Here is a 72,089-nt window from a genome sequence, read left to right as displayed (position 1 = left end):
CTACTCCATCATCCTGTGATTAATTAGGTCAGCGAAATTTTTTCCTAGCCTATTTCTGTATATGGAAAAAAAAATCTTGTTATTAAGGACATGCATTTCTCTCATACTGTCAGATATTATCCTTCTATTTATTACTTCAGTCTTTGAAGACATCGAGTTCTTCCCACACAACTTGATCTTCCTTGTTGTTGACAATGGCTCATGAATATGTAAAGTCAGCAAAGTTATCGCACTTCTCTTGTTGCACAGTCCCTTTCAAGTATAATAACTGATGGCAATAGTTCTAACTGTTAATATTTATTGTACCTTGATTGAGTAAGTCATTACAAGGCAGAGTCTCTGTGGTGTTTTATTAACTCAAACTACTTGCAAGTGCAAGCATGCGTACACTCACTCTCATATTCTCTCAGTCTCTGCAGTTTTCCAAATTAAGTTGCTCACACTGGTTCTTGCTGGATGACCAGAGCACTGGGGTATGGAGCCAACACACTTCCATACTCTTTCAAGACAATGAAAGCAGAGAATACTGCAAGTATCCTTCTTTCAGATTGTAGTGTGTAGTCTTTGAAGGTTTACATCGTGTTCCAACTTTTGACCTACAACGGTCTCACTCTTAGTCTTAGTGTGTACTTTTTCTCAGTCCTGTGTAGGATGTTGCTCATGTGTGAGACCGATTGTTTACTGCAGCCGTTTGTTTTACATTGAGGATTGGATGAGCTGGGCAGTCACAAGACCATTTTCTTCAGCCAGATCCTATAGACTAGTGGTTCAACACCACACACAAGAATTCTTGCACACATTTTGCAAATATAGCACACGCTTCTTCTTATTAAGAATTAAAATTCTTAACCATACAGAGTCCTAAAACAGCGTTTCCTGGCAAAGCCACCAATACCAACGTAGCAAGATTGGATCCAAAACACAGCAATAAGAATCTCCAGAAACGACTTCCCTCCATCCTGATGCTATCTGCCAAGCCTCAGAGTTAGCCAGTTCTTACCTTTTTCTTTTTTTAAACTAATCCCCCCACATCTTCTCTAATCTAGCTAAATTTCCCAGCTGGCACTTTATCTTCTCATTTGTATGCTTCATGCAGTAGCTTGCTTTGCAGATCAGGAATTCATCCATTCTGTATATTCTCTCTGCCTCTTGCTAATAACCTTTCTGAGTTCGTTATTTACACATTGAGTTTTTCCTGCTAGCTTTTCCCCTTCTGGGGGATCAGTTGCAGGTAATTTTCACATCTTCAAGGTAAGTCCCAGGAAAACCTAGTGCAGTAGTTTCTGACTTTTCCTAATAAAAATTCGCTCACACCATTTCCTCCTAGCTGATAGGAACAGCTGATATCCTAGCTGTGGTATGGCATGCAAGACAGTAAAACCAGCTGAGATTGCTGGCTTGTATCGTGATCCACATCTAACTTTTAAAAAGATGTATCACATTGCTTGGGAAGCAGCACTCTACGCTGTAGTTCCCCACATTCTGGTGCCTGCTATGAATTACGTGGTAGTTCACTCCTGCAGCCAAAAATGTGAGTTTCAGAAGGCAAAAAACATGTTTAAAACAGAGAACATGCTGTGCAGTAGAAAGTACAATCCTTACCGAAGTGCATTCTCACTGTCCCTGGTGGGAAGGGTGCGTGGTGTCCAGAAAGTTATGAAGAGAGAACAAGGAAGGAGGGAAAGGAGTAAGGCCTCCATACAGCTGCCTATCACCTCTCGGAAAATAGGCTTGATATTTCTCAAAAGAGGAGAGTTTGTAGGTTTTCTTTTTGAAACTGGGGATCTTAACTGTCAATTTGTTTTTTGTTTATCTTTTAATCTAAGTTAAATGAATCCATAATTTTTCAATATTAGATTATTTTCTACAATCAACTTCCCATAATGCCCTGATTTCCAAATGCAAATATAAAAATATACCAGACATTGCAAAAATTAATAACACTGTAGTAGTACTAGCTGCATTTATTCTCCAATATTTATATACACAAAACCTGAGATCTCTGAAAGATAGGCACGAGACACCTGATTTCCAGAGGTGCTGGACTCTTAAGACTTCCCACCAAGTCAACAGGAGTTTTAAGTTTGTGTGGTATCTAAAAGTCAAGACTATCTCAAGTTAGGTGTTGAACAATAGAAAAAGAAAACCATTGTACATTTCTCAAAATTTAACTACAGATAGTTTTGCAGAAGAAAACAGCTAAAGCGACTCTATGTAGAAGGCTGCCAAATGACCAAATCAATTGACCAAAAAAGAGAAAAATTTCCCTCCATAGCTTTCAGCCACAGCACTCTAAGATTAACCTCCTTCAAAACCAACAAACAAAACAACCAGTAACTTAAGATTTCAAGCAGTAAGTTTTAATTTAGTAATATTCCTTCAAGCAAGGTAGCCAGGGTGTGCAATGCAGAACTTTCTCAGCATCAGGAGTCCAATTCCCCAGAATACCATCCCTTCCCGTTTCCTAATTACTGCATCCAACCCTTTTCCAGTTGTGCCAAACACACCTTCTAGAGTTCCCTGTTTCTCCGTGAGGAATTTCCCTGTGAACTGGCTGACACACTGTCACCCGACACTAAGGGGACAGACGGGTTCTTTTAGGGATCCTTGGCAGAATGGTGATGGCACTAAATTGTAGTTACAATTAAAGCTGTATTTTCTTAACAGGATACTATGATTAGTTGTCGTGGTTTAACCCCAGCCAGCAGCTAAGCACCACGCAGCCACTCCCTCACTCCCCCCCTGCTCCCAGTGGGAAGGGGAGGAGAATCAGGAAAACAGGTAAAACTCATGGGTTGAGGTAAGAACGGTTTAATAACTAAAGCAAAATATAATACTAACAATAATAGTAATGAAATATAATAATAATAATAATGATGATGAAAAGGAATATAACAAAAAAAGAAGAGGGGAAAAAAAAAGGAAAAAACCCAGTGATGCACGATGCAATTGCTCACCACCCACTGACCGACGCCCCAGCAGCGATCTGCCCCTCCTGGCCAACTCCGCCCTGTTTATATACTGGGCATGATGTTCTATGGTATGGAATACCCCTTTGGCTAGTTCGGGTCAGCTGTCCTGGCTGTGCTCCCTCCCAGCTTCTTGCACACCTGCTTGCTGGCAGAGCATGGGAGACTGAAAAGTCCTTGGCTTAGGATAAGCGCTACTTAGCAATAACTAAAACGTCAGCATGTTATCAACATTATTCTCACACTAAATCCAAAACCCAGCACTGTACCAGCTACTAAGAAGAAAATTAACTCTATCCCAGCCAAAACCAGGACATTAGTATAGCACAGAATTTATGATTAGAATGGCGCAGGATTTCTACAAGCAGAATTGGTATAGTACAATCTATAAGTAGTGTAAAACAGAATTTATAATACAACTTAACTTATAATTTCTAATCACCTGGACCCTCTGCAGATGGGGTCAGATTTTAATACATGGTTTGCTGTATCAGTATAACAGTCCTAATCTAGACTCGAAAGACATAAAAGAATACGAGTTACTCAGTCCTTGGAGGAAGCAGATGACAGCGGCCACCGGAGGGTCCCGGCTCTTGCTGTCTAGCAGCAGCTCTGGTCCAAGCTCCCCACTTAGGCCTTGTAACTGCTTGATTTTATGGACAGTGTTCTGGGTGCGGTTACGCTTCCCTGTTCCGTGATGGGGTCATCACCGCCACCGGGCTGGCTGCGTGCCTGGGACCTTCAAGGCCGGTAAGGAAGGGAGTAATCGCCCTGGCGCCTAGGAACCTCGAGGCCGGTAGGGAGGGGAAGAAGATATCTGTTTGGTTTGTCTGCTTGGTTCACAGGACCTTCAGGGCCTGATAACAAGGGAAAGGGAACGAATACGTGACCCCCTTGGTCACAGAGAATGGCTGCTTGCCTTATAAAATGGCATTAGTTACGCTAACCACATTACCAAGGGTGAGGAGCAGGGGGTACTGGTCACACACCCCTATAAAGACGGTGCAATCTGGCAGGCTATTTAGCTGATTTAAGCCAATTTGCTACACACTTTTTTTAGCTGTACTTGGTAGTTAGGTCCCGGACTACACTTCAGTGATGGGACAGCAAGGCTGCCCTTGCCTCAGCCAATAAATAGAAATGGAGCAAGAGGAACAAGTAGCTTCATCATTCCCTTTTTTTTTAATACATGTGAGCATCTCAGGCCACATTTATAAACACAGCACATTTTAAGAGTTACCAATTACCTAGTTATTCAGACAAGGATAGAGCGACAACAGAAAAATGAGAATATAGCAGAAACAGCTGGGAGGTAGTGCCGAGTCTGGCACACTCGGACCTGATCTCTCAAAATCCTCAGAATCCCTGAATTCTTTGCATTTGATGCACCATTACTTCTGCCAAATGAAGAACAGAGTTTGTGTTCTGAGAGAGCAGTAAATGTCAGGCATTAGGAACATGTTGCAAATATTACAGAAAACAGTTTGGTTTTAAAGCAATTAATAAAGTGCAACCAGTGCATTTTTTAATCTTTTTTTTTTTAGTTTTGTGGAAACACCACTTTCCGTGGAAGTTTTGCATACCTGTTTTGTAGGCACATGATTTTTTTGTCAAAAAGAAACGAGAATGCGCTGCCATCAATCGTGACAGGTAAGCATGATTTGAAGACTGCTTGGCTGGCTGATCTGTCCTACAGCTCAAGCTGTTTTTCCCAGACTTGATCCTTAATGCCTTTGGAGCCCAACACATCTTTGCACACCAGCTGAGGTACAGCCGGGACTTCTATGGAGAGTGTCTTATCCTGCCAGGGCGCAGCGGGGGCGGCTGCTCCCTGGGTCTGGGGAGCTGGGGGTCGCGGGGGCTGCCCGTGGAGGCACGGCAGGGCCTGGCAGCCAGGGCTCATCTCCCCGCCCCAGCCAGGGAGTAGGGCAGGGGGTCAGCCCCGGGCATCGGGCACCTCCCTGGGGAGAGCCAAGGCCAGGTGGGGCCGTGGGGCCGTGGGTGAGCCCGGCTCGGCCACCAGGCACTTTCATATCATATGGCTTTGCACATGTATACCATGCTAATAAGATATGGATGATATGCCCACATCTATACACCTTAGCTAAATCTGTGCCTAGCCTATATAATCTGTGCCCAACCTATATAATAACTAAGTAAACATTATTTCCTATGTAAACATCTTTTTTAATTAGGGAAGTGAAATTAATGCAAATATTTTATTTTCTATCACATAACTTACAAAATGCATACTTCTGATGTTACTGTAACGTAGATCAGGAGTGTTAGCTATTTAAATTGCCGCAACTGCTTAGGTATTCGGACTGAAGATTTTGACATGCACAAGGATTGAAAGCAATGGCCGGTGGTATCAAAGGAGAGATTATCCTTTATTTCAGTAGGCTTCAGATAAAGACCATCTTTGTTTATTGTCTTCACCATAACAAAATTTAAAGTAACAGACATATAATTTGAGTTCAAATAAATATTATTTAAAACATCTTCATATACAGCAAAGTGCATTTGCTACAAACAGAGCCATGGTTTAGCTAGGAAATTGCTAGTTAAATTCACATAAAATCCTGATGTTTGGAGTCACTGTATTATCCTTCTCCCATTACTTCATTTAGATCTACCTCACATCACAGACCTAGGATTTCAAGCTCCAACTACAAATGTAAGTCTTGTGCAGCCTTTGCTGTAGAGTTCTTATTGAGCAGAGCTGGTTGAAAATTCTTAAAACAGTATTTTCAAAAGAAAATAATTTTTTTGGTGAGACAATTTTTTGTGATTTTTTTCCTCCTGCTCCAAAATGTGATATGCAAAACTGAGATATTTTATCTAAGATTGAAAATATTTTAATTTAGATAGACTATTAATGCCATTTTTGAGAACCTCCTATTCATTCTTCACCTTTATGATACTCAACCACCGTGTAAAACAGTTCTGTTTTAAAGAGTGTACTTTTGTTTGATGATAATGAATATAAATGAGAACAGGTTTGCCCCTTTTTCCAAAAATGTCCTAAACCACTCTCCGACTCAATACGATTTGCTCGTCCTGGATTTTGCATATGGATCCACAATTTGCATTTCTTTTATATTTCCTGCATTTCTTTTATATGCATGTAAACAAAGATATTTAATATTTCCACTGGTTTTTATCAAAGTTTATTCTTTGAATCTATATCTCTGTTAACAAAATACTACTTTGATTGAAAAAAATGGGGACACTTGTAAAGATAAATGGCCTTTTTGTAGACTGTGACTATGAGATAATCTTGGTAACTCCTTATTTCTGCAAACTACTGATGGCTGCAATAGTTAAACATAATCTGTGCTCCAGAAAATTTCTGCAACGCGGGTATAATTTTGGTCAAAATATTTCAGTGAAACAGTATTCTACCAGGAAATGACAATTCAGTGTAAATAAATCTCTCTAGGGAACATACCAGTTCCACTGAATTCCAATTTCAGCAGAGACACAAGCACATGAGTGACAGGTTTGAAATCTTTCTGCCTTCAGTCTACGCCTCACCCTGATAAGACATGGGATCCCTGCAGTTTTCATGCTGCCTTTATGGTATGTTCCAGACATAGTAAGATCTGTTAGTGCAGGATCGTTCCACTCTCCCTCCTGCCCTCTGTCATTTGCTCACCCTAGAAACTACAGCTTCTCATTTTAGGAGGGAGGAGTACTGGAGACAGTTGCTGGAAGAACTGGGACATATTTGACTCTATTGGGAACCATGCCCTTCCCAGCCTTCATTCTGGATATATTGCTGAACTCTCTGGATGCCCTGGGCTCCACAGGAGGTTGCTATTTTCCCCGAACGTTCAACAGCCCAAGCTCTGGACTGCTCAAAGTGGGGACCTGAGAGAGGTAGTTCTACAATGACAGAATAAATTAGAGAACTGTGAAACCTTCAACATCAGTATTTATGGAATTTCCAAGTTCCACAGGATATTAAAGGAGAAAATTACAAAGAACAAAAAGATACTGCTGTATAATATTGCTCACCTTTTGCTCTGCTATGGTAGATCTCTGCCTTAAATTATTGACCATGCAGGATTTGTGCAGAATTGAAAGTGATTTTGGGTTACAGGTGTTATGGGGTATTCAAGGTAAAGTAAAAATCTCCAATAAAGTCTGTGGCGCGTCTATACAGACAACATATACTTTGAATCAGCTACAGTGAAACAGATTATGCTGTAACTAAGCCTCATGTAGCTAATATCCTTTACATACTTTAAAGCTAAATCCTAAATATAGTAAAGACAACTGTACTATGTAACCGTTAGACATACTTAAAAGGGTGATCATGATATGGATAGCCAAACCAAAAACAAATACATGATTATTACTAGAGAGAGATTATTTATAATTAAAGATGATAACATCTTGCTGTATTTACAACTTGGTTTCTAAGCACTAATCTTGAAGGAAAGACCATCAAATAACCCTCAACAAGGAAACAGTTATATGAGTTCTATTTTGTATCAAAAGGTACCATATTTGACAATGGAAAATATATAAAAAGGAAAGAATACAAAAATGGACTAATGAAGCACAAAATAAGCATTGGATCATTAAGATCCAACAAAAAGTGCATACCCATCATTAGAGTTCATTTTGTGAAATCTGTTTGACAAATACTATCTTACCATAGAAGACAGGGAATTGTGCTAGATGATGCAGTTTCATAACTTTTTTCCCAACCAACAAAAAATATATAACAAACAAAATCTAAGCATTTTCCCCTCTCCAAAATAGGTTAGAGGATGTAATTGTCTTCATAAATTGGAACAGGAGGCAGTGAAAAACAGTTCAGTATATTCACTGAAGAGAAAATCCTGCTGCAGACTCATAGAGGTAATTTATAGTTCAGAGTGATTTGGTCAGGATTTTTAAAACAAATTACATAACCAGTATGCCTTTTCTTTGTTTTTATGATATGTAGAGAAACTCTTCTGCATATTTTTCTTGGGAGCTTGGTTTTTACCACATATACCTTCAAAATGTAAAAATCTGACTGAAGGAAACAGAGTGTTAGCTCTGGAAACGGAAGCTGTCACTATAGCTCTGAATCTCATCCTGGTCTCAGCTGGCTCAAGCACAGCACCATGCTAGTGCACCTCCACTCCTTTCTATGATGAGATTAATACCTTTGTGTTCTGCTTCCAGTATGGTGTAAATGTGCCAGGCAAGGTCAATGCTAACTCCTGCTCTCAGCAGTTCTCTCCACTGAACAGAAGAGTGTGACTTTACCTTCTAGATTCATATTGTTGTTTTGAATGTTTTATTCAGGGGAAAAAAAAAAAAGAAAAACTCCTGTCTTGGAACTTAAATGAAATGAGACCTAAGTGAGCCAAATGATTCAGAAATAAGAGGTGAGCTAGGAGTGTGTAAGGATGGTTCCTTGAATTCCTGTCATTCCCAGGTCTTGGCTCAGAACCACAGTGTGGTTTGTGCATGCAGATAGGGCTTCTGTGCCTTTAGACAGACTCAAACGTAAGTAGCCATGGCAGTATTTTCCCAGGACAAAGGCTGCAGACTTAAACTATAGCTTGTCACTTTCTTCTTTATCTTATGGCCAACAAACTTGGATGTTCACAGATGATATTGCCCTGCCTCTGAGGCCTCCTACCACCCTTGTCCTGAAACCCTTCGTGAAGACATGTTTTGGCAGTGAATGAGGGCAGAGAAAAAATTAGTGTAACCTGTAAAAGAGTGGCAATGAATAAAAGAATTGGTTCCATGAATCCCTAACAGAGGTGTGTGGTTAGTTGGATTTTCTAGACTTAATAAGATACAAATTTTGATTCAAATTTATCCTGGACTTGATGCATTTTTTTAAGTCCTTCCATTACGTAATAAGGACTGTGAGCTCATGCTGCAGGCTTTCTATTCAGTTGAATAGGAGTAGGGTTTCTATCTTCTACTCTGCTGCCTATTTTCATTAAACTTTGAGGAATTTGGCATCTGAGACTTTTACCCTCTCCTTCATTTTTGGTTTAAACTGTTCAAAAGGTTCGACTTTTATCTAAGGAAGGACTGAGAGCAGACAGATAGAAGCACACATGTAAATATTTATCTACACACACACTGATACACCATTGATTAAACTGATCAATAGACCTTTTCCCTTATGTCTCAAAAATAAATAAAAATTAAAGTGAATAAGGGCAGTCGAAGAGACAGATGAACAAGAGATTATGTGTCAGTACATTATACAAGAGGTAACATAAATGAGGAGGAGGCGATCATCCACATACAGCCCACCGCAGCAGCAAAAGTTCTGGGGAACTGTCAGTGTTTACAGTTGTGTGCAGTAAAGCAACAGATGCCCATTTTCACCACAGGTAATTTATTAAACAAATATCTCGCATTATGATTTCACATTAGCCATACTTCCCTAAATATGTGTAAGTACATAACTCATTTTATGGGATCATTAATAACCATAACAGCCAATACCTACCTGGTTACAAATTTACTATGATGCCTAAAATAAAAACATGTCACAACGTCTTTTTTGTAATCAAGGAACTGAAAAAAATATAAATCTTGTGCTCTTCCACTAACCTGATCTTGCAGAATAAGATTAGCTCATCAGTGATTCTTGCATCATATTTCAAGAGATAACAAGTCTTACAACACTAAAATCTTAAAAAAAAAAAAAATCACAAAAAGACTAGCTTTTTTGCAGTCAAATCTGACACAATACACTTATACAGTTAGTACATAAGGGATAATTTTGTTTCATAAACTTACTTTACAGTTCTTTTTCTCTCAGTAGTGGCATCTTTGGTGGAATTTTATAGTATTCACAAAAGAGAAAATATTCTGCAAAGTAAAAAGAAGCCAGCAAAACCTGCTACATAATAAAAGTGTCTCTGAAGAGGATAAAATAAGAATGCATAATTGTATTTGAACAATCAGATGCATTTTAGCATAAAACTCTGCTGCCTCTTAATCCTTCTCATAAAAAATATATGGGCATTTGGACATATGGTGATAAAAGGAAACAATTCTTACTCCAGGAGTTGTTTTGTGTAAGCCTTAGCCAGAAGGTATTTCTGAGGCCAACCATGAAAAAGGATTTTAAAAAGTTTTGCAAGTTGCTAATTCTAATAAGAAAATCTACAGCTAGTAATTTTTATTAACAGAAAAGGTATAAAGAATATATATAAACCACCGTGTCTAAGAACTTGGATAGAAACAAAGACAGAAACTGTTTTGTATATATGTTTTTCAGAATGATCTGTTGTGTGTTCCTGTTGTACTTCTACATCTAATATGGACCTGAGCTGGAGCTAGAATGCTAGAATGGGTGAAGATCTGGCTGAATGCAGACGAGCACTTCCTTTGCTCATAGAGACGGACCTGTCTGTAAAGGTCTTTCCTCAAAAGCCTGAGAGAAGACATAACTAATAGGAAGCCGGACCTGTGTTACACCACTATGAGGCATGCCCTATGCCATGCTAGTATGCGCATGTTTGGATCTCATGTGCTCCAGAGAGTATGTTGCTGCTCCTCCTTCCCAGGGCCGTCGCCTGCACACAGGCCAGTCGGAGCTGGAGGGCAACCTCAAAGGTGGTCCAGAATCACCCATAGTGTTTTTGGAAGTAAATTCACCAAAACAGGAGACCAGTTTGCACAGCTGCCCCTGGACGTGGGCTTAAGGCACAATTCTGTCTTCACTCTTTTTTTTCATATGCTCAGTGCGGATTGCAATCAACTAGTTAGCAGGGCACAGCACTCGTTGCAGCATGCAGTATATGGGTGACAACCCCATATCAAGAAAATCTTGTTCCTGCTTCACTGTAGCATGGAACTACTCTGTGTTCAGTACATTTTGTTACCTAAATGCTGACTCCTCTAATTTGTATCAGCAGTTTGGGAAGAATGATTTATTGGCTGCTTGAGGTTTTTTTTAGGTGTATTTATAGTGAAAATATATAGCAAGCAGATAGTTTAAATCATGCTCAGTGTGCCAGCACTCCACTCATCTTTACAATGTGTTAAATTCAAACACTATTAGTTTACTGAGTCAGGCTTCCCTTTATTTCACTAATGTTTTATGAGTTCCTGTCTTAAACTCCTGGAGACAGATTAACCTCTAGTGTAATGCTACCAACAGGGTTACATTAGCTGTGGATTCAGGCTGCAGCTTTATTTTCCAGCGGGAGTATACAAAAATGATTCTTTCTTTCTCTGTGTATATCCTCACTGTGTTCTTTGAGTCATGTCTTTTTATTCGACTGACTACACTTTCCCGTTTTTTCACACCTAGTAGCTTTGGAGAGTCAACACAGCAATGAAAGAAGCGAGCTATGTATTAAGAAACATCATGCAGGATGCACACAGGCTTCATCTTATTCTTAACTATATAGATGAGACCTAACACAACAGCTAGTTATTATCTCTGCGAGCTGTTGTATACACAAGATTGTAAATTGAGGTCAGAATAGGGCCTGAGGAATCATTTTGCAGAATCACATGCTTTTTTTGTAGAAAGGCAAGATGATGCTGTTAAGACGCAGGAATTGGTAACAGATCTGGGTTCATAATTAAAGATTTCTGATGTGACTCTTTCAAACGAGGTATGATCTCTCATTTATTACTGTTAATACTAAGGAAGGTAAGAGGAATCCTTATCTTGTTAAGCTTAAGAGTTTAATTTTTCATAATAAATGTGATATGCTCTAACATGACAGTACTGAATGTCACAGAAACAGCTATAAGGAAATAGAATTAAGTACTTTGGTTGAAGATGTATTAGAAAGGTACCTGGATTAAAAAACTGAGAAAATTTTAAAAGCAGCCTTACAATAGAGCAAACCTTCAGCTCCAGTGCCACTTCTCAGTGCAGAATTATGCTGAAGTGAGCTTTGTATACAGCTTTGGTATACAGCTTTAGTAGAGGTCTCTTCAGAGATATTTTTCAGGGAGCTACATCAGACAGTCAGTGTTTATTTGCTATTTATTCAGTTCTCCACTTAAGTTCACACTTGAGGAATAGTTTGCTATTCTTCAAAGTATTCTCCTCCTGACTGAATGAAGTTTCCAAAGTAGCAACTTTCAATAGTTAATCCTGTGTCATGTCCAAGAGGTTTTGGTTTTTTTTTTCTCCATATCCTCAGCGTGGAGTCAAAGGACAGCAGGAAAAGATTATCATTTCAGCCAAAGGGTTATTTACTGATCTAAAGAATACTCAAGACACCAACAAATCCCCCACAATGCTAAATGGCTAAATAACTTCCCCTTGGAGTGCCATCTTGAATGATTACTTGCATTTTACAAAATCGAGAGCAAGTAATGCTTTACAGTGAAGAGGCTGAGGACTGCGATGATCTTACCCACCTACATTTAATATCATTCAATTAAATTACATAATTTATGACCAGACAGAGATCAGTGCTACTTTTTTAGTCACTGCCAATTGTACACTATTTCAGTGATAGACACTTTAACAGCCTAATGAAAAAAAACCCCAATTTCCTTCCATTTATAATACACTTTTGTATTTAGCTGACATCAATTTTAGGTATGCACCACTCCACCGTTAACTGTACTTAAGAGGTCAGCAGCGAGCACTTTTGCCATCTCTCCCAGCTGAAGAAGGCAGGTTTCATTACTCAGCTTTCACGTTCCCCGAAGCAACAGTGCTGACAGCTGCTGGCAACACGTCACGCCTCCCGCACCCTTTACCTGTGCTAATTGCCCCAAAGGAGTACGTGACTGAAAATCACCCTCCAGCTGCCTGGGCCGGGAAGTCGGCGCCTCCCCCCCGAGGAGCTGCGCCTCCGAAGTCCGGGGCAGAACCATCCCGCAGCCACCTGCGGGCCTGGAGCACCCCACCGCCGCGGGCGGGCGCCGAGGAGAGGCGGCTAACGGCGGCCGCGGCGCGGGGCGCCCTCCTGCGGCCGAGCGGGGGAGGGCGGCGGGGCGCGCGCTGCCACGGCCGCGCTCTGGCGGGACGAGCCTGCGCCTGCGCCCCCGCCTCCGCCCCAGCCCCAGGATCCGGCTCTCGCCGCGCCCCCAACGCCCTGGGGGCGGAGCCTCCGCCGGCCGGGAGCCGGGACGGGGCAGCTCCTCCCGCTCGCCCCGCCCCGCCCACGAGCGTCACGACGCTGCGCCGGCCCGTCCCTGCTCTCCTGAAGGCTGTAGCGTACCCGCAGCGTTCGGCTTCCCCCGGGGTCCCCGTGCCACCGGGACTCGCCGTGTCGCCGTTCCCCTCCGCGGTCTCCGCGATACCCCCGGGCTGTCGCCTCTGGTTGACGCCCCCGGTCGCGGAGCCATGTCGCGGCCCAGCAGCGTCTCCCCGCGGCAGCCCGGTGGGGACTCGGGGGGCGCGGGTACCCCCGCCGCGACCGCCTCCGCCGGCCCCGCGGCGGGCCGAGGCCGAGGCAAGGGGCTGAAGGATATCCGCGTCGACGAGGAGGTGGAGATCGCGGTGAACCTCGCCCTGGAGCGGTTCCGGTACGGAGAGGAGAAAGGTGCGTAGCGGCAACCCGGCCGCGGGGGAGAAAGGCGGGGGGGGCGCCCCGCCTGGCCGGTGCGCCCGGTCGGGCCCGTCGCGGCGGGCCGGCAGCGAGGCGGGCGCTGGGCTGCGGGGAGCCGGGGCGGCTGCGAGCACCTGGCCTGGGCCGGCGCGGGGAGGCGAAGCCCCGGGTGGGGGTGGCAGACGTCTAGGCCCCGAGGCTCTTCATCGGTTCACCGGTAGAAGCCTCTCCTCAGCGCCTTTCTGCACGAATAAGATGGCTTGCTTGGGAACCCTGCATCGCTTACAGGTATGAAGATACAGCACTGCCATTAGTCCCATTGTTCACGGGAGAGCGTGATAGGTTTGGGGATTGAAAAACTCGTAACGTTCAGGTAATATGTCAGGAGTACTGTGTGTTGTGTTGTTATGTTTGCTTTATTATCTTTCTAGAAATGGAATTTCCTTCTTCTTTCACTAGTACTGAAAGAGCGTTTGTTCACCGGCTCTGTCAGTCTCTTGGACTGATATCTAAAAGTAAAGGGTAAGTTGGAGTCTGATTTTTATTTTTTTTTTCTTTTTTTGGTGCAAATGTATGGAATTTCATGACTAGCGTTAAAATGATCTGTGTTTCTAGCGTATCCTGCACTGTTGCAGGGAATAGTACTAGAGAAAAAAGTTTAAAAAGTAAGATAAAAATAAGTATATTTGTACTTTGCTTTATGTTTACTTAAAAAAACTTGTGACGTGCTTAGTTTGAGGTAGCTTGCCATTGTACTGTTTTGTGGTTTTCATGGGTCCATAAAAAAGACTTCTCACCAAGATCTGTTTTGTTTTTCATGCACTATTGTGTGCCCAAGGGTTTTGCATAGAATTTCATACCTTGACAGATAAAACGTAGCCTAGTGTAGCATGTCCAAAAGAGTGCTTCTGTTGAGAAGTGCAGGAGAAGAGCATTCATACACAGGTGTGATGATGTTTCTTTCTCTTACCCTGCTCTGATCTTTTGAAGAGAAAACCCATGTTCATTGACCCGATGAGCTTGCATGAAAGCTGAGAATCCGGTTCCCTTGGGAGTTCAGGTGGCAAAGTAACAGGAAAGGGAAAGTTATGGGAAAACCCCAGATAGATGAGTGTCATGTATAATGTCTGTGTGTAGACTGTTGTAAAACTGTAGCAGCATTTACTGTTCCTCATTTTTGGGGATACTTCATTATTCTTGCAAAAGTAGTGTAAAATGCTAGTTCTCTGATCTCTACTTGCTTAGGGAGTAAGTGCTGTTGAGCACTGATAACGTGTAGCTTGGTTTCAGAAGATCTTATTCAAGCATAGTGCTGTCCAAGTCAAGTTATGCTTCCAATGTGGTTCCAGTCTCGCGAGTGGTATAGCTGATTTTTGCCACAGATGCCTGAGACAATAAATTTGGCCAAACTTGCGAATCTTTCCGTCTCATTTTGGGAACATGGAGTGTTAAAAAGGCTTGTCAGATGTGTGCAGATGCTTAGCAGGAACATGCTTGGGTTGTATGGTGCCTGTGCTTAACTGTAGCTGGTAAACCCTGCTTGAATCCTTGTTGATTCTTTGTAGAGCTTTGTAAATGTCTCTGAGCAGCTTCCTAGGAGATTCTGTGGTATTTTTGGTGGTGGTTTTCATAGAACAGAATATCTCTAGTTGGAAGGGACCCATAAGGATCATCAAGTCCAACTCCCTGCTCCTCGCAGGACTACGTAAAACTAAACCATATGACTAAGAGCATTGTCCAGACACTCCTTGAACTCTGACAGGCCTGGTGCCATGACCACTTCCCTGGGGAGCCTGTTCCAGTGACCGATCACCCTCTCAGTGAAGAACCTTTTCCTAATGTCCAATCTGAACTTCCCCTGAAGCAGCTCCATTCCATTTCCCGGTGTCCTGTCGCTGGTCACCAGAGAGAGGAGATCAGCACCTCCCCCTCCGCTGCCCCCCCTGAGGCAGTTGTAGACTGCCATGAGGTCACCCCTCAGCCTTCTCTTCTCCAAGCTGAACAAGCCGAGTGACCTCAGCTGCTCCTCCTAAGTCTTGCCCTCGAGGCCTTTCACCACCTTGGTCGCCCTCCTCTGGACACACTCCCATAGTTTGATGTCCTTCTTATATTGAGGTGCCCAAAACTGCACACAATACTCAAGGTGGGACCGCACCAGCGCAGTGTAGAGTGGGACAACCACCTCCTGTTTTTGTTTTGTGTGTGGTTGTTGTTTGGTTGGTTTTTTTTTTTTAAATGTGGAGTGTTCAGGGTGACATGAAGCTTGGAGAATAGTTGAACTGCAATTTAAACAGCTGAGAAAAAGGGAATAGTCACCTAGGAAGACGTAAACTGTATCTTTTTTTTGACTATAATAATGCATTACACATTTAAGAAACATAAATTTCCTTTTAAAATAAATTCAAATGTTTTACTTGTGTTAGGCTCCCCAGATTTCCTCAGTATTTATGCTTGCAATAACTTTTGAAATGATCAGTCTTTAAAAGCTTGATCATGATTGGCTTTCATCATTGAATTTCTAGATAGAGTATAATTTTAATGTTAATATTCATTACTGTATCTGTACTTGTTGCATAGAGTGGATAAATAAGGGAAGCTATTGCTTGGGCACCATAGGACAATATTTTGTGTCCTTAGTTTTTTCCTTTGGGTTAAGCAAGCATATGTTGAATACTTACAGAAAGCTTATTATAAACTCTTCATAGCTAGTATGTTTTCCTCTAGACATTGTTAGCAGTGTACTATATTGGGTCTGGCTGGGTTGGAGTTAACATTCCCTATAGCAGCCCTCATAGTGCTGTGCTTTGTACTTGTAGCTAGAACAGTGTTGATAACACACCAGTGTTTTGGCTACTGCTGAGCAGTGCTTGCACAGCATCAGGGCTGTCTCTCCAGCTCCCCCTTATCCCCCCAATTGGGAGGAGAGTTGCCAGCGGGTCGATGGAGGTGATCCTTCCCCTTTACTCAGCACTGGTGAGGCTATACCTGGAGTGCTGTGTCCCGTGCTGGGATCACCAGTAAGAGAGAGACATGGACATACTGGAGAGAGTTCAGTGAAGAGTCAACAAGATGAAGGAACTGGAGCATCTCTCCTATGAGGAAAGGCTGAGAGAGCTGGGACTGTTCAGCCTGGAGAAGAGAAGGCTCAGGGGCATCTTATCAATGTACATAAATACCTGAAGGGAGGATGCAAAGAGGACAGAGCCAGGCTCTTTTCAGTGGTGCCCAGTGACAGGACCAGAGGCAATGGGCACAGACTGAAACACAGGGGGTTCCCTCTGAACATCAGGAAACACTTTTTCACTGTGAGGGTGACCGAGCACTGGCACAGGTTTCCCAAAGAGGTGGTGGAGTCTCCCTCCTTGGAGATATTCAGAAGCTGTCTGGACATGGTCCTGGGCAACTGGCTCTATGTGACCCTGCTTGAGTAGGGGTTTGGACCAGGTGACCTCCAGAGGTGCCTTCCAATCTCAATGGTTCTGTGATTCTGAGTTGCTGAGACACAGACTACTAAAGACTGGGAGCGTAGTCATGGGAGGCATTCCAGTTTGGTTTTCCAATTCTGCCAACCTTTCCATGGACATGCACATTCAAGTACTGTTCCAGCTTCAGTATTTTTGCTATTCTGAAATGTTGTCTTGCATTGACCCAGGAGCTGAACCCAAGCCAACAACTTAGAAAGCAGCCATGTTGTGGTGGCTTGACCTTGGCCGACTACCAGGTGCCCAGCCAGCTTGGTCTGTCACTCCCCTTCTTCAACAGGACGTGGGGAGAAAATAGCATGGGGTCTCTCCCACAGGCTGAAATTCCTTCAGGATAAACCTGCTCCACTGAGGTCTCTTCCATGGGCTTCACGGGGAAACTCTCCTCCAGCACCTGGAGCACCTCCTCCCCCTCCTTCTTCACTGACCTTGGTGTCTGCAGGGCTGTGTCTCAGATTTTTCTCAGTCCTCCCTCACGGCTGCTGTGCAGGGTTTTTCCCTTTCTTAAATATATTATTACAGAGTCACCACCATTGTGGCTGAGGGGCTGTGTTGTGCCCTGCAGTGGGTCAGTTGGAGCTGTCCGTGTCCGGCATGGGGCAGCGCCGGCCTCTCCTCACAAAGTCTGCCCCTGCCAGCACTTGGGTACCTGCACCCTGTACACACGCACCACTATACCATCCCTGCCAGGGACGGGGCACTGGGCTCTTAGTGTGACCTTCTGTTCTTATCCTGAGAAGTCATTTTCAAAGTGTTGATATGTCATTGTAGCACAGGTGCACGATAGTTCAGTTTCAAACATATTTACAACAGTTCTTTGCATTTCAATATCAGAGTTCGGTCTGAGAGCAAATGCAGTGTTATGATTAAGTGTTTTGGCTCTAATTCTACATTGTAAATCTTTGATAATGAACATCCTGGGAATCTAGTTTATTTTACTGGATTTTGTTAAGGCTTGGAATATCACCAGAAGGCTGCTTGTTTGTCTGTTATGTTTATTTGTTGATTTTTAGCCTCTAAGTCTCTTAAATTAGTCTAGAAATGAGTTTTGTGTCATACCTCTCAGTATTGATTGATAGAGTGAGTGATGGAGCTGGCTGTCTTTTGGGAAGCAAATGCAGTGATAGACCTTTAACAGAAAGGTAGCAGAACAGTGTTACATTATGGAGGCCTAACTGTAAGGTTGTGCTGGGTGTAGTCATCCAAAGTCTGCAGTGTCTGTGCTGCACTACCTTGTGTGAATAGAGGGTGGTTTTGATGGTGGATATTGTGGATGCTTCTGTTATTTTGGCATGCATTATGCTACATAGGACATTATTTGGAAGTTTCTAGTTACAACATTATATTTGAAAATAATCTGACAGCCATCTTGGAAGAATTATGGTCAAAGATCATTACATAGAGGTAAGTAGGTTACTTATTCCTAAAATACCTTTTTTTTTTTTTCTTTCCCCCCCTCCCAGAAAAGGAGCAAATCGATACCTGACTGTAAGGAAGAAGGATGGATCAGAACTAACACATGCAGTAATGACTTGTTGCTTGGCTCCAAGTACGAAACATGCTGTTCGGAGTTTAATTCAGAGATTTCCTGTCACAAATAAAGAACGAACAGAACTTCTGCCAAAGACGGAGCGAGGAAATGCCTGTGCTGTTGAATCTGGTATGTTCAGTGTGTCTTCTGATATGGACTTGTGAATCAACACTGCTTAAAAAACAAAATGACCCACAACCCAACCACAAAACAGAACCCTTTCTTTTCTGTCTCCTCTCCTGTCCCAGCTGACATGCTCCCCCAAAACAAACCCATTAATTTTCTTGACTTTTAATTATTAATATAGGGTCTTTTAAAACTAGTGTCATGAGGAACTTAGGCAGTCATGTCACCCACATTCCAGTGTCTCTCTTGTGCCAAGTTACTTTTGAGTCTTTGAGCCAGTTCCAACCAAATTTATTTGGGAGTACGTTTCTGAAATGTGAGTTCCTACAAGTTCCATGAGATGAGATTGGAGAGAGAAGTGTTACCATGACTGCTATATAAGAACACCCTTATGAGAAAATGAGGCTGGCTGTTCTGCTCATAGAAATTCATGTTCTTGATAAAGTAAGAAGTTTATTTTTTCTTTTGTTGTCTTCTAAAATAGATTTGGTCCCTAAGAGACTACTTTCTAGACTTCTCGATTTCTAGGATATGAAAGAGTTCACTGGAAGACAAACTTCTGATATATTGTGGGTTTTTTTAAACAATGCTTTTAACAAGTTTATTGTTTTAACAGTTAAAAGTGTAAGAGTTCTGTTGTGTTTCTGTGTGCAAAGCTGGGTGTAGTGCACAGAAAACGCTTGTATAGATACGCCTTGTTTCATTGGATATTTCTGATTTATGATGGTTCATGCTTTAAGTGCTTCCTTTGCTAGTTTTCTTTTTCAATTGTTTCAGTTGTTTAATAGGATTGTTTAATGATTGGAGGGAAACTATAATAAAAGTACTGAAAAGCAGTTCCTTAGGAATTTAAGGCATAAACTAATGAATAGTGTAAAATTTATCTTCTTCAGAATGGTTTTTGGCTCTTTTAATCTGTTAACCTATGTCTGTCTTGGTAAGACAGTAATTTAATATATTATTCTGTTAGTCACATTAAATATGTATAATTGAATTTACACCAAGCTTTTCATTCTTCTGGAAAATAATTATTAAGGAATTACAGAGTAACATTTACAATACTGAATTTGAAGTATTCTCCTCTGAAGAAGCGTAGGTTCTTTGGCTAGTTATGCATTGCTTTCTAATGTGTCACACTGTGCTGTGTGGGTCCAGGGGTCTAGATACAGCATCGTTCAATTTGTATGATTTAAGACAGATCTTATGGACTAGAGCATTAGGTTATGTAAGACTGACTGAAAGGAGGTCATAAAAGACCAGGGAGGATGTAAAAGAAGGTATATGAATCACAGTAAAGTTATCTTTTTCTCAGAAGACATGCTTGTCAGTTTGGAATAGCTTAAAGGTTTGACTATAGAGTGAATATTTCTAGGCAAACTGTGGAGGTGTGAATGTGTAAACATGAAACAAAGGCCAAGAAAATACACCAGGCTGCTTTTTTTAGGTTTAGTTTCTATTTTTCTTTTTGCTCTTCATGACCTTTTTTGACTTTGAGCAATGGACTGGGATAGTCTGGTTTTGTTCAAAATATCTATGAAAGTAATAACTCCTCTGAACAAGATTTATTTCAAGCACCGTAACAGGATGCGCCACTATGAATATGGCTTTTAAATGTGTGATGGGTTTGTCACTTTGTCTATAGGGATGCGTATAAAGTCAGGAATGTTCATTTTTATGTATGATTTTTAAGCAATGTTTTAGTGACCTTCTTTTGTGTCTGTCTAATAAATTGTTAACTTCTCTTCACAGAAAACAGAGAAGTGAACAAGACAAGCGGACGACTTAACAATGGTATCCCCCAGGTTCCAGTGAAAAGAGGGGAATCGGAGTTTGATTCCTTCAGGCAATCACTGCCAGTTTTTGAAAAACAGGAAGAAATTGTCAAAATAATAAAGGACAATAAAGTTGTTTTGATTGTAGGAGAGACTGGATCAGGGAAAACTACTCAAGTATGTTTCCTTAACGAAATAAAAAAGATAACAGTATTTGATCAAAACTAATGCCAATTTTGTAATATTTATGTAATAAGAGATTTCTTTATGATAGGTTTAAGGCTTTTGTTTTCCTATATAGTCAAAAGTCTTGTGTTCTAGTTCACAGTTCTAGTTTCTTGCTTTTGAAATACTAAGCCAGCAGATACTTACTAAAAGCATAAGTGGTTCTGCACAGTTTTCTGATAGATACTAGTTTTTCGTTAAAATAATATAAAATATTGAAGGGAAAGTAGCTATGAGTTTGTATAGCCCTTTTCCTTCTAAAGCTAGTTCTGTTCTTTGTATCTAGAGTAGAATAATTATTGTGTTAAAATGAAAGGTTACCTACAGGTATTTTTTGTAGATTTCTCTGAAGCAGGAGAGAGACACTTCAACTTTCTTTTTTGAAACAGATTAGACTTAAAAGCAGAAATTTATTTTTGCTGCCTTTCTGCCTCTTCAAGTACATTAGCAATGATAATCCTATTGTGAATCCTTTTGCAACCTGTGTAATATTGAGACGCAGTTAAATTGTTTCACCGTGGTAAAAAAGATATGACTTTATCAAACTAAAAAGTGAATTTAAACCACTTCTTTACAGATCCCTCAGTTCCTTCTTGACGACTGTTACAAAAATGGAACTCCGTGTCGTATATTTTGCACTCAGCCAAGACGTTTGGCAGCTGTTGCTGTGGCTGAAAGAGTGGCAGCAGAAAGAAGAGAAAAGATTGGCCAGACAATTGGTTATCAGATCCGATTAGAAAGCAGGTACTAATGATATTTCTTAAAGTCAATTGATCTTGTGTTGGTATCTTTAGTCTTGTGTACATTTAAACTGCAGTATATTTGGGATACAGCCTAGTAAAAGCTCAGTATGTAAAGTATAGGTAGGATATGTTCAGGTAATGGAATATTTAAGAGTGAAAAGGACAGTTTTCCTCCTGGTTTTTGCAGTTTCATGTAGTAAGTTGTCTTATATAAGTGAATTGCATCTGCTTTCTCTTGATTTCTTCTTGAGTGTGTGTGTGGAATTCCTTGTCTTATTTTCAGATCAAGTCTACGCTTTCCTCTCTTTTTTTTCTCCCTACTTGTGACGTGTAGATCCAAAAGTTCTGCAAGCTTTGAAGATAGGTAGGAAGACCAGCATGCTGTAACAAATGCTATATAGTGAGAGTTGTTTGGGGACATAAAAGGAAAAAAAGCAAATTTTGAAAGTGAATGATGAAGTTGAGCATTATTTACCAAGCTAGTTTGGGTTAAATGTAGTCTGTTTCAGCTTTTATGTTTAAAGCACGAAGTGATACAAAAGTAGAGATTTCTAGGTCATCTGAGGAATTTGTTCCTAAAGCAGAACAGGAATGGAGGAAAGTCTGAAGATTGTGTGCGGTTTGTAGATTCTTTGAACTGTGTAGGTAGTGGGATTTCCAGGAATGGGCAGCAGTTGGGATATGTGTGAGAAGATGGCAAAAGGTATAGCTGGTTATGTTGCTTATATGGATGAATATATCACATAGCTAATGAAAATGAATGCACTGGAACAACAAAGCCAAGTTAAAGAAGAATTTGAGTATGTGTACAAAAGCTTACAAGGCTATTAAGGGATTAAAAGAGCTAGTAAAGGTTAATTGCAAATAAGGTGGATGATTAATGTGTGAAAGTATTACGCTGGCTGAAGAAGAGCAAAGCGTAGGTCAGATCAAAATGGAAGAATTACTGGACACAGTGCAGAGAATCCTGCTTAAGAAGAACCAATAAATTCACTCAAGAGAAAGAGCAAAAGGGAGAGATGGCAACATTTCCAACTCTGGGCAAAAAAGATGTGGGGTGGAGGTGTTTACGGTAACACAGGAGTCTAATTTTTTAAGTTTTATTAACTATTAGACAGCAGTGATGATTTCTAGAAGGCTGCTGAAGAAGAGAGAAGAGTAGAGATGGGTAAAGTAAAGCATTTCCATTTTGACTGTGTTCCTTGCATTTAATATGCAGGAGGATTTTTGAAAGGAGGGATGAATTCCAAACTTGGATAGAAATACACATTTGAAAAGGATCAGCTAATTTCTTTGTGATTCAACCAAGTATGGTGTATTGGGTTTACGTGGCAAGGTTTTGGTAGCGGGGGGCTACAGGGGTGGCTTCTGTGAGAAGCTGCTAGAAGCTTCCCCTGTGTCCGATAGAGCCGATGCCAGCTGGCTCCAAATCGGACCTGCCGCTGGCCAAGGCTGAGCCCATCAGTGACGGGGGTAGTGCCTCTGGGATAACATATTTAAGAAGGGGAAAAAAACCTGCGCAACAGCAACTTTAGCCAGAGAGAGGAGTGAGAATGTGAGAGGAACAACTCCGCAGACACCAAGGTCAGTAAAGAAGGAGGGGGAGGAGGTGCTCCAGGCGCCGGAGCAGAGATTCCCCTGCAGCCCGTGGGAAAGACCATGGTGAGGCAGGCTGTCCTCCTGCAGCCCATGGAGGTCCATGGTGGAGCAGATATCCACCTGCAGCCCGTGGAGGACCCCACGCTGGAGCAGGTGGATGCCCGAAGGAGGCTGTGACCCTGTGGGAAGCCCGCACTGGAGCAGGCTCCTGGCAGGGCCTGTGGACCCATGGAGAGAGGAGCCCAGGCTGGAGCAGGTTTGCTGGCAGGACTTGTGACCCCGCGGGGGACCCACACTGGAGCAGTCTGTTCCTGAAGGACTGCACCCCGTGGATGGGGCCCATGCTGGAGCAGTTCGTGAAGAACTGTAGCCCGTGGGAAGGACTCACATTGGAGAAGTTCGTGAAGGACTGTCTCCCGTGGGAGGGACCCCACGCTGGAGCAGGGGAAGAGTGTGAGTCCTCCTTCCCCTGAGGAGGAAGGAGCGGCAGAAACAATGTGTGATGAACTGACCCAAACCCCCATTCCCCGTCCCCCTGTGCTGCTGGGAGGGAGGAGGTAGAGAACTGAGGAGTAAAGTTAAGCCTGGGAAGAAGGGAGGGGTGGGGGAAGCTGGTTTTAGGATTTGGTTTTATTTCTCATTATCCTACTCTGATTTGATTGGTAATAAATTAAAATAATTCCCCCAAGTCGAGTCTGTTTTGCCCGTGATGGTAGTTGGTGAAGTGATCTCCCTGTCCTTATCTCGACCCACGAGCCTTGCATTGTGTTTTCTCTCCCCTGTCTGGCTGAGGAGGGGAGTGATAAAGCAGCTTTGGTGGGCACCTGGCATCCAGCCAGGCCAACCACATATAGACAAATACAAAGAGTGTATCCAAGCATATGCTGAAGAATTGGAACCTGTTTTTCCAAAATCCACACTGAATTTTCCAGTAAATTAAATCCAAGCATATGCTGAAGAATTGGAACCCGTTTTTCCAAAATCCACACTGAATTTTCCAGTAAATTAAACAACATGGAGAGGTTCTCAAGATTCTGTTTCACTTGCCTATTTATTTATATAAATTTGAATCTCACTTTGTTAATTAATCCATTGTCTGAAGTTTTGGAGCATAAGCACTAAGATTCCTTAGGAACTCTCTGGAAACAGGTGTAGTTTAAAAGCAAATAGTATGCGTGAATTCTTTGGTGAGAGAACTATAATCTAATTCCACTTCTGGTGAGCAGCTGTTCAATCCTTTAATTTTCAGTAAGTAGTGGAAAGCTGGCAGCATTTAAATGGTGCAAAAACCTGAAGTATCTTTATGAACTGTTCAATAGGGTTTCTCCAAAGACACTGTTAACATTTTGCACTAATGGCATACTACTTCGCACGCTAATGGCAGGAGACAGCACTCTATCAACTGTGACCCATGTTATTGTGGTAAGAATCCTGTTGTATTTCATGTGAGGTGGAGCAGTATGTATTACTTGTTAATTGGAAGATGAGATTCTAGGGTTTTGTCTTTATTTGCTGAGCATTTAAGGTATTTTCATTTGGTTAGAATCTGAATTAACGTTAAAGACTTACTGAGTCTTTATTGTAGCATGTACATTTTTGTTTTGGTTTTTGTTTGTAAAGTATCTTATTTTAGGTTCATACCAATAATTAATTTTAGAATCATGATGCAGTTGTGGAGGACAGAGCTCTAAATTTTTCTGAATGTCCTCTGTCAGAAAGCAGAAAAGCCGTAGGGAGGCTTATGTAGATACGATTCAGTGTGAGTGTGTCAGAATTTCTTGTATCATGTACTTGCTTTAGCAATACCAGGTTTGAGTCCATTTGTTTGCCCAAATGTTTTCAAGATAATGAGTAATCTAATTTTCAGCAAATTATTTAAGTGTATTAATTTATGATTATGTGAATGTTCGGTCAGGCAGTGGAACCAGAATGTTTACCGCAAGATTAAGTTCTCCACTGCTGAAGACAGAAAAATTCATGATAATTTTAGGTGCCTGCCTGTTTATCAAAATGGAAAAAAAGTGTGAGAATTATTTATACATTCTTGACTTCAGCCTAAAGATGTTATATTTGGGTCCCTGCTTCATACGTTCATGATATAATACAAACAAAGATGATTAATCAGTCATGTGCCTTTATTGATGATAAGCTTTGTGCATGATTTAATGGATCTAAGCAATCTAACTTTTTTCTGATTATGTGGTATTATACATTTCTTTAAATGTTCATCAATTGTAAAGTGAGAATTTATTAAAATAAGATTTGTAGGATTTGCGGTTTGTGCCATTATCTTGAAAATGAGATTCAAATGTAAGAATTAGAAAAGTTTCAGAAGTTCACTTTAACCTCTGAAATCAAGGTGTGTGTTGCTTGTGCATTACCAGTGCAGTCTGCTCTGATATCTTTATAAAACTTTTTGAAATATTTTTTGACTTTTGGATAGTTTTAAAAAAAATCCTTACTTAAACTAGACTTACACATTTTAATGTGTCTGTAATGTACCAGCAAATTATATATTTTAGTTTTTAAAAAAGTTCATGTTTGTGTAAAGTTATGGTCTTGGATCTGTGATGTTTATCTGTTTGGTTTTTTTTTTCCTTTTGTTATAGGATGAAGTACATGAGAGGGATAGGTTCAGTGACTTCTTGTTAATAAAACTGAGAGATGTGTTGCAAAAACAGACTAATTTAAAACTAATTATTTCTAGTGCTGCTCTAGATGCAAATCTCTTTATTAGGTATTTTGGAAGTTGCCCAGTAATACACAGTAAGTATTTATGTAACCTCTTCAATCTGTGTATACCTGCCTCAGGACTTATAGATCTTATTAAACTGTAGCAAACCATTCTGAGTAAGGGAACAGGATAAATACACTGAGAATTACAGTAATGCTTGTTCGTTCTTTGTTCATTTTTGTTGTTTCTTAACTATTTGCACCTACTTCAGGGTGAAGTGTTTTTATCACAGGGAGTTCGGTAAGTGCAGGGTTGTCCTGGCCCCCACCATGTTCAATTCAAGAAGCAGGAAAAGGTTCTTAGTGCTGATCTCCATGGTGATATAGACCCTAGGACCTACAGGAGTGTGATATATATTAATTCATTCCAGATTCTAGTTCTTCAGACGTCACAGAGATTGCTACTGGTTACTAGATGAAACATAAATACACCTGGTCACTTCAGAAATACAGTCCTAGGCAAATTGAGTTTCTGTGTTTTAATCACAGGATGCTTTATTTTAAAGGAAATTAGTAGCTGTTAATCTAGGTAAACATTGAGAAAAGACATGGCAATTTATGTTAATTTATGTTTGACTCAGTAATCTGCAGTTAGATTACATTCAAATGCAAAGAAAAGTTATCATTATTGCTGTTTTAATTTCATTTGACTGACCTTTAGTAGAGGTAAAACATAGATGTGTGGGAGATGCCTTTTTTTTTCCTCTCTCTCTTCACCCTCCTGGCTTGCAAGTTTTCTGCATGGGTGACCTCCTCTGGCACCTTGCAGTCCTCTTTCTTTTTCAACAATGATGTCTAAGTATAACGTGTTTTGAAAAGAAGCTTTTAAGAGAAATGCTTTCTTCTCAAAACAATCAAGTAGACTCTGTATGTCAGCCTTTTTTTAAGGAGCTTGACAGTCCCAGGACATGGGTAGGATCACTTTCTTTAGATCTTCTGTACAAGTCATCAGTTTGTTTTAGTGAATGTTCCTCAAAAAGAAATCTATTTTTTTTACAGATAGAAGTGTTTATTTCTAGTTCCCAGTTCTGAATTTCTGCCTAGTAAAATAAGGCTTGCAACTTGTTGGAGGCAGGAATCTGGAAATTACACATGATTTCAGTGTCTTCCAAATTTTTTTTGAAGAGGGGAAGCCTCAGTTATAATTGTTGTGTGGCTTTCCAGTTTCATGTTCTTGTAGCTTCCTGTTCATTTAGATAAATATGTTTATTCAGGAAATTCTGATGACAGTCTCTTTGTCCAGTTTACCTCGGTGGTTATACTGTTGTCACATACTAGTCTTCACAGGCTAATCACAATTGAAAAGACACTTTCCTTTTTCCATTTTTGAGAAGTTAAGAATTAAAAGGAGAGGCTTTAGATACTTTGTCTGTTATTGTCATGAAAAAGATTTGATCCTCCTTCAACAATACAGCTGACAAAATCCTGACTGCAGGAACCAACATTTTGTAGTTGTGGGTTCCTGTAGTACACAGAGTTTGTGATCAATGTTGGAAGACTTCCTCCATGACAGCTTCTAAGTATGTGGATAGTAGCTTGTTCTTTCTGAAGAAGAGAAAAGTCCTAGATGATTTAAACTCAGCTATGGCAAATGTCTGCTAAGGAATCAGAAATCAAAATGTAGAGATTTTAATTCTTTCTGTGAAAAAGAATGCTTTAATGTCCATAAATAAACTTTAGAAAACAGTGATATTGAAAAGAAATCAGGGTAAATTAGTAGGTGATAAAGACCATTGGAATGTCTCATTTATCAGGTATATTCAGTAAAAAAAGCCAAATTTGGCTGAAGCGATTGAGGAAATTGAGAGAAGTCCATCTCCTCATATACTTCTCATGAAAAAAAGTAGTTTAATACAAAGGTGGCAATCTGCTTGTGGGATCTTGCACTGAAGCTGTATTAATTGCTGTTAGATTTTGTAATCCAGGTGGCAGTTTTACACAGTAAATTCTTTTTTGTAACCCTAAACAAAAATGGCTATTTTCTTTTTCTCATTTTGATAAAATGGCGATTAATAACTGTCAATCTTATGAGCATCTCTTGCTATACACTTCATAGAATTGAAGAGGTTAATGAGAAACAACGTACCCAGCTGGCATTTCCCTTTTGATATGATATTTTGTTTTGTGGCCCAGTAATCTTAAGAAAATAAACTCCAGTGAAGATACTCTTACAAGACTTTTCAAGAAAAGTAATAATTCCTTAAATCAGGCCCTAATAATGTTTAATTCACTTTTTGTGTCTACAAAAATGCTTTTTTAAAAATTAAGACTATAAATGAAGCTAGGGAATATCTAACATTTTATGAATTATTTATACTTTCAGTACAAGGAAGACCTTTTGAAGTTAAAGAGATGTTTTTGGAGGACATTTTACGAAGCACTGGGTATACAAACAAAGAGATGCTAAAGTACAAAAAAGAGAAGCAGCGAGGTTGGTGGTCTTTTTAATTGTTAGAGTTGGCAATGAGTCTCATTGATTGATTGAACAACTAAATAGGTTGAATCTCTGTTAAAATTCCCAAGTCAGAGTATTAAATGAGACATGATTAGATGACAGCAAGTCTCTTTAAGCTCTTGATGTTTACATTATTGATGTAGATTATGTAACTTAAAAAAAAAAAATTTCACTTTCTTTCAATGGTTGCATTAATTTTGCTTTCAGTTGATAAATGTTGTATTTTTCCTTATTATTGTGGAGTAGAATTGTATATAATTGGGGGCTTTGCCCACATGAAAAATATAGAAGCAGAAGATACTATGTGCTGACTTCTGGGTGCAAATTAAAGTGCAGCCATTAAAGAGGGCAGGATTTTGTACATCTTGCAGAGAAGTGGTTCCTATTAGTAACATTTTTCCCTACATTCTTCAGACATGGATGTATTTTAATATATATAGTCCAGAAGCATTAACACACGTGAACTTAATATAGTTGGTTTTCAGTTTATTAAGTAGATATATTATTTGAGAAGTTTTCCTGACAACTGAAAGTAGTGATCCTAGTGTGTATTTAAAAAAAAAAAAAAAAAGGAAAAAAGGCAAAACCAAAAGCTATAACATACATTCCTAACTGTGCGTTTATCGTGGTGCTTAGCTCTGATCACTGTGGATAGAAAAGCTCAGTTAAGGCACTGGTGTCTTCTACTGTTTCTTCTACTTGTACACAAAAATTGGTTGTTACATGCAGGAGCTATATCACTTCTTTTCGGTATTTCACTTCTGGAGAAAGATCTGGACTGAGAATTGTGAAAATACTTACTTAGGAAGCTCATTTGAATGCAATAAGTTAGAATACTGGAGACTTAGGGGGTTAAGCACCCAAATGGTATTTTTTACCTTGTTGTTATAGCAGATGTTTGCAGTGGTGCACTTTGGGTGCCTTTAATCATGCAATTTATATTGGACTGGTAACAGCGTTCTAGATTAAATAAAAGAGATTGAATAGGTAAAACTTTGACTTTATATAAATATTTTTTGTAACTGAAAACAATGGATAATTAAGATGACTGTAAAACTTTTTTTGGAAATACTTTATGCATTCTAGAAGAAAAACAGCAAAGCACTCTTACTGAGTGGTGTTCTGCTCAAGAAAATAATAGCAAACTGGAATCTCAGAGACAAAGATCTGTCCCAAGTACAACTGAAGAGTATAATATGTTGGATGACGGTGGTGACACAGTATTTAATCAACTGGTAAGTTTTTCCTTTTGTTGGAAGAGATGTTTAAATCTGCGTTATATTATTACTACCCATTTAAAAACTGTTTTATAAAGATATTACTCCTGTAGAGTTTCTAGAAGGATATTAACATATTTTGAAACATGATTTTTTTTTTTATTAGCATGAACTGCTCTAGCTAAAGTGTGCTTTTCAATTATGATGGTTGTACGTAACTTTTGTTTAGATCAAATGGCTAGAATGCCATTGTTTAAAGTACTTGCATATGATACAATAAATGCTTTAACTGATATCTGAATGCTGTATTTCTGGTTGTTACCTGGAAAACTAACTGTTCAAATTCTTCGTGTCTAATATATAAGAATAAAGACCACTCTTTGAAGAGATTCATCTTTCAATACTGTATTTCCTCTTCAGACTGAAAAAGATGTAAATTGTCTTGAACCGTGGCTAATAAAAGAAATGGATTCTTGTCTCTCTGACATCTGGTTGCATAAAGATATTGATTCCTTTGCTCAGGTGTTCCATCTCATTTTAACGGAAAATGTCAGTGGTAAGTTTCTTATCTTACTACATAAGAGAAAAACAACGACAAAATGACTTGAATTTCTCTGGCTACTTTATCTCCAATTTCAAATGTTGTTACCTTTGAATTCTGATGCCTATTGAAAAAATTAGTAGGGTTAGCAGAATTAACGAGCTTAGCAGTTTGTTGTTCTACTTGTTGAAGTATTGACAGATGTTATAGTATGTTTCTAAAATAGTGTTAAATTCACATGAACTGACTGGTGGTAAGAAGTGAGGAAACAAATTCTCTTTGGGATGGGTTTTGAAAGTCATATACTACATTTAGATGAAAAAATAACAACATTTGTATTGGTTTGCTGATGGTTTTTGTACTTCTCAGTTGATTATAGGCACAGTGAAACCAGCGCGACTGCACTAATGATTGCCTCAGGGAGAGGCTTTCTGAGTCAAGTAGAACAGCTGATCAGTATGGGAGCAAGTATCCACTGCAAATCATCCAATGGCTGGTAAAAACAGACAGATAAACTAAAAGATAGATTTATTTGACAGTATACAAATGAGAAAGGAATTTCTATAACATCTAAACTAATTCGCTATCTTATCAGACTCCTGTAAGCACTGATAGGTTTTGACAGTCCAAACAATTTCTAACTTCTGTTTATCACATTGTTTTCTGTAAATTCTAAATTGAATTCTGAATTAAACAGTCTCGAATATGGGATATACACTCTTGGTTTCAATTAGTCTGGTTTAACACACTGGTTAGAAGAAAAATTGCAGTCTTTCTCACTGGGTTGATTGAATTAGACCCAAAATTTTTGGCGATTCTTATTTTAAGAGAGTAACCTGTATCAGATTTTAAAATAGTGTACTACAGGTGCAAAGATCTTTGCTGTGTTATATCTGTAAATGTGTTGTATCTTGTAAAAATATTTGTGAATCTGTAAAAATTCAGATTTTTGTGGCCATGAATTGTGTCTTCATATAAACAGGGAACTATAGTAAATAATCGTAATATGGAAAGATAAGAATTGGGATTCCAAGGGTTTGATATTTGGTACTACCACTTGAAAAACTTGGGAAGGAATGCAGTTTAAAAGGAAAACAGAGTGAACTGCATTGTGAGGAGGGCAACTTCCATAAGACATCAAAAAGCCCAATGTTTTCACACATTTTGGAGGAAAATGTCTGGGGTATGACTTCGTGGGATGATTTAAAGGAGCTAATAAAGGGTACTGCAAAAAGGCATGGCTTATCTCTGCACATTGGTGTGTGGTTTTTGAAGGAATGGCACATTCTTCCTCCTCATTTCCTTCTGCATGTTTGCAGGTACTTCTGTGTAAAACTGGGATTCTTTCTTGGTAAAGATTGGCCGTTATCTAAAAATCATGTAGCTATTACACCTGTTTATGCACTTCAAAATGGGAAGCTGCAGATCCAGCAATAACAGCACTGACTAAACAATAGTGCAGAAATTGTTAGAAAAGTGCAGTGTCAGTTGTCTCCTCACGTAACATGCTATTCGTATGTATCTTTTGAAGTGAGAAATTAATAAAGATTTTTATGCAACTCTTCAGGATGGCTTTGGACTGGGCTAAGCGCTTTGGACAGACAGAGGTGGTTGACCTGTTGGAGTCCTACAGGTAAGCTATAACTACTTTGCAGAAACAGTTGTATAACATGGTGAAGGGAAACTTATGTTTTGTCTTCTTTTAATCAGAACAGTTTTTAGCTTTTTATGCTTTAAAATCTGGCCTAAATAGCAAGATTTATTTGAGAATAAGAATATTTTGAAAACGTAGTTAGTTTAAAAAAAGTTTGTTTGTATTCAGTATCATAGTGATTATGTTTGCACAACTCCTAGGATAAATATAGTTATAGTGGTGTAGGACTTCTTTTATATTATTAGTGTTTATCATCTTGATATGGACATTCCTGTCATGATTATGTATCTAGGCAGGATGTGATTATAGTAACTTAAATATGCAGAGGATATGCCGATTCTATGCCATGTACCATTTTAATTTCAGGTGCTTATTTTGGAAACAAATCTATTGTGTGTTTTTTACCTGTATATAGCTGATGCATGATAGCCTTATTAAAGAAACTTTATATGAGTAACGTACACTAGGCCATTCAAGAATTGGTTTTTGATTAACTTACAGTTATCATAGTTTAGTTACAGTTTTGTAGAGACCTATATTATTGTAATTTCTCTTAGTGTGATTTCTGGTATGCTTAACCATTATGGTAGGGAAGTTTTTGGAAAATACGTTTCTTTTAAATATTTTTCCTTTAACAGATAAACAAATGGTGTCTTTATTCTTTGAGTTCTGTCATGCTTGCTTATGGTTGTGTTTCAGTGAAGTATAATAAAATGAAAGTTAATGCTAAAAATTGAAGTTGCGTGCTTTGCTGGATTAACACTTAAATCAGTGAACAGTATTGTGGAGATGCTCTTCTGCTACACTTTAATATTCGAGACAAGTAGTCTTATTGGTCTTGATATAAATTTGAATTGATGGCTGAATGCAAACCCAAAGCACTTTGACTCTGGCCTGTGTATTTGTATATTTTAGTGCTTCAGTGGAATTTGGAAATCTGGATGAAAGTTCCCTGGTCCAAACAAGTGGTAGTGACATTAGTGCAGAGGACAGAGAACTGTTGAAAGCTTATCATCACAGTTTTGATGATGAAAAAGTGGATCTGGACCTGATTATGCACTTACTTTATAACATCTGTCATAGTTGTGATGCTGGTAGGTATATACACACACACTCCCAATAAACTGCTGTGGATTCAACTTCTGATGAATTGTGCTCTTTTTTCAGTAATACCAAATAGGTGAAGCCTTCCGAGTGCTAGTATACGCAGTACTGACATGTATTTGAAGTGAATTTTCTGTTTAACTCTGTAAACCAACTTCTTTTTTAGGAGCTATTTTAATATTTCTTCCTGGATATGATGAGATAGTTAGCCTGAGGGACCGTATTCTTTTTGATGACAAGAGATTTGCTGATAATGCTCACAGGTAAACCCTCTAGTTTCTATGGTTGTCTTGAGTTTTTATTGTTTCTTTTAAAGATTCTTAAAATGTGCTCTTTGTCTTGCATTAGATACCAAGTTTTCATGCTTCATTCAAATATGCAGACTTTGGATCAGAAGAAGGTGCTTAAAAGTCCACCTTCTGGCGTCCGCAAAATAGCAAGTATCAGAGGACTCTGTCAGATATTATATTGATCTATTTTGTCTTTGCTTTTACAGTTACTATAGTTTTTTTTTTTTTAATTGCAGATTCTTTCTACTAATATTGCAGAAACCAGCATAACAGTCAATGATGTTGTATTTGTTATTGACTCAGGCAAGATGAAAGAGGTATGATTGGCTTAAACTTTCTTTGGGAAGTAAACTTCCTAGTGTTATTTCAAAATACATGATACATAAATTTGAGAGACCTTTTTTTTTTAAGTAGGCTGAGAGCTAGTGCATGTCAAGCAACAAAACTCACTAGAGAAGTTTTGACATCCATTTGTTTTATGACAAATACTGTAAATAGCTGTTTAAAAACCCGTAAAAGCTATTGCACATTGATATCTAGATCTTTTTTTTTTAATTTGGTTTTTCTGTTTGATTTTTAAAACAAGTCCATCAATTTAGACCACCATCTTCCTGAGACTTAGAGAACACTGGGAATTCCCTTTGTCCCACTATTGTGTCTAGCCCAAGTCTAATCCGTTAAGTTTTTAAGCACTGTTTTTGATCTGTTGAATGCCCATTCCCTAATTACTTGTGCAAGAAAAGTAACATAACATAATGAGGCAGTTTAAGACCTAGTATATGGCTTAGAAAATAAAATTGGATTTCATAGGAGATATGCACACCAAATTTCTGAAGTTCTCCTGGTAATACAATTTTTTTGTAATTTTTCATCAAATGTAGGAAAATAAGGATGTAATTTCCAAGTGAGACAAAGAGGAAAACTTTATTCACTATAACAACATATTTTTGCTTGGTTTGTGATACCACAAAACACAATCAATGTCTTTTATTGACTTTAAATTACCTAGTGACTAGAAAACTGTGTAGCACAAAGATACTGCAAAGGAGGTAGGATGAATTCACTTGAAACTAAGTACTTTAGAACATACCTTTGTGCCAGAAGCTGCTGGTGCTTATATTAATTTTTTTTTAGAGAACTTCTGTTGATGATCTAAGTCATTAGTAGCTTTTATTTCATGTACCTTATTCAATCTTGTTTTTATGTTCCTTGCTTTGCTTTTGTAGAAGTCTTTTGATGCACTGAGTTGTGTTACAATGCTAAAAATGGTGTGGATTTCAAAAGCCAGTGCTATCCAGAGAAAAGGCAGGTAATAAATGCTTCATACTGAATTTTATTTTGCAGATATCCACCGTCCTATATGTTAAGGATAAAGTACACAACGTAATAGCAGCCACACTGGGTAATGTTACTAGCCTAGTCCAGTATCGTGTTGGACAATGGCCAATGCTAATTCTCTGCGGAAGAGTAAGGGTCAGCATGTATTTCCTTGGAGTCATTTCCCAAGTTGTAGAAGAGTGACACACAGGAATTTCCCAAAGCTTACATTAGGTCTAGGTTGTTTTCCCGTCATAAACTTCTTCTCCTTCCTCTTTCTCCCATGTAGCACCAGCAGCCACAGTGTCCAATAGGGTGTTTCACAACTTACCTGTGGGCAAAGGGCTGCCTATTGCTAGTTTTTAATTGATGCCCCTTCCTCTCTATATTAGAAGAGACATTGAGCAGTGATTCCTTATTCGCCTTGTCCAAACTATTCATGACTTAACAGGCCTTTATCATATTCTTCCCAACACTGGGTGAGGGCTAAAAGGATATGTAGCAACAAATGCCTATGTTTGGTGATATGATATTGGCATTAACCTGCAGGAATTTGAGCATGAATGTGAGCATTTGCTGTCTCTGTCCCCTCACTCACAAGTTGTTTGGTCTTCATTCTACCTTTTACTCCCAGAGTAACTTCCAACTGTTTGGGGGATGTGAAGAGGAAGGAGGGAAGTTTACAACTTATATTCCTTACAGCAAAGGACAGTTGAGATTTGGATTGATCTTAGGTTAGCAAAAAACCCGCATCACTTTATTTTTAGATAGGCCTTATTTTTGTTTCTCCAGATCTTTCAGTGTTGGGGTAGAATTATAACAACACACTTCCATACTATCAAAAATAATCCATGTACTGGAAAACTCTCACCTCATGTGTGGGACTTAATGACAAAATTATCTTTTTCTCAGACCTGTTTCTACATTTCCATTCTAAGTTTGTGTGTGTGTGTTGGTTTTTTATTTTTTAATTTTTTTTAAAAAGAAATTCTAATTTTCAACAACTTCCTATATTTTATTTTCAAGGGCTGGGCGCTGTCAGCCTGGAGTCTGTTTTCGTCTCTTCAGCAGGCTCCGATTTCAGAATATGTTGGAATTTCAGACTCCAGAACTTCTAAGAATGCCGCTTCAGGTGCACGTTCAGTTAGAAATTTTAGCTTTTAAAAAATGTATTATCATCAAACCATGCTATTAACTCCAAAAAAGTGTTGTGTTGTTTGTCGTGTGTGTCCTCCCCCCCCCCAATCTTAACAATCTTTTTTTGCTTTTTAACTTTCAGGAGCTTTGTTTACACACAAAACTTCTGGCTCCAATTAATTGTCCAATTATTGACTTTCTTATGAAAGCTCCTGATCCTCCACCAGCTTTAATTGTGAGAAATGCCGTGCAAATGCTTAAGGTCAGCAGAGGAATACATTTAGATGGGAGTTGTATTTCATTCTGTATTTGTGGTGTGGCAACATATCTTACTGAGTTTTGTTTCTGCTGAGACTGTTGTTTGGTTACTTAAGGATGCTTTGAGTTTTTGTGTGTTGTCTATTTTCATTTTATGTGTGTGGATGTATTTTTCCATGTGAAAGGAAGAGAGTGCTTAAAAAATCTCATGTCAAACTGTTAAGAGTTTGACTTGCTCTCTTAGTGTTTGGGAACAAGTCTACTTAATGTCCAGTATTTACATCCTTTCTGCTTGTATTGTAAATTAATTTTGTCCACTTTACCCCCCCCCATCCCCCCCCCCCCCCCCCCCCCCCCTTTTTTTTTTTTAAACAGACAATAGATGCCATGGACCCTTGGGAAGATCTCACTGAACTTGGTTATCATCTCACTGAATTACCAGTAGAGCCACACCTTGGTAAAATGGTGTTGTGTGCTGTTGTTTTGAAGTGCCTGGATCCTATTCTTACTATTGCTTGCACTCTTGCATATCGAGACCCTTTTGTCCTACCTACACTGGCCTCTCAAAAGCGTGCAGCCATGCTGTGTAGAAAACGTTTTACTGCAGGAACATTTAGTGACCATATGGCGCTTCTCAGGGCTTTCCAGGTATTATTTCATCTTCAGAAAGAGTACTAATCGCAGTAGATCACTTAGCAAAGTAAATGATGTACCAGTCAAGTTGGATGTAGAATGATAGACTATGAATAAGTCCTTGGAGAAGAAACTTTATTTTTGCCTAGTGGCTTTCCTGTATATTGGACTCATAAATTTGTGAGGCAACACTTTTTGTCAGATTTTTTAATGTTTTTAAACCTGGTTAAATTCTGAATGTTCCAACAAGGTGCCACTGTATGTCCTGCGACACTGATAACTTAAAATAACAATCTTAACATGATGATCTTTATAATAACTTAATATAATGATCTTATAATAACATAATGATTATTATGTTAATTTAGGGAATGGGTAAAGAGAATCTAGTGCTTAACCAGAAAAAAAAAATCTGGTTCGATACATTTCCTTTCTTTCAGAATGGTTTTTGCCTTCATTTTATTGATGTAAATGTCATTTTCTAAAAAAAGAGCATTTCTTAATTTTAGCTAATCAAATTAATAGGCAAATGTAAAAAAAAAAAAAAAAATCTTTACAGGCGTGGCAGAAGGCCCGTAGTGATGGCTGGGAGAGAGCCTTCTGTGAAAAGAACTTCCTGTCTCAAGCCACGATGGAAATCATCATAGGAATGAGAACACAGTTGCTTGGCCAGCTTAGGGCCTCAGGTAAATAGCTTGGAAAAAATTTTAACATAGTTTTGGAGTCAAGTGTATACCTAGTACAAGTGTATACAAATTGTAAAAAGAATAGTGTTCACTGGTGTCATTTTCCTTCCTTAATTTGAAACAGACCAGTACACATTCATGCTGGGCATGGTGCAGATACTAGAGTGAGGAAGTGTGGCTGGGGAGCAGCTGATGTAACTGAAAGCACCCTGATTGTTCCACATGCCACTGGCTTTCAGTGTGAGATATGTTTCCTTGGATTTTTACATTCTAATAAATTATTGCCATAGGAAATGTCTTTGTGTTGTAAAAAGTAATCCTATTCTGTGTTTGTATAAAACCCCCTATCAGAAGGATTTCAGTATAATGGTTTCTTCTTGGTGCTGTTAAGGTTGGCAGTGGTGAAAAATGCAACAAATTTGTAGCTTATTTCACTTTTTTTTTTTTTTCAAATTCCTTTTGAGAAGCAAAAAAGTAGATCTTAAATACAAGCAAATATAACACATTTTTGTCCTCTTCTTTCTTCAGGTTTTGTTAGAGCCAGAGGAGGAGCCGATATTAGAGATGTTAATACTAACTCTGAAAACTGGGCTGTAGTTAAAGCTGCCTTAGTGGCTGGGATGTATCCCAATCTAGTGCACGTAGACAGAGAAGGCCTGGTTTTGACTGGACCTAAGGAGAAGAAAGTACGATTTCATCCTACCTCTGTTCTTAGTCAACCTCAATATAAAAAGGTAAAATCACTTTGAATTTATAGCTCACAAAAAAGAGCACTATAGTCTGTCAAACATTTTAGAAATGTCTCTTCATACTTGTCAGTATTTCAAAAGCAGCATGTACATTAAACACTACATTTTTAGAAAATATTTTTCCTGGAAGTTGATAAAATAAAGAATTGGAGTTGGTTTATTTTTCCAATATTATTTCATCAAAAGTTATTTCAGTTAGTCCTTCTTCTAGGTGGAAAGAGACAAAATGGTAAAAAAAATGTATTTATGAAACTATTTTAAAGATGTAACAATCCCTGCTCATAATAGCAGGAAGAAGTTCTGCTCTGAAACTGATTTTTTTTTTTTTTTTTAAGATCCTTTTTTAAAGCAAAATACTTTGTTTCAAGGTGGTAGGATAATTTGTGAGTCTGAGTTCTCTCTTGCTTTTTTATTTGTGTGTATAAGTTTATATGTATATAAATATTTATGTATTTATTTCTACATATCTAAAATAAGAAATATGTTAAAATTTATTTTAATTACAAATAGAGGGTAAAATAGCCTAGTCTTATTTGGTCTTGCACAGATTCCCCCAGCAAATGGGCAAGCTGCAGCCATTCAAGCACTCCCTACAGACTGGCTTATATATGATGAAATGACGAGAGCTCACAGGATAGCAAATATCAGGTGCTGTTCTGTTGTAACACCTGTCACTGTGTCACTCTTCTGTGGACCAGCTAGATTACCAAGCAATGCTTTGCAGGAACCTTCATCCCTTCGAGGTATAGTAAGGTTTGGATTTGGAATGTTTCCATTGGTATATATTAGTATGTGATACGGAAGACTTATTTTTCAAGAATATTTAATACATATATTGGCTAATTCTTAAAACAACAGAGCTGTAGTTCCTGTAGCTGTTCAAGAATAGTTTATAGGCTCTGTAATAAATGTCTCAGTTTTGTGAATCCTTATAGATTCATATCCATACATTACACTTACATAGTTCTGAAGTCTCAGAAATTACAGTATAGTTTGTAATGAAATAAAAAATGCAAACAAAAGGTCTAATGGCAATACTAAAGCTGAAAAGTGTAGTATGCATGTTTTTTCTACAGACTAGTTTATTTGATACTTTGAACCAGATTATTCAAACAGTAACAATTTGGAAACTATCAATATGGCAAATAGTCATATTGCTTCCCACTGAAACATGCATTTTAAAGATTATTTTCTACCAATAACTTTTAATGACAATTAGCTATGCTAGTAACTAGAAGTAATGGGGAATATATAGAAGTTTCCTTTTTTTTTACTTAAGTGGAGTGCTGTAGGAATAGAAGCAAAAATGATCTGTCCTGCTGCCAGGTCTCTAGAGATATTAGTTTGAATCAAAGTAAGAGTCCAAGTTATTTTTGAAGCTTTCCTGTCTTGCTCTTAAACTGTTACCCTTAAAATAGTGTTTATGCTGATTGAATTGCACTAAAAAAAAAATTAGAATCCTACTTAGTAGCCGTATGTGTGTATTTATGTATTTTTTTTTCTTAATGGGTCTTTAAATCTGCTGTTTCACTAGGAAATAAAGCATAGAGCAATGTGTGGTTTTGCAAACAACTTCAGGCAAAAGTTTGATAATGGCATGTTGACATTAATGAAGGTACATGAGTGAGTCAGATCACATCAATACAGGTGCTTACATAGCAGGGCCCTCAGCAGGTCTGGATACTTGAGTTCTGCCAACTGAAGCACGGACTTTTCACTGAGGTGTATATATAGAAAATAAAAAGTGGTTTTACAAATGTTTACCTTTTAAAGTAAAATATAGAAGGAAAATGGGTTTATTGCTGGTAATACAGTAGTGTTCAGTTTTTTTGTGTATAAGTGGAAATAATATAGAAATGTTAATGCACCTTTTATATTTAATTCAGGGGATGGGGTATCTAATGATAACAGTGATAGTGAGATGGAGGACAAAACAACTGCTAATTTGGCACTACTGAAGCTAGATGAATGGCTCCATCTCAAACTGGACCCTGAAGTAAGTAATGTATCACTTCAATGCTTGTTTCTTGTAGAAGGATATTTGTCATATCTTCCTAAAAAGATTTCTGAAACATTTGGGTAGCCAAGAATTTTCTGTAATTGACCGGCTGTCACAGTCTGTTTGGGTGTCTCAAATTTACCAGACAACATACTCTGCGATTTAATGTTTATTTCCTGAGTTCCTTAAGAAATACAACAAATGGGCTCAATCCGCTTTTGCCCGGACTAGTCTATCAAGTGAATTCACTTATTCACCATTCAGGTTGTTAGGTTTCATAACTTATAACCCGTAATTCTCAATTCATGCACCTATGAGCAAAAAAAAAAAAAAGAATTAGTTACCTAGCTGATGGTGAGAGTGCTCATCCTTCTTCCTCTGCCACGGTGTGGGCATCCCCTGATTCACACTGGGAAGCAGGAAAGCCTCAGCAGTCCAGCTGCTGTTAGATCCACTTCAAAAGCTTTTTGGGTAAGCTGATGTTTCATACCTTCCAGCTTGGAGGTTTGGTCCATTTCTATAAGTTAGCAGGTTCTGTCAAAACTGCCAGACAAAAGATAATGGCTGCAGGAGACGGCAAGCTGCAGGTGATAGTGGCTAGTGGCTGCATAATGGCCCTTCAGCTCTTTCTGGCCCCCTGTCCTGCCTACGTGGTGCTCTTGTTTTGACCTAATGGCACTGTTCCCAGCACACATCAAGCCTTAGCATGAGCTGGGTTAGCCAATATCTGAGCAGGAGTTGAGTGAACAGTCACAATGGCATATTGTGTATTTCCTTCTCTGAGAGGATGACTAAAGTTGGGTCAAAATGGAGCACTTGAAGTTGGAGTTGCTGAAAGAAAGTTGCTGTCAGATTTTAGAAAAAGAAAAAGAACCTTTTGAAGATAGAAGTCTTCAGGTCATTGAGAAGCTCTGGCTGTGGCAAGAGATAGAGTAGTTTATGGGTTATGAAACACTTGAACTTATCAGATCTAATAATAATACCGTCTCTTCTAGAGATGTTCAAAAGTGTGATTTTTTTTTTTTTTTTTTTTTTTTTAAAAATGGAAGCATTTCTGATAACATGGGAATTAGACTAGTCTTCTAAATTCAGTCATCTCATTTGAGCAGAAGTCTATGTAAGAAAAATATGTCACTTAGAGCTCTTTTCGCTCAGGTATGAATGAAGAGTGCATTAATACAGACTGAATTGAGAGGAAGGGCATAAAACATGAAAAGATTTTTTTTTTTTAAGATAGTATTTTAAAGTGAAAAATAAAAAAATCCTGTGGGTTTACAATATAATTTTAAGTTTGGTACAAAGCTAAATGAAATAAAACGTTTTAAAAATGATCTTGCATCTGAGGAAAGACAAGATAACAGCTTAGTTTAAATGTGGAGTTTTCTCCTCCTCCCCGGCACTTTAGTCTTGCCTTTCAGTTTGGACCCTGTTAATTTTAAAATGCCAGATGCTGCCTGATAGGAAAGACATAGGGTACCTTTATCTGTCTGATTTAATTTTTATTAGTTTTTAGCAGAATTGAAATTCATTACAGGCTGCTGGTTTGCTGTTGCAACTCAGACAGAAGTGGCATAGCTTATTTCTGCGTCGTATGCGAGCTCCTTCTAAACCATGGTCTCAAGTTGATGAAACAACTGTAAGAGCAATTATAGCTGTTTTAAGTACTGAAGAACAGTCTGCAGGTTTGCAGCAGCCTTCAGGAATTGGTCAGAGACCAAGACCTATGACTTCTGAAGAACTTCCTTTAGCATCTACATGGAGGTCAACCAACAGCAGAAAAAGCTCAGCAGAAACTGAATTCTCTGATGACTCCTCTAATGCTGAAAAGTAAGCTTTTGAGATCTTCTAGAGACTGTAGGTTGTAATTTATTTAGCTATAAAAGCATCACTTGAACTTCTGCTAGTAATAAGGAAGAAACAGCAGAAATACAATTGAAAGAATTGATACTGTCCTATGCTGCGTTGTAGTTGTGATTTCATTGAGAAGTGTTTCATATGTGTGCCTGCCGTTTGAGAGAGCAGTCAGGAATATTGTCCATGAATTGTGATCTCTGGGAAGAAGTAGCAGAAGAGGTTTAACCCTAGCATTGAAAAACAATGCATGATCAGTATTTTTTCAGTTAGTGTTTAATATGTTTTGAAATTACTGTAATATATATAGTCATGCAATAGGCTGATATGTAGATATAAATTGTTCTGTGACTGCTTACGAAAATTCTGATATATCCTGTATCTACCTTTACGTTTTAGAGTTTTAATGAAATCTACACCTCCTGCACTTCACCAGCCAAAGAAGTACAAAGAAAAAAACATTCTGCACTCCAAACGAACTTCAGATGACAGGTCAGATCAATCATCAGTGAAGTCTACAGACAGCAGTAGCTATCCTAGCCCCTGTGCTAGTCCTTCTTCTCCAATATCTGGAAAGGTATAGTTCTCGTAAACAAATTACCTCACTCTTCAAAATTAATAGAATTTCAGAAACAAATTTGCTGGTATCTTTCAGCAGCTATCAGGTAGTATATTGATAAATTAAGATCCTAACTTAGATTTTCATTTTTAACTGCTGCATAATACTTATTTTTTTCTGGAACTTAAAATCTAGACCAAATAACCTTGTTACACTAGTTTAATACAGTAAAAATATTATTCTTTGCAGACTGCTGAGGTACAGCTATCCAAAGTAGAAAAAAACCATGTTTTTTTAAAAAATTTCGTATAATAACCAGTGAAGATGTATTTTTTTTTTCTCTAAATTAGTATACAGTACATGCACTTCTGAATTCTTTGGATTCTGCCTTCCTCTGTTTCTGTAATAGCATACATTGATACTGATTCTCTTTAAGTTTTGTTATCTGCCTTATGACTGCTTCCTTTTTAAATGACAGTTATTTTAACAAAGCACACATTCTTAATGAGGTTATTTGCATAATTCTCCCTATGTACTTGAATAGTAAACTGCAGTAATATTAAACAGATCACTGAGAGGAAAACCCATTGTTCCTCCAGGCATGGACTCATTGGAAGTTTTAATAATTCCTCTTAAATCTTTCAGTTTTTAAATTCAGCCAAAGTAAAAGGGAGAAAACTTATGTTTCCTGAAGGTGGAAATGTGAGTAGTGTACTTCAGGCTACAGTCTGGAATGATTAATTTTGTGTCATCTGAGGAGGTGTCAGACTTCAAAGAATTGTAATTAATCACTAGAGTGTTCAGGCCTGTTCTGCTATATTTGTTTGCTGCCCCTCATGAATGAATTATTATTTTGGAAAGTGCTTAAAAAATGTAAAATAGATGTGAAATACATTTTAAAACCAATTCAGACAGTACCAGCTGAGGGATTCTGTGTTTCTTGTAGAATCTGTGGGAGGAGGGTGGGAGCGCAGTCAAGGGATTTCTGTCTTCATGTGTGTAAACTTTAGAACTAAAGCCTGGTTTATTTTATTGTAGCTTAATTTGATTTTTCCAGGGTTCCAAATCTCCTTCACCAAGACCAAATATGCCAGTTCGGTACTTTATAATGAAAAGTAGCAACTTGCAAAACATTGATATTTCTCAACAGAAGGGTATATGGTCTACTACGCCAAGTAATGAACGAAAACTTAATAGAGCCTTTTGGGAGAGCAGCGTGGTTTACTTAATATTTTCTGTTCAAGGGTCTGGACACTTTCAGGTGAGTCCTTAGTTAATACTAAATACTAGCTTTGGTTGATGGTTTAGGAGAGTGCAGCAAATGACTGTGTAGTATGGAGGTTTTTGCTTATGACTTCTGACCTTCTAGTAAGTAGAGTAGCAGGCAAATGTATCTGGTTGCTGACAAAAGAGTATTTCATTCTTCTCTGAAATACACCCTTTTGGATAACTCAGTTAGTCACTCAAAGGCTACCGCTGAACTGCCTCCAAACATCTTGAGTCAGAATAATGTTTATGCCCTACATTAATCCTTAACAACAACAAAACAAATAAACAAAAAAATTCAAACAAAGCAGGGGATTGCTACTCTTTTCTCTGCATGCCAAAATAAATATTGTAGGTGAACAAGCAGTTATAGTCAAGTCACAGCTTTCTAAAGCCAGGAAACTCATAGATGTCTTTATTACAAATTTTAATAAAATCTGGTTTGCCTGAGCTGTAGTTTCTAAAAGTCAGGAAGCTGGAAAGTCATAGCAGTGATTCTTTCAGAGCTGTGTCTTGACTTCAGGTTTAGCAAGGTGTTTGTCAACAATTTGTTGACAAATTTGTAGCCAGTTTGAAGTTAAAGACTTGACCTGGTAGTGCAAAGTTGCAGGTTAGCTGTGTTGTAGAGCAGGCTAAACTCAGTTGTTCCAGGTAAAGAAAGTTCAGCTGACCTCTTTATTTATAAACTATTTATAAAAGTCAGCTAAACTTAAAATCTAATGAACTAGCCCAAATACAGCTGTCTTGGTGATACCACTGAAGGATTATGGTGAGATATACATATGATGATTTGGCAAATGCAGATGTAATATTGGAAAGTAATTTTCAGCATGCTAGCTGATACTGAAAATGGGCTGTTGTATTGGTGCTCTTAGACAAGGAAGCTGGGAGGGGAAAGATATCCTGAAGTCAGGAGTGTAGGTGGTTGATGTTACCTTGCCCTTCCAGTTTTGACAATGCACTGGACATTCATGGGAATGTGAGATTAACATTCCTATTAATATTCTCTTGTACCAAGTGTCTCTTTACTTTCCACCTGTATTTTTAATTTCCATTTAAGTCTGGCTGGAGCTATCTAGGACTGCATGTCTTAGAACAGTAGTGTGTGCTGGTAACTTAGGTAGTGCACTGCATCTCTTGGACTCCTAAGTCATAAATGGCAGAAATTTGCCTGAATAGTTCATAAGTTGGGTATATGGTGGTTTGGTTTGTTTTGTTTTGTTTGGTGTGTGGGCAAGTAGGGATGTCCTTAAATAAGTTAGAAGCAATCTTGGATTTGGAGTTTTTTTTTCATTTTCTTTCTGAATACTTGTCTTGTTGTAATTTCTTCCCATTTTGTTGAAGAAGGAAATAAAAGCAACTTTGACTTCTTTGAAGAACAGCTACACTCTCTTAATTCTGTGTGAAAATTTGTTGTTTAGAGGGAACATGGGAAGGAAGGAATAGATTTCTACAAAAAAATATCTGCAACTAACAAGGAATAGCTAATGGACTATTATGTAGTAGAACATTCATCTTGTTTCCTTATGCTTCAAATGGTTTTACAACACCTTTTCAACCTCTGTTACAAAGCTTAAAAAAACTTTTAATGGAATTGTGAGAGATTAGTTGAGACACATTCTCTGTGGTCAAACTCTAGAGGGCATATTTGAAGTGGAAAAACAAATGATACTTCTTTTAACTTCCTAGATGTAAACATTTTAAAAGATCCAGCTTCATGGGGGAGAGTGTGTGAATCACTTTGAAACTAATTTGAAAGTTTCGTATGAAGTCCAGTCACTTATTTAATTCCAACGTAAGCAGATGCTCTCTAATTATGTCTTTGCTTTCATATTTCAATTTTTTGCTCCAGGGTTTTGCTAGAATGGCTTCAGAGATAGGGTGTGAGAAAAGTCAAGACTGGGGATCTGCTGGTTTCGGAGGTGTATTTAAGGTGGAGTGGATCCGAAAAGAAAGCGTTCCTTTTCAGTTTGCACACCATTTGCTCAACCCTTGGAATGACAATAAGAAAGTACAAATAAGCAGAGATGGCCAGGTAATGTTATTCTCTTCTAAAGTCGTCTTTACTTGGTAGAACTGTGTATTGTTTATTAGCTCATTTAGCCTTGACATTTATCTCAACTGTCCTCATATATCTGTTAATCTGAATCACAGTTCATTGATGCACATTGTACATTCTGCTAATGCATTATTGTTGAAGTAATGGAGGCTTTTTGATAAAATCAAAGCAGTTTCTTGCTTAATACGTGTTTAAAAAAAAAAAAATATTAAAGCTGGATGCTTCCAAAAATAAAAGCTTTTTGGAATTTGTAATTTTGGTTCTGGAGATTTGTTCCCTGTTTGGCACAGATTTGATCCCCAAGGTAGTCTGTCACACCCAAATAACTGTTCATAATTATAGCTTGGAGTTTCCTGTAAAGACTGAAGAGAATCTTGAGATTTGAGGTAGAATAAAGCTTAGGACAGTTCTCCCATCTGTTAACACTAAATGCAACTACAAAAGCTGGAAGAGAATTGGCACAAGAGTTCTTTGTGGCAGTCTCTGCGTTCTCCCTAGTCCCCTCCCAAAATATCTCCTTGATATGAGATTCTAGAGCTAAACTTTTTGTATCATCTTCTCACTACTTCCCCAAAACCTCTCCAGTTTTAAGAATGAGGAAAGGAACATACTGTAAGAACGAGGAAAGGAATGTAGCATGTGATGGAGTTAACAGTGCTTCTGTTGTAAGTGGCTCTTAAGACCTAAAGAGTCTTAACGATATTAAAAACAAGTGGTTTATATTAATGTCTATGATTCCACCAAGAGCCACTGTATTACCTGTGACCTGCCTTTCCACATTCTCCACCACACTTGACAGAATTAAATTTAAAAGATACGGAGAATAATGATCTTTAGTTAAGAAGTGACCTGTGGAAGGTACAAAGTATATGGTGCATATGTTCTCGTATATGGTGGTGGTGTGCTCACTCAGAATTCTCTTCTTAAGAGCTGTCATCTTATTGTGAATGAAAAAACCCCCAAACAACCTATAGGCCAGGGTTGCTTATGAAAGTTTGTCTCCTCTTGAACCCTAGTAAAAAAAACTTTCCTGTGCGGGGAGTTCTAATGTATGTCTCGACAGCAAAAGGAATGCACTCTTTCAGAAAGACTGAAAGCAATCACCAGTAACATCATCTAACAGTTTTGTTATAAATAGTTTCTATATGTTCAATAGTAGCAGTGCAAATAACTTCTGTAATTTCCTGCTCATTTCTAGGAGCTGGAACCGCAAGTTGGAGAGCAGTTGCTACAGCTTTGGGACCGTATTCCTTTGGCAGGAAAAAACTCAACTGATTGAGCATGTCAAATAATGTGATAGAGGTAGTCATTTCATGCATTACTGCTGTTTCTATGATAGAACAAAAGCTATCTATATATAATGTATCATTACAGTACTCTCTTTCCTTTGTAGTTTGTGGAAGAACAGGTACACTTAGTACTAAATATTCTCTTCCTTTTGATTTTTTTTAGCTGTGGTTGTTGAAACATCAGCTATAACCACTAGAACCAGCAGCGTGCCTACAATATAAAGATGAGGAAGAAGGCGGTGCAACAAGCTTCTGAAGTTGTTAGTCATGCTGTGCAGCTAGCAGTGGAAAAATAAGAGGGCATTATGTTGGTTTCAGTATTTCCTTGTCTTACAAATGTCATAACGTTATTCACCAGCCTGTTTTTGACTGAACTATTTTTTTACAGTAGTGTGCAGTTGATGCTTAAAAACATGGTTAAGTTCATAACTAAGTTTGAAACCATGGACCACATACAAGTTGTCTGTGGGTTTAAAATAGCACAGCAGACAGTTTAAATATACAGTTTACATTTAAAGCTTTCTCAACACAGTAAAATGTATGAGAGAAACCAGTGTAATATTAATTAATCAATCTTGCAGTTTGCGTAAAAGAAATAAATTGAGAATAGATGTCTCCAAATATATTGGAAGATTCCATAAGTATTTGTTGAACTTCTGTATGCACAGTGCGAGAGAGCAGGATATATTCATACAAACAACTGGGCAGCTGGACAATGTAAAACTTTAATTTAAATACATAAGTGAAAGGAGCATGAGACTTTTAAGAGTGGATTGGTCCATCGGTGCTTCCAGTTTCAGTTACTTTTCACCTTTGAAAGGTACTCACACTTTGGCAAGCTGAAACAGTCTTTCAGAGGCCTGCTGCCAAATGGTATTCTAATAGTTCACTAACTTGGGCATTATTAGAAGTTTTTTATTTCTTTCAAAAAAAAAAAAAATTACCAGTACAACTTTCTTCATCTTTCAATGTAGTCTTCATGCTGTCTTTCTATACCTCTTCTTTCAATTTCTGTCTTCTGCACTACTATTGTTTTCTTTTATTGGGCTTCTCCTTAGTCGTTAACATACTGTACTATAAGGCTGGTATAAATTCAGTCTGCTCACTGTCAGCACTGCGTTTGTGGTCATTCTTAGATTAAACTGAGAGCTTTTTCTGCTTCTGAGCCTGTACTTACGTTTTTCATGTCTGCTAAGAACATTCGCACAGTTCAGAGTACCCTGTGTATTCATTCTTGCATTCTGTGTAGTGACTTCCGTGCATAAACAGTCAATTTTGCGTTTGCAAGATCAACTGGGTCCTTGTAAGGCTAGTATTGCCTAATACAGTATTTCTGGAGACCGTGCACCCAATGGAGCTGTGAGGCTCGTATTGCCTTACGTGATACTTCCAGGCACGTGCCCACAAAGGAATGTGGGGTGGTATTGCCTTGTACAGGATTCCTGGGCCCTGTGCACACCAAGAACAGAGCTGGCACAGAGGGGGAGCAGAGGCAGGGTGTAATGTTTGGTTAACAAGTTCTTCTGCAGCTCAGTGATAAAAAGGACAGTGCAGCCAAGGAATTTGCATTCCCCAGGGTCGTTGGCTGGTCCGGGTCACTTGTCTGGAGAAGAGGTCATGCCCTGCTGCCTGCCTGATAGCCATGGTCATGCAAGTCTTTGCATGCCCAGGTGTTAGGTCTACCCCAGTCTTGGTGAATTATTTGACTTGCTGTTGTTATGACCCAGATAATTGTACTACTGATCTGTATTTTTTTTCCTGTGCTGTTGTTTAGAGATAAACTGTTTATCCCTGAAGCTGTTGGTCTGGTGTCTGTTACCATATCCTGAACCTGTAACTTGGCAGGGCTGCCTTAAGCCCTTACACTCTGGTGTCAGAAGTGGGATACGGTACACTGCATCATGACCAGCCCTGACTCTACAGTGGGTGCCTTAGTTGATTATTTTGGGACCTTGCCCTGCCCACGGACATCAGATTGTACTTTGATTAGAGAAAGTCGGAAAGACACAAACATAAAGGGAGAGTTACTGTGCTTATATCTCTTAGCTCATTGCCTTAAAGATACTGAGCAGCGTTTGAAAGCAGCTGAAGCCCAAGTTGACTACCTAGAAGGAACTGGCCCACACCCAGCAGGACACTGGGGCTCCAATAGAGAAGACTCTAGCCCCTGCCTGTGTTAAAAGCTGTCAGGCTAATGTGGAGAAACTAGAGCAATGCATGGTCCCCCACATAGCAGTATCTGTCTGGGAAAAGCTTGACCGTCGTCTAGAAGCTGAGGAAAAGGGAATTTTATAGAGACCCAGAAGACAGGGATGATACTTGATCTGATTCAGATTCAGACAATGCTGGCTCTAATTCCTCCCTTCCTAAAGGCTTACTAATCTGACCAGTTGTTAAAACAGAGTATGATGCTACTGGAGGTATGACAGGTGCCTCTGCATGCTCTTTGATGAGCACAGACCTAGCCAAACTAAGCAAGTGCTACCACAGATCTGTTACTGTGGGTTATTTAACCTGGCTGGCAAATATGTTACGTGACAGCTGAGTTTCAGACTGGAAGGCCTGGAGACTCACTTTGGGGTCTGGGATCCAACTGCAGCTTCCAGCAGGAAGGGTAGACACTGTCTTCCGGGCAGCACTAGCCTATATTCAGAGAAGTACCCCGGGATGACTAGAGGACCCCTCGCTATTCCCTGGGCCAGTCCCACAGATTTGGAACCGAGCATTGCTAGGCTGGTTATCAGCCATGCTTTAGAAGAAGCCCCTGTGGCAGAGGAAGATGCATTTGGACATTGTCTCATGTGGCCCACTGGTGCCCACTAATAAAAAAGGATCCTGGTCTGCTCAGAGCCCATTTAAAGTCAATAGGCACTGGCCTTACAGGCACAGCACCCGGCCCCACGTCGGCCCAGCTCTTTCTTACAAAAGGTAGTTTCTGCTGTGCCCATTCATACCTCGTGTACAGTTAGTTAAAAATGCCCCATAGCGTGTGCAAAGAGGAGGAGTGTGCAGGAGCTAATTATGTATTGAGATGCTTTTAAGTACACTCGAAATTACTTTCCTCTTCTTCCATGATTTGTCAATGTTTTCATGGCGATCAGACTTCATACAGTTGGTTTCATTTTAGCAGATATTTTAGCAAGTATTTTAATACAAGGTTCACACGATTTTGCTTGTTTCACATGTCTTTGTTTTAATGATTTTAATGCTGACAAAACTAGGATAAATCCATGCGGACGGTGTGAACAGTTACTTAGTGTGATCTTTTTGGTTCTAATAAGCTGAAAATTTGTTGTTCAGTTGTACTCTGTCTTCCTTTCATGTTTATATTTTCTGCTTTCTCTCCTTTTTCCATGAAGTTGCACATAACTTCATGGATATACATCCAGGATTGCTGTTAGCATCCGAACTCAGGAAAGACCGTATCAGAGATGAGTAGTGTCTAGAGAACAGATCTAAGACTTTTCTTGAAGCTACTGGAGCATCAAAAGTTCATCTGTAAGGAGATAATTACGCTGTTTTTTAAATGATGATTTTAAAAAAAAAAAAAAAGCAGCTTACCTCTGATCTCTCTAATTTTACGCTCGGTGCCACAGTGTATCAGTGCTTCCTAGTGACTTCTGAGACCACCTTTACAAGACAGAGTCAGCCAGTAGTTGCTGCTGCTCATCCTTTGGACTTCTGTCATTCAGCAACAGTAACAGATGGTCTGTAAAACTGGAGGTAAATGCTTTTTCTGTAAACAGCAGTACCGCAACTTGTCTACGCCACATTCTGCAAGGAGCATCATGTAGTATATTATCTATAGTAGATTTAAGTGTTTTCATAATTGAACTAAATTACTAGAAGAGGTTATTTTGAATGAAGGAACACTGAACAATATGATGCGTAGTAATCTTTTTTGGCTGTGCAAAGTCATTTGCAGAAATACTTTATTTCTAAATAAAAATACATGTGCTGTCATCCCTTTTTCAATGCACTGTCATTCCCTCTTTCATCTGAAATGAACAACTGTTTCTTGGTAATACCATGGTAATACACATTTCTGAATTGTAACTTTCAATAAATCAGCAGAAATGCTTTTTGAGTGAGTCTGGCTGAATGTCTACAATAAAATAATCCACTCTTGAAACTCAGAGGAAAGTTGCCTTGTTTTCTCAGGTAAACTCTTCCCCCCCCGCATTGTCATCCATACAAGTTTTGCTAGGCTTCGTCCAGTGGAAATAATGGTGTCTTTATGGCCAGACATTACTTCAGTTAAATCCATGCGAAATATCTGTACAGTTACTTCTCTGTGCAGCAATGAATTTTCTGATAGTTCTTTCCACAGAATCCTCTGCTCTGGTTTCATGTTATGTCTATAAAACTACCACTTTGATTGTTTTGGAAAAGCGCTCTTTTGAGCCATCAAGAATGTTCCGATTTCCTGACCCTGTGTATTGACAGTCTTTGTTTTCACTCTGCTGTTTATATCACCCTGGTCTCCAAAGAGAGAGTTACCTTGGTAGCAATGTGTGTGATGATACCAGCAGGTATCCTGCACCAGGATTCTTAGAGACACCCCATCTGCCAGATGATGCCTGAATGTGATTATACCTGAAGTGAAAACTAAAGCATCACAAAGGGCAAGGATGTGAATCTATCTGAAAAATACCAGGGCAGCAACAGCACGGAGTTCACAGAATCCTTGTATCTGTGATGACAAATTGGACAAATGGCCCATCACCATCTTCTGTGCAACAGTAAAAATCCCAGCTTGGAGGTTGTCAGCCAGGAGTTGATTTACTCTGCTTTAGAGTAAATGAAGGTCTTGCAAGCTAGACAGTTGTCCATAAATACTACAGTGAGGAGAAAGGGAACAGAAATAGGGTTATGGATGACAGCCACAGGTTTGCAGTTTGTTCATACATGAGCAAAGCTTATCTGAGCAGTGCTGATCCAGGACAACTGCAGTCATGTTCCTCAAGACAGTAGGTAAGAGCTTTTCCAGTGGCTCATGTGAGAAAATGTTGAGGTGTGCTGCCTCCTCAGGAACATATTTCTGAAAGTAAGGTAAAGGTGGCAAGCTGTTTTGCCACAGACAGAATTTAATTCCTTTCTCTAGGAACTAAAGAAAGTTTATTAAATATTTTTTTGTTATTTTGTTTGTTAAATATTTTGTAGCCTGAAATTCCTTATTTGTTGCAACTATTTCTTTCAATATTTGCTTTTTTGCATTTTTTTGCCACTATTGAACTGGTATAATTTCTGCTCCATCATCACAAGACCTACAGAGAAAGTGCGTGTGGCTTAAGTTTCTACTGTGGAATTTTTTGCAGCTTCCATTTTAAATGCCTGATACTGACTGTTGTCAAAATGAAATCATAGCTTACACCTGGCAGGCCAGTTTCTCTCGGTTGTGGTTGGATCAGTTTGTAGTTACCCCTAGGTGCTTTGTCTTTAAAGTGAATTAGAGTGGTTTCTGCAGCTACTAAATTTTTTCCCCTTCCCTTTTTTTTTCCCCTTCCCTTTTTTTTTCCCCTTCCCCTTTTTTTTTTTCTCTCATGGAGCTGAAGTGATTGTTCCAGAGCAGCCACTTTCTAAATGTATTCAGTCATGGCTTTTACTATCTGAATTATATTAGCAGTTTAGTCTCCTATTGCTCTACATCTTTCTACTCACACTTAGCTGCACTGTTTCCTTCCCTGTGGATTATGCTATGTTGCTTTCAGCCATCATTGCTGCTATCTTGCTGCTATCTTTGTTGCATCTTCTTACAGGTACCACAGCACAGAAAGTAGGTGATACTGCTCTGGATTAAAAGCTTTATTTGTTGTTGTGATTCTTTTGGCAGGTGTGGAAAGGGTGTCGCGTAAAACGAGTATAAGTCTGGGTTTAAAGACAAATCAGTTCTCAGGAAAGCAGACTGAGGGAATACCTTGCATCACGTACAGAATAAAAAGAGTTCTGAAAATACTAAGAAGCGTGGCACATAATTGAATCAGGCAATTCAGAAAGGAGGCTGTATTTTTATTCGTGTCAAGCCCAGAAGGAGTTTTAAAGCTAATTCCATACCATGTGGGTGTGAAATTATTATTCTTTGCTTTGTGTTGTATAATGCACAGCTCTTGAGATTCACAGCCTGATCTTGTAACTTTATGTAAGTGGGCATATTGCATTTGGTACTGTTGATGTGTGAGCAAAGGTTGTAGCCTGGGGCTCTTAAATAATGTACCACTTTGTTCTATCTACAGGGAATATCTGGTGAAGCCTAGCAGCAATCAAATAAGATTAAGGAAGAAGACACAATTGCCATAATTGGTCCTATATAAGGATGTTCTGAATGCTGGCAGAAACTGAGAGTGAAATTGTGTGACACATGTAAGATAGATTTAATATCTTCTCCTCTTGTAAAACATCTTAATAATCTTTTTAAAAGCAAGCTGGGCAGAAAAGGGTACCGACTCTCTGTGGGCTGACAAGCTTGCTGTGACTTTTAGGTTATAGTGTGTCCTGTCAAAATAAGAGGACAAACCTTCCTTTTTTGATTGTTTTCATGGCTCTGTTCAGATTAAGGAACTCTTCTCGTACTCATACTTTTTGTATTAGTTTAAGTGCAGTTAGTAATGAAAAAAATCTGTCTTGCAACTTGGCAAGGGTAGCATTTCAGTGGCTGCTGCTTTTAGCAGGTTAGCCACTGCTAAGTTTTAACATGCCCTAAAACCATATTAAATGAGATGTCATCACTGTAAGAGAATTACTGTGCTCTATCCACAGCTTTTATACGAAAGAGGGATATACCTTTTATTCTAGGACAGGCGTAGGGACTCGATAAGAAGTACCAATCTAGGAGGGAGAGAAAAGAGAAAAGAAGGGCCACAGGACACCTTACAAACAGGCTGTGAAGCTTCCAAGAGACTCATGAGCTGATGCCCTAGTTTATTTTCCTGGTTACCTACATTGGTTGAATTGAACTGATTAAAGTAACGTATATGTGGTGTACATTTCATGTGTGAATATCTCTGGGTCTTCTGTCTTTGGAGGCGCTGTGCAAATATGTTACAAAGGACCGTGGCCCAGCGTGGACATTAGAGGACTGCAGTAGCCATATTTATATTGCTCTTTAGTCTGACGTTGAGGTATAGCTTAGCTACTTTGTTCTGCTTTCATTCCTCTGTAGTGCATTCAAGTTGGATGAGGTCAGAAAGTAATTAAAAACCATGCCATGGTGCATTTACCCAAGGGAGGTACACAGAGTCTGCTATTTTGTTTCCCAGTACTCAAGTTCAAAAACTGCAGAAAACATGCTTTTGTCAGAACTGAAACTTAGTGGGAATGTACCAGTTTTCATTTAAAAGTCAGGACAATTTTGATTGAAGTCAGAGATAACAGGCACCCTGTTTTAACACTCCTAGAAAAGGAAATATTGCTGGAAGTGGGACCAAGGGAGCCTTTAACTTCCCAGATACAGAATCACTAAGTGGTGGAGCTCGTATGTACCGAGGTTTGTTTCAATTGATGGCACTCCCTCCACTCAGTAATGAATCAGACCAACAACAGATGCTGTCAGGCTTTGGTAAATGTGGACACGAGTTATAGGAAGTATCTGTGGGCTGAAAGGTCACACCAATCTGCATAAGGTAGAAGAACGGAAGGGTAAATACAGTTAGGCTCCTATGAACACCAGTACTACATTTTTTTTAGGTGAGATGTTTCTTGAACTCAGAACATGTCAAAGCTGTTGAATTGTTTGTAGTATCAGTGGTGAGACACCAGATGAGTAGGGGTGATACTGGAAGAAGCATTCACCTTGAAGGAATATAAACGTGTGTCACAAAAAATAGGACTCTGAACGATCCTTCAGAGTGAAGCTAGGTGGTGCAGTTGGCTAGCATATGAGCTCTTCTCTGCTGGGGACTGATTTAAAACCTAGATTTACTAGCAGGTGCAAATGAAATGGCCTCTCCCCAGGAAAAGCAGTCAATTATGGTAAGGAATTTGTACAGTAGCCTGTTGTTTTATATTTGACGCACTCATTCATGAGTGTTTACTTCTCTAGAGACGAGGAGAACAAGAGGTACTAGGCTGCAGGTAGATATTAAAAGATATGTCTTAAAAGTTGTTTTTTAAGTACTTTCCCTGCCCCCCCCCCCCCTCCTGTGGAAAGCAGACAGTATGAGACCAGGGCAATAAGGATATGTTAGCTATTAAATGCTTTAAATAATACTTTTCTTGTGTAAACATTACTGTTGTGCAAATCTAATTACCTGCAAGAAATGATGGACATAAGGATGGTTTTTCTAAGTGAAAAGGTCAGCTCAGGACAGGGCTCAGGATCCAGCTCCCAGCCCTGGTGTGGCTTCTCTCCATGACCTTCTGTAAGTGTTTAACTTGCTTGTAACTTCCCAGCCTCTTAGTGAGGCGTTTGTCTGCATTGCTTGTCAGGAGCTTTCTAGAGAATGCTTGTGAAGTGCCTCTGACTGAAATACTGTGTATAAAAATGGTTTGTTTATTAGTTCTTGGTGCCTCAGCACATGGAAAATGCAACTCCTCGCCCAGCTGAAGTGCAGACATCAGTACGTTTCTCCGTAATACTCTGAGCTCTGCTCCTTGCTATTTCTGTTGTCCTAGATTGCTAGCAACAGAATTTTTCTAGAGCAATTTTGTTTTACTCTGCTTGAGCTGTACTCTTAAGAGCCATCTCTTAAGAGCACAGGAGTAGGTAATTCCAAAGTGTCAGAAGTCAAGCAAGCAAGGCAGAAGGCCGGCTGGTCTGAGCAGGGATCTGCTTCTAGAACTTAAGTGGAAAAGGAAAGTGTATGGATATTGGAAGCGAGGCCAGGCAACATGGGAGGACTAGAGAGATGTTGTTTGCCACTGCAGGGAGAAAATTCATGCAGCCAAAGCATGATTAGAGTTCAAGCTGGCCAGCGCTGTGAAGGACAACAAAAAGAGCTTTTTTTAATATGTTAACAGCAAAAGGAGGATCAGAGATAACATTGGCCTGTTGCTTGATGAGGTTGGTCACCTCACAAATAGGAACATACACAAAGCGGAGATATTTAATGCCTTCTTCGCCTGTCTTTAACACTGTAGTGGTTTAACCCCAGCCAGCAACTCAGCACCACGCAGCCGCTTCCCCCTCCCCCTTCCCACTGGGGTGGGGAGGAGGAAAAAAAAAAAACCAAAACAACTCGTGGGTTGATGTAAGAATGGTTTAATAACTAAAGTAAAATAATATACACTACAAACTAATAATAATAATATAATAATTGCAATGAAAAGGAATATAACAAAACAAAAAAGAAATAACACCCAAGAAAAGACAAGTGATGCACAGTGCAATTGCTCACCACCCACTGACTGATGCCCCAGCAGTGATCTGCCCCTCCTGGCCAACTTCCCCAAGTTTATATACTGGGCATGACATTCTATGGTATGGAATATCCCTTTGGCTAGTTCAGGTCAGCTGTCCTGGCTGTGCTCCCTCCCAGCTTCTTGCACACCTGCTTGCTGGCAGAGCACGGGAAACTGAAAAGTCCTTAAGATAAGCGCTACTTAGCAACAACTAAAACATCAGTGTGTTACCAACATTATTCTCACACTAAATCCAAAACACAGCACTGTACCAGCTACTAAGAAGAAAATTAACTCTATCCCAGCTGAAACTAGGACAAACACCGATGATGGACCCTGGGACCCCGGAGCCCTGTGTTCGAAGACCACAACTGGGGGAATGAAAAACTCCCAGCCAACCCTGAACGTATTTGAGACTTGCTGCTCCAGCTGGATGTGCATAAATCTATGGGGCCTGATAGGATTCTGAAGAGCCCAGTAGTACTGAAAGAGCTGGCTGATGGTATCATGGAACGTCTATCCATTATTTTCCAATGGTCTTGGGAGTCTGGAGAGGTCCCAGTCAACTGTAAGCGGGCAAATGTTGTCCCAGTTTTCAAGAAGGGTAAGAAGGAAGACCCTGGTAATTACAGGCCTGTCAGTCTCACTGCAGTGCCTAATAAAATTATGGAGGTGGTTATTCTGGCAGATACTGAAAAACACTTGAGAGACATTGGTCAGAGCCAGCATGGGTTCATGAGCGGAAAGTCCTGCTTAACCAACTTAATTTCCTTTTATGACAAGGTCACCCATCTAGTTGACCAAGGCAAGCCAGTAGATGTGGGGTTCTTTTATTTTAGCAAAGCTTTTGATACTGTCTCTCACATTATCCTTCTGGACAAAATGTCTAGCAAACAGCTAGACAAGTCCATTATATCATGGGTGAGCAATTGGCTGATGGGTCGGGCTCAAACGGTTATAGTAAATGGGGTGACATCAGGCTGGTGGCCAGTCACCAGTGGGGTTCCCCAGGGCTCAATTTTAGGGCCAGTGCTCCTTAATGTTTTTATAAATGATCTGGATGCAGGAATTGAATGTACATTAAGTTTGCTGATGATACTAAACTAGGAGGAGCTGTGGGCTCCCTTGAGGGTAAAGAAGCCTTACAGAGAGATATGAGTAGACTAGAGAGCTGGACAATCACCAACCATATGAAATTTAACAAGAGCAAGTGCCAGATTCTCCACCTGGGACAGGGTAATCCTGGCTATATATGCAAATTGGGGGACGAGCGGCTGGAGATCAGCCCTGCAGAAAGAGATCTGGGGGTTTGGGTTGATGGCAAGTTGAATATGAGTCAACAGTGTGCCCTGGTAGCCAAAAGGGCCAACCGTGTCCTAGGGTGCATCAAGCACAACATAGCTAGCTGGTCAAGGGAGGTGGTTGTCCTACTCTACACTGCACTGGTGCAGCCCCACCTTGAGTACTGTGTGCAGTTTGGGATGCCTCAGTATAAGGAGGACATCAGACTATGGGAGTGTGTCCAGAGGAGGGCGACCAAGGTGGTGAAAGGCCTCGAGGGCAAGACTTAGGAGGAGCGGCTGAGGTCACTCGGCTTGTTCAGCTTGGAGAAGAGAAGGCTGAGGGGTGACCTCATGGCAGTCTACAACTGCCTCAGCAGGGGTTACCAGCGACAGGACACGGGGAAATGGAATGGAGCTGCTTCAGGGGAAGTTCAGATTGGACATTAGGAAAAGGTTCTTCACTGAGAGGGTGGTTGGTCACTGGAACAGGCTCCCCAGGGAAGTGGTCACGGCACCAGGCCTGTCAGAGTTCAAGGAGTGTCTGGACAATGCTCTTAGTTATATGGTTTAGTTTTAGGTAGTCCTGCAAGGAGTAGGGAGTTGGACTGATCTTTATGGGTCCCTACCAACTCAAGATATTCTGTGATTCTATGATCTTCTCTCTTTTTTGTGCTACTTCTGTACAGCATTAGTAACCAGATTTTCAAGAAGAGGTAAGATGAGTTCTGTGTGCATTGGAAAGGTATTGGCATTTCTGCTCTCAGTGACTGCTATGAACAGGCAGAAGAGAGATGAGAAAGTTCAGTAGTCTTGTACTTGCTTAAGACTTTGTAATAGTATGTGCTGGTACTCTTTGCAGTAATGTTAAAACAAGAACAACAAAAAAAGTAAAGTGCACAACTCTAAAGGCTCCAGACCAATGCCACTGGATGTTTCTTTTTGGGCCTTAACTCTGGCACGGCATCGTTAGAAAGTTAGGTTAGACCTAAAACAGGCTACTGCAGGACCTGGTGCAGTCACTAAAAAGGCTACCAGGGATATGAATGGCTCACTGGATCAGAGAGAAGGAGAGGAAAAAGATATCTAAAGATTTAAAAGAAAAGGAAGCTTTAAGTGTTAAAGAAAAAAAAAGTTTTTTAAAAAATTATACATGTTTTAATCTTGAATCCAGAACTGAATACTCATTTGCAAGTAGTGCTGTTTAAAATCCATCCTTGTCTCCTATTTTTTTTTCCCTTGGGATAGATTTATTACTACTTTAGCACTTTATTTAATTTATATAAAAATGGTGAAGATAGCCTACAAGAAGCCTGTACTTGGACAACAATCAACTTCTTGGCATGTTACTACTTCTCTCCGCCAATCAAGGTGCAATTCTTTCAGAAACAGGTCTTCCCAAGAAGAAGCCATGCCCTGCAGGTTCTGCTCGAATCCACTGTCCGGTTGAGGCAGCGGACAGCTGGAAAATCAAAGGGAGTTTTTAGCTGCACTGCAACCATTCTCTCTCGAAATCAGCCGTAGGAAAACTTGTTCTCTCAGTGGGAATATCTTCTGTCAGTTTTCTTTAACGGAGGGTTTTATGTGAGTTAGTTGTTGAAAATGCTGGAAGTAAAAAATGGGGAGTATCTAATGTGAATGAGAAATGAACAAAAGAGCCCCCAGATCAAGAAGGGAAAAAGAATGCGTTTACTTAGTAGAAAACTCCAACATAGCAGGCTAAAAAAAAAAAAAGTTTTAATTGGATGTGTAGAAAACATCTGTAGGAAAAATAAAAACAAATTAGTCAGGTTAGGTACCTGACCTGCTATTCTGCCCCCAAATTTTGCAGTAAGTACTAAGTATATAAATTTTTGTATTAGTTTTTAGCATAAGTGAGAGTGCAAAAGAGACTTTGTAATTAATTTATTTAAAAAAAAATATACAGGAAATCAACTGAACCCATTTTTGGATACTTAGCCTATTTCTGAACTTTGTGCACAAATGAAGATACATGGGTTCTCCACCGCCATAGTCCTGCCTGGACGGCTCATAACCTCTTCATTATTTTGACTCACACTTGAACTATGTTTAATGTGAGCCATAGAAGACACCGGACGGTGTGCATTTTATGGAATTATTGGAAGTTTCGTTTTCCAGCTGTAGAATGTTCCCATGAATTGTGGAAGCTCAGAAAGGTACAGCCTTTCTGTTGCTGAACTTTGTGTGTGGATGTATTCACAAAGTAGACAGTTTCTAGCATTCAAGCCTTTCCCTGCAGGTGAAGAAAACAGCTACTACACAATGAAGGGAAATGACAACTGAACATCTCCGTTGAGGACTCCTGATTTGCCCTCTTCTCCTGCTGGTTCTGAAGACTCAGAAGCCTTGACCTCCATCACTCGTTTTGCCACTTCACTGGAAATGCAATCACTTTTGGCTTTTGATGAATATTCAAAATGACACCGTCTGTCACCCTGTCATCTCTGAGGGCAGAAGCAATTTGACTCTCCAAAGATTTCCTCTTCTCTTTTTTTTAAAGGAAAGTTGAATAATGATCCCTATCATTAAGGAAAACCACAAAGTGACATCTGCAGAACAGTAATTAAGAAAAACCATGCTAAATATTGGGATGGAGGGAGGCACTGGAGCTGTTTCTGACTGGCATTTCAGAAGCCTTCTCATTCAGAATTGGGATGGGAGAGAAATGGCAGCTTATTATATGGAGAATGTTTTTTAGTATTTATTTTGAAAAAGGCTGTGCTGTTACTATCATTTGTGCTAATATGTGATTTGTCTCCATCGCTTCTTTATCTTGGGTAAATTGCAATTTTTATGTGGATCTGACTGCAGGAATATGGTGAGGAGGATCTTCCCCCTGAAGTGGGAACTGAGGATGGTAACTCCTTCCCCTATGATTTTGCTGAAATGCATCAGCTCTAATATTGAAATTGGAGGAAGGAATTAGTATCCTTACAAACATGCACTTTATACACTAAGCCAGGAGACTGAGCTTATGTTGGACATGTAGTTTGGTTGTGAAAAATTAAGGTGCTAGTTGTGTTCCCTCTGACTGCAGCCCTTTCCCTCCATGTGATCAAGGTGGACGTTCCTGTTCATTAACGTGGCATTTGGAGGAAGCCTGCTTACAAGGACCCCTATGCTCTAAGAAATAAATTTCTTTCTTTGTAAGAGTAGAAGGTGGAATGTGCCTTTTTCTTCCTAGGTCTGAAACTGGCTGACATGTTGAAGGGAGAGAGAAAATTTGTACTAAGTTTTCAGCCTCTGAGTGTTCCCATTGCACAATGTACTCTGTGCTTGGCATAAACTGTGGATTTTGTGAACTAGTGTCTTTCTCTAACCTCCAGCCTTTTTTTTTTTCCATGTCTTTGTGTTGTCAAAGTGGAAGCTGTATGAAGCATTGTCTAATGAAATAATGGATAAAAGCTTTTGTATTGATCTGGCCTGAGATGGCTCTGCAGCGAATTGTTCTGCAGTGTCCTGGAGCATTGTGTCAGTGGTCTGTGGGGCAACTAGGATGTACCTGTTTACTGTTTAAGGGAACCATAAAAGTTTGGGCTTGGTTTGCATTTACTGATGCAGAGAAGGTGCTGAGTAGCAGAGGTAGAACAAAATAGTATCTCCAAATTTGGAGGCACCACCAGAAGCATCCTCATCACCTGTACTTGCTTTAAGATCAGGTGACAACAAGTACAGCATGGAGCTAAGCTCCAGCTCCGTGCTGGAGAGATAGGGAGTTTCATAGTGCTTTCTGCTTTGCTGTGTTCATTGAAATAGTTGCCTCTGTCTTTCCTTTACTTATGCATAGTCTGTGAATGCTGCTGCTGCAGCTGAGCTTCTTTCATGCTCTGCAGGGGAATCCCGTTTGGCTGGATTGCAAGTAATTAGTACCAAATACAGGCAGGGGTGAATCTGGGTGAGGCACTGCTTCTGGAGGTGCCAAAATCAGACGAAAAAATCAGCTGTCTAACCTGGCTCCTTTGGTGGTGATCGTAGACCTAACTGAAGTGTAATGTGGGAAGAAGCCTATTGTGGCAGGAAAAACAAATAGACCTTCCTAGAGAAGTGTGGTGAAAGCTTAGAGAGTGTCTGGTTGAAGTTCCTCAGGCTTGTGCCAGGGGAAGAAAAGGGTGCATATGCCAAGATACAATTTAGAAGTTAGTCCAAACGATTAGGTCCTGGTTGTTGCTTGCCAGGATTATTTTGTGTTTTCAACATATTTTATTTGAATGTTTGGTTATAAATCTTGTGCATTGCTTTTTCCATTTGCAAAGAAGTGATTTTTTTCTCATTGCCAGAAGCTTCTAGCTTCTGTTTCGTTTGTTCTGTCTGTGACAGGTATTGCATGTTCCTACCATAATCCAAAGACTTCAAAAGCCAATTAAATAATATCTGATTGTGCACATCTTGAGCCAGGTGAGTAGGCAGAATTTTTAAGGCTAGTGAAAAAAATGTTGAGGTAGGGAAAGGAGAGGAAGCGTGCATTACTGCCTCTACCTGATTCTCCTCCTTTCTCTGGACTTTAGCTGAGGCTCAGATAACTCCTGGTTCTTCACATGGCTGCTTTCTCTCTGCTATTTCCCGTGGGAGACTGCCGGTTTATGCTGCTCAGGATGTTCCCAGACTTTACACGATCTTTAAAGACAGAAACAGCCATTAAATCATGTAGTTTGACCTCCTGTACAACATAGACCATTAAATCTGCCCTAGCACAGAAGATGTGCATAAACCTACCTTGTACCCGAAGGCTTATCGTGCTGCTAAGAGATAGTAGTCGTGTTTCCTCCAGACTCCAGTAATAGGCCCTTTTCCATAAGGACTGTGGTTTGGAAGTTGGAGTCAATTTTCAGATTTTTTTAGTTCCAGGCAAAAGATGACACAGGGAAAAAAGCCCCTTCCCCCCTGCCCCTTCAGCCTGTGGTATGCAGTGGGCAGCACCATGCACCACGGGAGGCATGTCTGCGTTTCTGCAGACGCAGTAATTGTTGCTCAGACCAGCCTTGCAGGGGCAGAAGGGGACCTGGTTACTACAGGGCGTCTCTCGTGGCAGACAATCAATTCCTTGCCTCTGTCACTTCACTATCCTCCTGATTTATGGTTTACAGATATTTAAGGACACTCATAAGGGGTTGCTGCTGAACTATCCAACTGTGTATAAAACCACCATATCCTTATTGAGAAGAAAATAGCTACATTTATTTTAAGGGTTTATTTGGACTATAGGTAAGCAACATGCTAACATGTAAGAGTAAACTTCGTAGTTTTGGAGCAAGAAGAGGTATGGCAAAGTCGGTTTGTATTTAGCCAACAGAAGTTTTGGGTCAGAAATTTTTGAAAACTAAAGCTTAATGGGATAAAGTTAATGCCAGCAGGTTCCAAGACGGACCCGCCGCTGGCCAAGGCCGAGCCCATCAGCAACAGTGGTAGCGGCTCTGTGATAGCATATTTAAGAAGGGGAAAAGAAGTTACAGGGGAGTTGGAGTTGCAGCCAGAGAGAGCGGAGTGAGAAGATGTGAGAGAAACCACTCCGCAGACACCAAGGTCAGTGGAGAAGGAGGGGGAGGAGGTGCTCCAGGCACCGGAGCAGAGATTCCCCTGCAGCCCATGGTGAAGACCATGGTGAGGCAGGCTGTCCCCCTGAGCCCATGGAGGTCCACGGTGGAGCAGATACCCACCTGCAGCCCGTGGAGGACCCCACGCCGGAGCAGGTGGATGCCCGAAGGACGCTGTGACCCCGTGGGAAGCCCGCGCTGGAGCAGGCTCCTGGCAGGACCTGTGGACCCGTGGCCCCGTGGAGAGAGGAGCCCACGCTGGAGCAGGTTTGCTGGCAGGACTTGTGACCCCGCGGGGGACCCACACTGGAGCAGTCTGTTCCTGAAGGACTGCACCCCGTGGATGGGGCCCATGCTGGAGCAGTTCGTGAAGAACTGTAGCCCGTGGGAAGGACTCACATTGGAGAAGTTCGTGAAGGACTGTCTCCCGTGGGAGGGACCCCACGCTGGAGCAGGGGAAGAGTGTGAGTCCTCCTTCCCCTGAGGAGGAAGGAGCGGCAGAAACAATGTGTGATGAACTGACCCAAACCCCCATTCCCCGTCCCCCTGCGGCGCTCAGGGGGGAAGAGGTAGAGAAGATAAGGAGTAAAGTTAAGCCTGGGAAGAAGGGAGGGGTGGAGGGAAGGTGTTTTTAAGATCTGGTTTTATTTCTCATTATCCTGCTCTAATTTGACTAGCAATAAATTAAACTAGTTTTTCCCCAAGTCGAGTCTGTTTTGCCCGTGAGGGTAATTGGTGAGTGATCTCCCTGTCCTTATCTCGACCCGCGAGACTTTCATTATATTTTCTCTCCCCTGTCCAGTTGAGGAGGGGGAGTGATAGAGCGGCTTTGGTGGGCACCTGGCATCTAGCCAGGGTCAACCCGCCACAATTCTTTTAGTTGAAAATTGTGACTTTATTTGGAAGTTGATTCCAGAGAACAATCAAGAAAGTTAAGGAGACCCTAGAGAAATCATCGTATTTTGGGTTGATTCTAAATGAAACTTTTCTTCTTCCTTTCTCTTTCCCTACCAAATACAACTTGTTTAATCCAAGTCTAGTTTTTAGTTTTCCATATTTTCCTGTACTCACACTCCAAGTTTACCTACCAGCATACAAGACCCAATAGGCCCAGGCCAGATCACAATTTTAAGGCTCTATAGGTGTAATGTGATAGTGATCATTTTATAATTCACATCGGCCATAGACATTGGACTAGAATTAATTTTGTACTATGAAAGTTATATGGAGACACAGCAGAGCTGTAATGAGCTATTGTAAAGAAGTGTGATAGTGAATGTTGCTGATGGTATTGTGGCCAGGAAGCCAAAAAGGACCGTCTTCATCTTGGAGTAACTTGTTGTATATTTATTCTTCTGTTCTGGAAACACGTGAACTGAAACTGATAACTTGTAAACCTAGCCTATGTAACTGTGTTCTGTTCTTAATTAGTATGCTTCCTATTTAATCTCCTATAGCTGTCTTGCTCTTCTCACTTACTGCAGCCTGTTTTCCTTTAAATCACAAACTCCTAGTAGTGCCTGTATATTAAAATACAATCCCTAGCACAAAGAGCTATGACTGTTACCAATGTTTTGGCTTGCAGTGTGATATAGTAGTAATATTTGTGTCGGCAACTTGAGTTGCTTGCAACTGGACTTCTGCTTGCATATGACATGACATACAGCAAGAACTTGGCAAATGCTCTGGGAAACAACCAGGAATGCAGTGTGCTTTAAATTAGAAGCATTTCTGTTGTCATGTGTCTCCAGGACAGGTTGATACTGTTTTTCTCAAGGGCTGCTTTAAGAATATCAGGACGGAGACCTGCCCTCCTGAAGAAATTCCTGGCAGTTTGGCACTGCATGAAAGCTTTGAATGACGCCTTGTGCTTCTGTCCAGAAGCAGGATTTGTCTGCCTTTTTGGGGGGTGTATGTTCACTCCAAAGTGCATAGCTGGTTGCATTTCTTTTTAAAGCTTGGTTATGGTTATTTTGCTCTTGGGCTCTGCTGCCATTTGTAAAGAGGAAGAATGAATGTTACCAGGGTCCTTGGAGTTACTAACCTTGATGTCGATCTGTTAGTCTGTAATCAAATGAAATAGACTCAAGGACTTTGTGCTTCCTTTCTTGTAGGTTCCCAGATGCTACTAGATGTTCAGGATGACATGACCTCTAGCAACGTAATGAGGTTTTTGATACATTTAGAGATCCAGGATACTGACAAAATGGAGGGTTAATAAGTGATTTTTTTTTTTTAATGGACAAAATATCCAGATATATGCTACACCAGGTACAAAATACCGTATGTTTCAAGTTAACGTGTTATTGGCTTTTGGAATGTTTGGGCTGATTGAGTAATGCTTCCCCAGTGGGCAGTCCGTGGGCTGGAGAGAGGCAGTAGCCTGCCTTAGTTGAGGAGAGGAACAATGTTTGAATTTGCAACAGTGGCCCTGTGTGGAAGATGGGTAAGCAAAAGTTTTCTGTCAACTTCCGTAACATGAACCAATTTCTAAAAATAATAGATAACTTAGGAAGTTTTGGGTTTTTTTTTTTTAGATGGGAAAAAATTCCCTTTTACTGCCTAATTCAGCCTTAAATAATTTCCTGTAGAGCTTAGAACAGTAACAGTCTCTACTTTGGAGGTGTGAGAAGTAGAGATACCTTTCTTTTGCACAAGCGAAACTGTAAAAATTATGAAGGTAAACAAAAATAATAAACATTGGAGGCCAATTTCAACTTAATAAGGCTGGTGAATGGGATTTGTTCTGGAAAAGGCAGTTCAGATTACCTCTAGATTCATTTATAAACATTAACTCCAGAAGTCTGACTTTAAAGCTAATGCTCAGGGCAGGGGAAGCCAAAAGAAATAATTCACTGTACTAAATGAATTAGAACATCACCGGTCAATTTAGTTTTAGTGAATAAGGTCCGTATTTTGCTTAACCACTGAAAAATACAGTATCATCACAGGATAAGATTGTGACACCTTGTCTTAGTGTTAAAATAAAACTAGTCTGTACCCTGTTGCTGGACAACCTCTTTGCAATTTCCAACTACTGCTTTTTGGGGAAAATAATTTTTAATAGGAGTGTATTTATTTGTAGGCTTAGAACCAAGTCCTACTCAATAGCTTCAAGAATAATTTTGATGGACCCTACCAATGATGCACACTAAGTTGCCTTATCTGCTTTCTTTAAAAAATACAGTATGAGATGTGTACGTTTTACTTTTGTTGAGTGTAGCTAATATTGGTTGCCAGCAACTTAATTGTTATTAGTGATGCCTCTTAAATATACAAAATTCAGTTACTGGTCTGAGTCAAATTCACAGTGAAAAGATTGTACTCTTGCAAACAATAAGAAAAAAGAGATTCATTTGAATGAATCTCATCTTTAAGAAGTTAAGAAAGATAAGATTAAAGCTGGGTATCATAACTCAGATTTGACCCTGTTTTAACTGACATCTATAGCAAAACAAGTGTTGGTTCAATGGGCCTGTACTCAGGTTTTTGAGTGCAACTTTCCTCACAGAGCATCCAAATGACACCTTTATTTCTTACCCTGCTTTGTTTCTTGTTAACTACTGCTGCCATTACTTTTAATTACAGTCATATAGGTGCAATTCCCCCTGAAAGGATTCCCCCTGGCAGCTGTGGGAAAAATCATTCACAAAGCTTTGGAACAGGGCCAGGAACTGAACTTTACTGGCAGGAAGGGCATAAATATGATCCTTTCAATGTACTTCTAAGCGATGAAATAATTGGGGAGAAAATGCTTTAGCAAGCATTTTAAGAGGCAAAGCACTTTACCAATATGCTGGAGTGAACTTCCCTAAAAGAGCCCTTGCTGTCGAGGTCATTATTCCCAGGTTAAACTGACTGTGAGGTAATTTAATTGTCTGGCTACTCCCTTACTTTTGGCAGAGACTTGTGAGGCTGCTTAGTGTTAGTTATAGCTGTGTTCAGTGTCTGAACATGCCAGGTATGTCCGCTTTGGAGAAATGATGTTGGGAACTGGCTTTTAAATGTGTGTTATCTTCTGCTTGCATTCAGCACAAGATAATAATGACATTTAAGTTTGCATTTTACACATCTTCAAAAATCTGGTTTGTTTCTTTTTTTTTTTTTTTAATATTTGGAAAAGGTAAAATACGTATTGAGTTAGTATTTATTTTGTATTTCTGTCTTGTAAAATTACTCTCAAGGTGAACAGGGTATAACTGGAGTGGTGGTATGGTATCACAGAAAGAAACACTTTAATAATGGTTGTAATAATGTGCGATTTATTTGGGAGAACCTTACCTACAAATGAGATCTCTATCTTGATTCTTAGATATCCCAGAGCCAAAAAAAAATCTGAGGAGGAAAATATCCATTGGACTATGTGCAGTGGTGGTAAATATGGTCTTGAATTCCATGGTATGTACAGCCTAGTTAAAATATGACATGGAATCAAGACACTGTATCTCCAGTGAACAGGTCTCACTGCTGGGAAGGTTTTCCTGACGTTGTCTGAGTTTCCTCCTTCTTAATATTTTACATTTTAATTTAATTCTGATTATATCTGATATTGCTGAACTAAACTGATCTGAGGCAGCGTAAGCTAAAAGCCTAGCTTTTCTTATTTAAGATGATAAATATTGTTATGTAATTGTGAACCATTTAATCAACCTGCAAAAATCTTCTTGCATTTCATTAGAATGTCTTCTTTCAGCTTGCTTAGGAAACTTTTCCAATGTAAATAACAAAAAGGATTGTTCCCCACTCTCATTTTCTTTTTTCTTCCTATCAGCCTTCTCTTTTCAAGGTCTGCTAACCTGGTTTCTGGAAGCTCCCGTAGGCACTCACAGTCACTAGGTGGTGATGTTCTGTCAAGAAAAGCTTAAAATGTGGGAAATACAGATTCATGAATAAAGGACGAAACAGACCATAGAACATAGAGATTACTATTCTTTAATTATTGTAGCTTTTTCTTTACATTGTCATAAGAAACTGCAAGTTTGGAAAAAACCTCTTGCTGGTCGATTTAATTCAATCTGACAAATCATTTGTTACAGACCTTAACTTAACTGGGGGTGAGGAGAGAGTGTATGTGAATAATTACACCTTCCATCATCAGGCAGTTAGCACTATTGCTGTGAAGACTTGGGAAGGTTGGTGACATCTGATATTGCATTTTCAAAGCTAGTATTTAAAAATATGCTTGGAGCCAGTTTACAGAAGGGAGTAAAGAAAGTGCTGAGCTTGACATATGGTTATGCTAACTTTCTGTTTTGATAAATGTATTTGCTCTGTCTTATGCTTCCTTGATCTATAAGGAGGTACAAAAGTGTTCTTCAAAACCAGGAAGGTCTTCTCCTTAAATAACAGGATAGTTGTTGTTTATATCACAGGGAATAGTGTGCAGGGGACTTGGACTTTCAAAAGAACCATCTCTTCATAATTTTCAAACAGTTGTTAAAAACCCTTCAATTTTATCACAATTACTGCATTTCCATTTGTTTCCCAAAATTTTGACCAGACAAGTAGAATTTGCATTTCCAAAGTATAACACAAGTCTTGGTCTTTGCCTATGTATTAAAAAGAACCTGAAAAAACACGCTCAATTCTTTTTTGCTCTGGCAGTTGCTGCTTGCAGCTTATGTTATGAAACTTGCAAGCGAATGTAGAGCACCTGTGTGCTAAAATAAGTGAATTTGGTCCTATCTACCCTTTGACATGTGCTTCTCCATAGCCTGCTTCTCCTTTTCCAGCAAATATAATTTTCCTTAGACGGGTTACCGTTCCTACATCTGCAAAGTTATTTGTCTTTGCAATCTCCTTAATATAGATTAAAAGGGAGCAGAAAAACACTGGAAGCAATGAAATAATACAAGAAGCTTCTGGATAGTCATCCTTGATCTTGTGGGTTATCAGAAATTTTAATCTATGAGCACCACATTTTGGACTAGACAGGCCGGGGCGGGGGGAAGAAATCTTCTTCTGAGTCCGCAGCAACCTGTCTAGAAGTTCCTACATGTCTTTTGGGAATTGTGCATGTGGTGGGTTGACCCTGGCTGGATGCCAGGTGCCCACCAAAGCTGCTCTATCACTCCCCGACCTGAGCTGGAAATACAACAAAAGGCTCGTGGGTCGAGATAAGGACAGGGAGATCACTCACCAATTACCCTCACGGGCAAAACAGACTCGACTTGGGGAAAAACTAGTTTAATTTATTGCTAGTCAAATTAGAGCAGGATAATGAGAAATAAAACCAGATCTTAAAAACACCTTCCCCCCACCCCTCCCTTCTTCCCAGGCTTAACTTTACACCTTATTTTCTCTACCTCCTCCCCCCGAGCGGCGCAGGGGGACGGGGAATGGGGGTTTGGGTCAGTTCATCACACGTTGTTTCTGCCGCTCCTTCCTCCTCAGGGGAAGGAGGACTCACACTCTTCCCCTGCTCCAGCATGCGGTCCCTCCCACGGGAGACAGTCCTCCATCAACTTCTCCAATGTGAGTCCTTCCCACGGGCTACAGTTCTTCACGAACTGCTCCAGCATGGGCCCCATCCACGGGGTGCAGTCCTTCAGGAACAGACTGCTCCAGTGTGGGTCCCCCGCGGGGTCACAAGTCCTGCCAGCAAACCTGCTCCAGCGTGGGCTCCTCTCTCCACGGGGCCACGGGTCCTGCCAGGAGCCTGCTCCAGCGCGGGCTTCCCACGGGGTCACAGTGTCCTTCGGGCATCCACCTGCTCCTGCGTGGGGTCCTCCACGGGCTGCAGGTGGATATCTGCTCCACCGTGGACCTCCACGGGCTGCAGGGGAATCTCTGCTCCGGTGCCTGGAGCACCTCCTCCCCCTCGTTCTTCACTGGCCTTGGTGTCTGCAGAGTCGTTTCTCTCACATATTCTCATTCCTCTCCCCGGCTGAAGTTTCTGTTGTGCAGTAACTTTTTCCCCTTCTTAAATATGTTATCCCAGAGGCACTACCACCATCACTGATGGGCTCAGCCTTGGCCAGCAGCGGGTCCGTCTTGGAGCCAGCTGGCATTGGCTCTATTGGACATAGGGGAAGCTTCTGGCAGCTTCTCACAGCAGACACCCCTGTAGCCCCCCTGCTACCAAAACCTTGCCACGCAAACCCAATACACACCAAAATTTTCCACCCACAGCATGTTCTTGAGAATTGCACTCCAAAATTAATTTCTGGGGTCTCGTTAAATAAAAATAAAAAATAACTCACCTCCGTCACCTCTGCCCCTAAAAAATGTTTCCTAAGAAAGTATTGTTAAGCGCAGTAAACAACAAATGCTTAAGGACTTATACAGAAATATGGCTACCCACCAACCTTATGAACAACAGAGTCACTTTTTGAAATGCAGACAACAGAGAAGGGAGAGGGAAAGGCATTGGGACAGGCTGGTGCAAAGAGCTTTTTCAAGTCTAGTGATGTCTGTGAGGGTTGTGGGGTAAAAAATAAAACAATCAGCATTTTTATACGAGCAGAGCAAATACCTAGTGCAAATGCAACTCATTTTGACAAACAAGTCAATATAGGTTATTTCATTTGTGGCAGTAGTAATAAGCTGTGTCAGCACAAGCAGTCTTGCTGTGTAAGCTATATCTGTCCTGTGAGGGTTTGTTAACCTTCTCTGCCGTAGACCAGGCCTTTTAGAGGAGCTTCTTGCTTACTTACTGGCAGCAATCAAGAAATTAAGAGAGACATTAGTGAATTCAAGTTTTCATCTGATGAAATTTTAAATTCTGCATTTGTTCCTTTTAAATGTCATGGCTACTCCAGCATCACCACGTCAGCATCACTGTGGGTATTGATGATGCCCCCTGATACGGAGGTGGCTTCTAGGTAAAAATCAAACCACACCATGTTAGTTTGCTTTTTCACACCAGGAAATGTGCACCCTGTGAGCAGCTCTGCAGCTCTTACTGCCCCAGCTGAAGGCTTTTGTCTCTTGCTTATGCCATGTCAAATCAGGTTGCAAAGGGAAGATCTTTCCAGAGTGGAAAATACGAAGATGCTATTACTGACCGTATCTGGAAGACAAGAGGGCTGTAAGAGAGGTAAAAACATCCCATCACTGTAATACTGAAATCTTAAGAAACTGCTGGAGAACTAGCAGGACACTGTGGAATCAGACTATGGCACTCCTATAAAGATGCCTGTGTTTATTACACTTATTTCTAATTTCACGCTCTCATTTTACAGCCAAGTATGGAGTCATATCAAACAGGAGAGGAGGAAGCTTGTCTCTCAGGTTACCTGGGTTTATCACATCCAGCGGATGAGGCCCTAGCATTGCTGGCCAGAGGAGTGGCTATCCATCTAATTTTTTTAACCAGAAATCATATTTAATAAAAAAGTGAAACAGCACTTTCTAGCTCATTCCCCTTGCAAGTAAACATTTTAATCCACAGGCTGATGGCATTAAGTCCTTTTGAAAACTCTAATAACCTTTGAAATGTCTTCATTCATAAGTAAAATCTGTTATATTTTATGAAAAAATAGGCTTTCAGCTGTGCTTTCTGTATTAAAAAGTAGGTTTTGGTTGAGAGAACATGATTCATATTTATATATGAAAATTGTGCTGCCTCTGTAAGTGACTGAATTCTGTAATAACTTTTTAGTTTTACAGCTTTTTAATGGTGCCACTTAGTAATCCTGCAGATTCCACATCTGAAATGAATGCAGATCAGCTGTAATTATGATAATATTTAGGTTCATTTTGTTTACCCTTGATAGAAAGCTCATTTTAAATGTATTTAATTATGCCACACTTTTTCCTTTATTGTGAAGCCTTAGGAAAAAAACACAATTTAAGCTTTGAGGCTCCTGCTTGTACCCTCAGTAAAGCAGCTCTGCTTCTTTCATACCCTAGCAGGGTAGGTCTCAATAATACCAATATTGCTTGGGTTTCATTGCAAAGTAATAAAATGCTGAAGGCTGTTAACTGTGTTGGTGATGTATTCAGAATGGCATCCAAGCTCTCAAAATTTAACTGATCCTATTTTAGAGGGAAAGGAGATTTTGGTCATTCAGTTAACTTCAGAACTGGAAATGGCCATTAACAGCACTCTAATGCCAGCGTTGTGCACAGGTAAACTGCTTTTGGTTCGGTCTCTTCAGGCTATACCAGGTAAAATTGCTACTGAAAAATCAGTCATAAAGCTCTTTTTCTGCTGCTGCTGGAATGA

General features: G+C 39.8%; 1 protein-coding gene across 1 annotated transcript; it reads left to right on the top strand.

Moving 5' to 3' along the window:
• Positions 1-13,272: 13,272 nt before the first annotated feature.
• YTHDC2 (YTH N6-methyladenosine RNA binding protein C2) lies at positions 13,273-50,868 on the top strand. Its single transcript, XM_050912720.1, has 30 exons — positions 13,273-13,471; positions 13,909-13,999; positions 18,423-18,619; positions 20,366-20,565; positions 21,191-21,357; positions 24,275-24,377; positions 25,565-25,721; positions 28,012-28,119; positions 29,230-29,378; positions 29,781-29,916; positions 30,271-30,397; positions 31,469-31,534; positions 32,471-32,649; positions 32,826-32,922; positions 33,008-33,095; positions 33,186-33,266; positions 34,176-34,258; positions 35,293-35,398; positions 35,546-35,665; positions 36,037-36,309; positions 36,854-36,980; positions 37,509-37,714; positions 38,277-38,472; positions 39,616-39,725; positions 41,263-41,555; positions 41,979-42,156; positions 43,196-43,399; positions 45,257-45,439; positions 46,662-46,765; positions 46,916-50,868. Exons 1-29 carry the CDS (start codon positions 13,273-13,275, stop codon positions 46,740-46,742), a joined length of 4,305 nt encoding a protein of 1,434 aa, XP_050768677.1. The 3' UTR covers positions 46,743-46,765; positions 46,916-50,868.
• The last annotated feature ends 21,221 nt before the right edge of the window (positions 50,869-72,089 follow it).

Source organism: Gymnogyps californianus, chromosome Z, assembly GCF_018139145.2.
Source record: "Gymnogyps californianus isolate 813 chromosome Z, ASM1813914v2, whole genome shotgun sequence".
Taxonomy (NCBI): domain Eukaryota; kingdom Metazoa; phylum Chordata; class Aves; order Accipitriformes; family Cathartidae; genus Gymnogyps; species Gymnogyps californianus.
Note: the sequence above shows the minus strand (reverse complement) of the source record. Positions and strands in the feature narration are given on the sequence as shown.

Coding starts and splice junctions, on each gene's coding strand:
- YTHDC2 (XM_050912720.1), top strand. CDS start 13,273: ATGTCGCGGCCCAGCAGCGTCTCCCCGCGGCAGCCCGGTGGGGACTCG. Junction 32,923..33,007: donor TTTGCTGATAATGCTCACAG/GTAAACCCTCTA, acceptor GTCTTGCATTAG/ATACCAAGTTTTCATGCTTC. Junction 34,259..35,292: donor GCTATCCAGAGAAAAGGCAG/GTAATAAATGCT, acceptor TTTATTTTCAAG/GGCTGGGCGCTGTCAGCCTG.